General features: G+C 37.8%; 1 protein-coding gene across 1 annotated transcript; it reads right to left on the reverse strand.

Annotated features, from left to right (window-relative positions):
* Positions 1-2139: 2139 nt before the first annotated feature.
* On the reverse strand, positions 2140-54987 carry LOC134797024 (UDP-glucosyltransferase 2). Its single transcript, XM_063769226.1, has 6 exons — positions 54878-54987; positions 11967-12106; positions 10751-10934; positions 8694-9191; positions 7559-7787; positions 2140-4536 (listed from the first exon to the last, which is right to left on the reverse strand). Exons 1-6 carry the CDS (start codon positions 54878-54880, stop codon positions 3956-3958), a joined length of 1635 nt encoding a protein of 544 aa, XP_063625296.1. The 5' UTR covers positions 54881-54987; the 3' UTR covers positions 2140-3955.
* Positions 54988-72089: the final 17102 nt, after the last annotated feature.

Here is a 72089-nt window from a genome sequence, read left to right on the forward strand (position 1 = left end):
AAGAAATACAGAATAATTGCCATGCCCTTTCTAACCATGCATATTTTGCTTTGTTTTCTTGCACTAACTTTAAAATACATTAAGTACAATGTAAGATACCTAATAGGTACTATAAGCGATTATGATTATTATGTACCTACTCGTAGATGCTGGATGTACAAAACTATAATTTAAGTTTCATTAATTCTATTTATTTATTTAGATTCTAGAGATTGTAATTATGTTATGGTCTGTATAGGTCCAAAACTGCTTACTTGAGAAACATTACACCAGAAGGAGCCTATTTTTTGGTATTTTATTATAAATGGCACTTAAATATTAAATTCCTTTCAGATACAGAACTTACAAATAAACTTTTTACTATTATATTTATTTTACGTTGCATGTAAAAAATTGTTTTTATCTAATTAACTCTTAAGACTTTCTAGATTGTAAAAGTAGGTTATTAGAAATTCTATTAGAACCACAAAAACTAGTCTTTCTTTAAATTAAAAGTTTCAAACAAATGTATGTAGCTACTTTTAGTTCTATTTTCGCTGAAGTTTATTCATTACATAGTTAATTTAAAATAGAATTAGAATTGTGATTCTAATTTATTAATTGTAAATCGAAATAATATAGTATTCACTAAGTGATGTTTTATTTTAGACTACCTAAGCCTACCTAACCTACCTTTGTAAGAATAGTAGGTAAGTTACATTGGTACCTTCACTAAAGTGTCATTCTATGGAACTTGCTAACTATGTAAACAAAAGTCACTAGTAAATTCATCATTCAGAGACAATTTCAATATGGCGGTTTGTTTACATAGTTAGCAAGTTCCATAGAATGACACTTTACGTTTTATTTCGTAATTTCGTTGTTATTAGTGGGTGGGGGGGGGTGCAGCAGTCACGGGGCACTTAAAGTTTTAGTACCCTACCCTGCTCGGCAATGTTTTTTTATACTTTTTATATTACTCGTGGCAAACAAGCATACGGCCAGCCTATAGATGCCTGAAACTTTAGGGGTGTTACATGCGCGTAGCCGACCCTAACACTCCGCACCCTCGTTGAGTTCTGGCAACCTTACTCACCGGCAGGAACACAGCACTATGAGTAGGCGCGAGATGACATTTAATTTACAGTGCCCATAGATACCTCTCTTTTGGACGAGTTTAAGGATGACTCACGTTGGACCGCGCCGTGTCCGACCCGGAGCTTCCAGCGCATCGTTTTCTATGGAAAACATCACGTGATCGCCTGTCATGTCATAGAAAAGTAAGCGCCGGAAGCTCCGGCCCGGACACGACCCGGTCTAACGTAAGTAATCCTTTAAGGACATACCCGGGTATCTAATGTTGTTTTTGTCAAGCGAAACTAATAATTCATTAGAGAGGTAGAAAGTTACTCCCACGATTCAAGCTACGATTTATTTATGTCTACATATATACCTACCTGGCCCCAATTTCACATCGGTGACAGGTGCGACAATTGTAAAACATCACTGTTGCTGATGTCACAGGCATCTATGGGCTACGATTACCACTTACCATCGGGCGGGCCGTATTCCTGTTTGCCACCATCATTGTATTATTAAAAAAACTTTATTGTATCGGAAAAAAACAGATATTTCTCTTGCGAAGTTTCTGACAATTGTCAAGATTTAGAAGAATTGTAGGTAATTCTTGACAGGAAATGAGTTATATGTCGGAATTTCGTGACAATTGTCGTGTTTCTTGTGACAATTGTCATAAACTTAGCAAGAGAAATATCTGTTTTTTCCGATATAATAAAGTTTTCTTTAATAATACAATGATGGTGGCAAACAGGAATACGGCCCGCCCGATGGTAAGCGGTAACCGTATCCCATGGATGCCTGTGACGTCAGCAACAGTGATGTTTTACAATTGTCGCACCTGTCACCGATGTGAAATATGGGGCCTGGTCTATAGATATTAGAATGTATATCAACTTAATGATGACTCACGCTAGGGCCGGGCCTGGACCACCACCGAAATGTCATTTACTATGACGGCTGATCGGTGATTACGTGGTGCTTTCCTTTCCTCCCAATCCTTTACACACCCAAAACATTTACAAAATAGTTGCACCTTTGAGCTTTAAAGGAGTATACATAAATAGGGCAAAAAACTACAAATTGAGTTCAACTCACATTTATTTGTTTATTTTTTAAACTTAACTTATTTCCAAACTTAAACAATAAAATATTTACAAAAAACAAGGCAGGTACACACAACCTTTGCTCACAGTTTATTATGTCTTTTGTACCAGTTAAACCACTCATTGTGGTGAGATATTTGAGGCTTTCCATCAGAGAAGGATTCTTATGCTTACTATAATATACTACTAGAGTATTTTTAATAGCCCGTTATAGTGTCCCACTGCTGGGCAACGGCCTCTCCCCAGTGTTGTGAATAACGCTTATTTTTAGGCTTAAACACTCGAGCCCTCAAGACTCGTAAGTCTTGAAGACTCGACTGTATTGGAGAATTGTATTTATTTATTTTACGCGTAGGGATGTAAGAATCGTCGAAAAGAAATCGTCTTTGCCGCCTTTGAGGCGTTAAGCCTCGAGAGTCTTCAGGGTTCGAGTCTTTAAGCGAAATGAGCGTTATTCACAACACTACCTCTCCCCCTCTAGAGTTAGACCAAGAAAAGTCTGTAATGATTTTGATAGCATACGCAGTGCAAGTGTTATTTTAAACGTCAAACTTCTATGAAGTTACGACGTGTGAATAACACTTGCACTGCGTGTGCAATCAAAATCGTTGCACAATTATCTTGTCTAACTCTAACAGGTTCTTTTAAACGGAATAATTACTGTGTTTTGAAAATTGTGTAGGTATGTGTAAGTGCATACCTTGTTCCGAGTACCCTGTCAAATCATGGTAACAATCGTAGGTATATTTATAATCTCTAATGGTAACTCCATATTAGTAACTAGTCATATTATATACAGTCATTTTCATTAGGCCACCAAGGATTTATTATAAATCTATTATCTATATACATTATAGTTTTATTTCCCTTTTGTATATTTAACTAAAAAAAGGTAATATAAATCATATCACTTGGTCATTTAGATTTAGAGTATGAAACTGGGTATTTTTATCTATTTGTCACTTTGCTTAGATTAAATATAAATTTCACCAAAACTATAAATATAATAAGTGTACATCTGTATTTATTTGGATATATAAACGATCCGAATGGATGTACCTACACTATACCGAAATACTTTTCACATTATTATTACAAGGCATTTTTGAGCGAACATATTAATTATCACGATTATCCTATCCCTAGAATAAAATAATATATAATTAGCACAGCTGGCTTTTGCTCTCAATCTCATCACCCGTTTCTATCCTTAAAAAAATCGAGTTTTCCAGTAAGTTTTTTAAGGATACTATCTACAGAATACGTTACTTTTCGTATCGCAATGTTGGCTTCAGTTAAGAACAGACATTGTTTATTGTGTAGTTTTGTACAAAGAATAATACAAATTTCCTTCCCGCTATTTTAACTAGCTGTATCTATTGACTTTTCAACATAAACACGAACGAAGCTAATTAATGGAAATTTTATACGTAACTTTTGCCCGAAACCATTCGTGCACTTCCGCATAAAAAGTTCGATTTCGAGATAAATAGAGGCAAACACATAGGATCAGAAATAAGACAACAAAGCATATTTCTTCTAGTGGTCAACAGATGACGCTCTCAATTAGGTAATCACGCCATCGATGTTTCTAAGAAAGATTATACAAATTACAAAAAATACCTATGTCTTTTAGTTTCCAGCCTAATGACACCTACTCCTGAAGAATTTTATTGCTTTTTCTTACACAACAATTTTCATTGCACTGGATTTTAATATGTACAAAATAAACCTCCAAGCATAATTATGCCTTTAAAAAAAATATTGTACCTTTTACCTAATTTTCAATAATTTTACAAATGTTTCTTCGACATCGCCGTGTGGTCGATAAGTTTCTTCGACCGCTTTAACAAATCGTTGGACTTATCCAGCAACTGGTTCATCTGTCTATTCTGCACATATTTGACTAACCTTTTGAATCCGACCCTTACGACATAGGTAATAAGTGATACTGTTGTGAAAACTACAAGAATAGCTAAAGCGGCGACATCTAGTAAGTAATATTGGATGAAGTTTAAATCTTTGGCTGGCGATTGGAGGTGGTACGCTCCTTTATGGCGAATGACGTACTCAGTCCAGTACACAGCGCGTTCTAAAGGCGTTTCCTTCTGGTCTCTTAAAAGTGTTTGTCGGTATTTCACTTCTACCTTGTACTTTGGCACGTTTATAACTTCTTTGATGGCTTCGTAAAGCTTTTCCGATGTTAAGTGCTGTAGTTCTAGCTTTTTCGCGTAGCCGTCGATTTCAGCTTTCGCGGCGTTGGCGTCGTGGTCACAGAATACTGGGATTGTGACTATGGGCACCCCGTGGTAGACAGTTTCGAACATGCTGAGTAGCCCCCCGTGAGTGACGAACGCCTTGATCTTTGGGTGACCTGAAGATAAAAATAGGAAATCAGTCTATAAATGTTTATCATCATCACTACACCTTATAAAACAAAGTCCCCCGCCGGGTCTGTCTGTTTATGTATTTGTGTGTTTGTTCGCGATAAACTCAAAAACTACTGAACGGATTTTAATACGGTTTTCACCTATCAATACAGTGATTATTGAGGAAGATTGAGGTGTATAATTTGTTAACCCGTGCGAAGCCGGGGCGGGTCGCTAGTTAATAATATGACAATTCGGCCCATACACGTCCCAGTGCTGGGAAGAGGCGCGTGAGAGGATTGGGGACTTCACATACAACTTTGAATTTCTTCACGAATGTATGCAGTTTTCCTCACGATGTTTTCCTTCGCCAAAAAGCAAGTGGTAAATATGCCGTGAATATTACACGCTGTTAAAATAATCTGGACGGCACAGTACCGAAATATTTAATTATATTTCGTAATCCCATTTGTTAACCATTGTACAATCAAGTAATAACGTTTCAAAGTGTTTGTAATTAAACATTTTGATGACAGACTGTTATTAACATTCCAATTGAACTATAACTGGACATGGCTGGTAAATTGTATTTCGTTTACAATCTAGATTGAAATAACAACGAATGTTCAACTAGTTGAATTACTTAATGGAAATAATAATTGTAAGTTTTCATTTATAAGAGCAAGTCAATGATAATAAGAATTTTATACCTTACATTTTAATTGTTTTAGAGATTATGTTGAGAAACTTATTAGTTAGTAACATATAAATAAACGGTCTATTAGCTATTGCTCTGCCTCATGAAATCATTATTCTGCGTTGTATCCAAAGTATGTAAGTAGTATGGAAAAAGCTGTGTAAGTAGTATGGACACAAAGGAAATATGGCACGAAAAGGTGTAAATATACAAATGTGACCGTACACATTACTGTGTATCTGCAAAGGTAATTTAGGATATTAAATGACATTTCTTAGCTTAGGTATAAAAAGCAACAAAATAAAATAACGCCTGGTATTTTATCCTAGCAATAAATCTGTAACTGCGCAATGGCGAGAATGAAACACAAGTAGCGCGAAAATAACGAGACATATTTCTTCGTGAGTTATGGATTTCCTTATTTATTTTGAATGAAGCTGAAGATTTTCAACAAGCTTTTATTAGGTCGACATGTATGTAACTAACTTGTAATGGAATCTAAGGTAACTAATTTAACCATCTTCCAAGGATCGTAACGTCATGAAAATTGGCAGCTGTATGTAGTTCTGATGACAATACAATAATATGGTACTGTCGAACTGATCTGATGATGGAGACAGGAGGTGGCCATAGGAACTCTGTGATGAAACAACGCAACCTAATTGTGTTAGGGGTTTTTAGAATTGTCTCGATTAGTATTAGTTGTCTGTCGTATGAAAAGTACAGTCAGCGATAAAAGCTTGTACCAAAATGGAAATTTTTGCCAAAAACTATTTGACATTTTTAGTTGTCAAATATGTATACTTACAGTACATATTGTAGGAAATAGTTGCGTATTTAATCGGATCACAGAGAGATTGAATAAAAACTGGACGCACTCAGAGAAATAAGTAGAAGAGTGCTCTCCGTCCGGTATTAAACGAGTTTTGAGAAAATTTATTTTTAATATGATTCATGCTTAATCAATATTAAGTTTTAAGCGAGTTTAAATCTTCATAAAATTGTTGTCAAATATAATTTTGTTTGGTTAATCTAACTTGAACGGTTTACAAAATATGACACTTTCAATGATACACTGATGATTTTACATTATCCTGAATAACTCGAAAACAAAAGAAGATCGAGGACTGATATTAAGCATAGAGAGTTCTTAGGACCTGCCAGTACACCACCTGAAAGAATGACCATATCGTCGTTGGGGGTACTTCTTGTTCGCTTAGCCTGCTAGACCCTTTCTTTGACTTTATGACGTTTAAAATAACACTTCCACACTTTGTGCTATCACACACGGGACAAGACTTAAAAGTCTATAAATACCCACTTTCAAAAGACTGCTTCAAACTCATATCATTATTTACCGTCTAAAACTACTTAAGTATGAAATACCTTGAACAACGTTCGCTACCTAATACAGAAAGTTTCATAACACATTAGGTAAATAAACCTTGTATTTTCAAAATTGAAACATTTATACTGAAACAGTTAGGAGCGGAATTAAAGTCAAATAATGTGCATGGAATTCAATTTAACAACCGTTTGCCTGACGCTTCAGGCAATTCAGAAATTGGTTACAGAAATATACGTACACCCAAGGGTTAGGTTATAATAGAAATTCTAGGTAAGTATACAAACAGGAGTTGCTTCGTAGAGATAATACCCGTTGTTGCTCGAATAGCACGTATGTAGATAACTAATATAGTCTATAAACAGAAGATAGAAATTTAGTGGTATGTGGTTGAAAACTATATATAAGTCCTCCTCGCCGTGTCCGACGATGGCGACTCCTCCAAATGTTTTAATTAGGAAGATGGAACGCTCCAATGTTTGTAAGATATTAATAAGAAAATTAAACACTTCTTTGGGTTTTAGACTGATTCAGTGTCCACATTCGCCTTTTTTCTAAAGGTTAAGAATATTCGTGGTGAAAAGTTTCCAGTGTTGTTAGGTAGTCCTGAAAACTGCGTCGACCTCGGTTTTGGAATGTAAGTCACAACTACTAGCCATGTCAAATAAACGTCAGTCCATGCAAAAGTTTGCACAATTGTGCAAGGTTTTCGGCAGATGGGTAGGCTCTTAAAGGCGACTCCGGTTATAAAGTGCTCTAAGGCAGATACTGTTGGTACATTATTTTATCCGTTACTTTTTATGCTGGCGGCCTAGCCAAGGTGACAATCGCTTGCGCTTCGCCATCGAATCGCTTTGTGTCTCTCTATCACTCTTCCATATTAGGGTGACAGTGTCAATTGTGTTTCGTTAGCTACGGAGCGTTAGCGATTGGCATGTTGTCTACGGGGCCTGAACAGATGCAGTCTTGTACTGACTTGACTTACCCAACAAGTCCTGCTGCGGCAGCCACTTGTACAGCCTGACATTAGCCGGTATATCCGTCATGTTCTGCTCCCCATCCTGCTTCCACAGCACCCTCTGAGGAAGCCTGCCAAGCGCGTTGATGATGAGCCGGTGGACAGACAGCGGCATCTTCGATGTACGGACGGACGATCCCATGGAGATGTAGATGAAACCAGCGTCGCCGGCGCCGGAGATCCAGTCTTCAATATCCTGGATGGAACAATGTCACAATCATCAGTTCATCACTATCTCATCACATCACAGTACTTAGTTGTAGACAAACTAACATTTATCAAACGTTTTGAGGATGAATCACGCTAGAACGGTCCGGGTCCGGGCCGAGGCATCCGACACTTCAGTAGACAGCATCACGTGATCACCGACGAAATCCTCAGCCCGGACCCGGACCGTAAAGTGAGTGACAGTGAGTCATCCTTTCTGTCAACCGGCTGAAGCATAATTGGCCATAAATTAACATAATGTTATTGGTCGCCGCGATACAGGCGTGCCTAGTGCGGCTACCAATGTTTATCAACTTGTAGGTATTCTAATAACTTTTTGCTTTTTGATTTTTCATTTTTACAAGTACTTTTTAGTAGGTGGAGTCCGTTTTAAGCGACTGGCACCAATTTTGCAACAACAAAGACTCAACTTTCTGCAAATTCTGTGCAGTTGGATTTGTCCAAAGTAGCGCTTCAAAACTCTCTCGATTGCTAAGTTGGTGCAGTGTTATACTTGTATCTAACATATGCTGAAATGAGAGGTAGTTGCAAGCACTGGTTGGCCTCCGGAAAGTTTTCAAATTGCAAAACTTTTTTTTATAAGGAAAGAGTTTAGAAATTTCTATAAAAATCTTATTGTGAACTTGTGTAAATGTTTTTTACTTAAATTGCTATTTTACACTGACTGCCGCTGACAACTTTGATTAGTTTTTGGAAACTTTCAGCTATTTGCAAAAACTTAGTTGCTGATTGAACGTTATAATCACGGCGGTAATGTAGCGGCGAACGTCACTAATTTTGTCAAATAAATTGACAACCACAGTGGCGCAGCAGTAATGTCGCAACAGTAAAGTAGCTGCAGTTAACATCGGAATTTACCTTTAGATTAACTTACCGGATTCAACCTCTTCGCCTCCTTGCAATGTATACACGCGACCTCCGCAACATTAGGCAAATACGGTCTCGGGTACGACACAGAATAATGGCCATTCTGTAGAATAAAGCTCACATTCTTCGCCATATCATATACATGAGGCATCTCTGGCCCAATGTGTCTCCTTAGCACTCCTTGGAGGAACACAGCCATGACGCTATGCATGGTGTAAGCTCCGATATACCAAGCTGCGTTCATAGCTCTGTCCAAAACGCCCATGTTGTCCGTATAAGCTTTGCCGAAGAACGGGGTGACCGAGAATGGAGTAGGGCTCCCTGAGTTACTTAGTGGCATGGCGTAGAAGCCGACTGTGTTGATGTACATGAACGGAACTTTGAGTTTGTAAACGATGCCAAAGGCGCACTCGGGGTAGGTGCCGTCGAGGATGATCAGATCGAAGTTCCGCCCGGAACGGAGGAGGGCGCGCGTCTCAATGTCGCTCAGAAACGCGTCGCAGGCCTGTGGATATAAAGAGAATTATCAAATTGGACTCTGTCCATTACCTTATCATCGAGGATTATCTTAAAGACTATTTGACCGGCTATTATTCAGCGCAATTATTTTGGTGTCCGGATTTTGCGGCAGTAACGTGGCGCTGCAATAATGCAGCAGTAATGCTGGAGCAGTCTGTATTCGAACGTCACCTTTAGAAAGAAACAGTTTTAAAAGCATGACTATCTTTGATCATGATCAGTTGGACTCTACAGGTAATACAGCAAATTTTCTGCACAAGAATAATCCTATGTTATATTTGGAAACTAGGTACAGATGTGGTGCATAATTGTCTTCCTTCGTATTTTTCGGAACCGTTCGCATTTGTCATGCTACTTCAGTCAACGTCAGTACTTTTTGTACCGAGACTGACTGAAATACTTAGCAAGACACGTTCGTACTAAAATACGAATAAGGTAAACAATTATGCAATACATCTGTACGTACCTATTTATTACCATTTTTCGCACAATGAGGTACACATTGCAACATGGTTCCAAATATAGCATTTTGTTATGCGTGGTCAGGCATTAATATTTACAATTGATTAAATAGATTGCGCAAATAATTGAATGTTGATTTAATCGTAAACTCGATTTCGTTTGATTTTCCTGAAATGGTTCGGAAAGGCCCAATCAGAGTTTTAATCGGAATACATTATCGTCGAAACAATCCTCGTATTATACTTAACGATCGTAAATAATTTAATGAAAATAGCTAAACAGAGGAAAAGCGTCTTTTATTAGTTAAATATTATTTGCTATAAATTCCCATTCATTGGGTGTTATGTTGATTAAGAAATATTCCTTAACGATGTTCAAAAGATCCTTAACATTTATTCAAGACAGAATAATGGATCATTTAGTGAAAGCGCTAAGATTAGAGGAGAAATATACAGTACAGGTTGTCTAAAAAATTACTGCATTCTCGTTGCCAGGGAGGTTTTGGGATTGTACTGAGCAACTTTTACTATGGAACCAACCCCGAAATCGAAAAATAAAAATTTGGCTGTTTTATTCATTTTGGCTGGTAAATTTTCTACGGGAGGGTAATTTTTTTTACCACCGCGTATATCAACACTTCTGACGAATTCAACGACACCTTATATGTCTAAAACCGTCCAGCCGTTTGGGCTGTAGGGCGTGCCAAAAAAAATGGACATACATACCCCTCCTTCTTACGCAGTCGGGTAATAAGGGAGTGTCCTCCTACTATTTAGCCACTTTGCCCGTACTCTTTGATGCTGACTGCAGGGATCGGATACCAGTATTTTTTGCATGGGAACGAAAACGGTATTTTATCGTTCTTTGTTAATTATTTCATTTCTAATTGGGCAATCTAATAATACGAAGTCGTTACCTAAATACACAACCGAGTCCTATAATATACATATCGAGTATAAAATAATTCAAAAAATACGGTTATTTTTGCAAAAAACCGGTTCCGATCCCTGGCTGACTGTACATCATATGGTTCACCCGCTATTACTAAACTATCATCATCATCTTCCAGTCATTACCATTTACCTCATATCCGTATCTGAAGATATCTTTCACAGGCAGCGGTTCTTCCCCCCTCATCCTGGCTCCCACCAGATCGTACGTCATATAGTTCCTCACGTAGGACACCAGACCTTCGGGGGCTATCTCCTCCAGGCCCTGGATGTGGAAGTCAGGCGGGAAGGCGCTCATGAATGTCACGTTGTGGCCTCTGGAAAATAGAATGGCAGGCAATAATCGCTTATGTGTGTGGACGTTATTGGTCTAGGACCGCAGGCTGACCGATAAGACCAGAGACTGCAGGCGGACTGGTAATCGCGGAGGCGGAGTGGGCCCATTTAGAGATTATATTCTTCGTGTTCTAAGGGCAACATAAACCGCGCGTACTTTTAAACTTCGTATCCTCTCTTATTTTAAAACTAAATTAAACTCACATAGTTTTCAGCCACTTTTAAAAGGCAATAAAATTTCTCGTCTCCGTTTTTATAAATACCATACGTCCGACGTAATTCCTTGATTATACACTTACCCGCACGTACAGAATAGTAATTATACACAAGGTTCAGAGTAATATTTATTATCACACCGTAGGCAGCGTAGTAAATAACTAACGTAGTTTATCACATGTTATGTATGAGTAACATTGGTTAGTAGACTACTTTACAGGTTAGACCTTACTTTTTGACAAGTGACGAGACCTCTGGCAAAATCCCGTGTCATGATTACCTTATTGAGTACTTAAGGTTCAAACACTGGTTCAGTACTAATGAGTTTCTAGGAACTGTCACTGTCGCACTAATATGAAAGAGTGATAGAGAGACACAAAGCATTTCGTTGTCAAAGTGATAGAGATGGTCACCTTGGCTAGAGCGACTGAAGGCGTTTCTTTGTCGTAGCACAAACAATTTTCATCTTGGCTAGAGAAATTTTAAAGAAAACATCGCCAGATAGGTAACTAGAGACTAATCCCAATTATTCAATAAGGCCTGATTCCTTTTGGCTTGGAAGGTCAGATCGTAATCACTTTCGTATTAAATCAGTTCCTGCACAAATTTAGGATGATTGCCAAGTCTTTTAAAATGTAACCAGGAAAGCACTAAGACTAAGAGGAGTTATTTTACATTCTGAATAATATAAACGTCTAGATTTTAGAGTGAGAAAATGCAAGTATTCAAGGTAAGTGCACGCTAGAATGTCCCGTTTGAGTTCAAAAATCGAGGAGGAAGAGTTATTTCATACATACCTCCTGGTAAGACCTCTGGAGAGCTCCCAGAACGGCATCTTGTGTGACTTGGTGCCGCCCATGGTGACCATGAGGATGTCGCTTCCGCAGACCGAGGCCAGCAGGATCGGCAGGCACAGGACAGGCCACCGGGAGCCTAGCTGGAAAGTAAATAATGATCATTATTGCGTGATCGTAAGACATCTTAGCCTGAGTAGCCCGACTAAGATTTTTTCGCACAGCTAATGAATTTTCTTCCGTGATCTCTAAGAAGGACATTCGGACTGTAGAACTTCGGGTATCGACAGCAACGGCGAATGTGATAGGTCCCCAGGTGCTTACTGCTTTTCTGTTTTTATAACAAAGGTGACGTTCGGATCATGTTCGGGTGGCGTCGTTGTTGCCGCCTCAGTATGTCAATTTTCTTAATAAAATCTGTCACGGAATGAGTCATGAATTCATGATCGCGGCAGTAATGCGGCGGCAAACGTCACTTTCTATTATACGATTACGCCCGAAAACCGAAGACCATTCTTACAGCTCACGGACTATAGTTAAGTTTTTCAAAAGTCTTTCTTGTTTAAATTAAGTAAGTACAGTCGACGTCAAAGATTTGTTTACACTTTTGCACCTTACTTTCTTTGTAATAACAATCAAGATAAGAATGACTGTAGGCATGTCTATGCTTATGTGTGTATTATATATGGCTGTCTAGAGTGTCTAGCCATAAAATACATCATTATAATAGTGAATGGACTTGAGATTCGGGTCTATGCCGTGGGACCCCGTGCTATTGTTATTTGACACTGTTCGGTGCGGTTACGGCTACGACTGTGTCAACTACCAGCGACCCCGGCTTCGCACGGGTTACACAAAACCTTAACAAGTTAATAGACCTGAACCTTCCTCAAGAATTACTATATTGATAGGTGAAAACCGCATGAAAATCCGTTCAGTAGTTTTTGAGTTTTACCAAACAGACGGACGCGGCGGGGACTTTGTTTTATAAAGCAGGCCACTGACGAGCCTTCCAAGGGTAAATTTATGAAGAGGGTGTTTTTTCGACATTTGTATGGCAATTTTTTATTTTTATAAAATCAGATTTATAATCATCGCTTTAGAAAGGGTTTTTAACAACAAAAAATATACTGTACGAGGCACCACTCTACTTTTTATAGTTAGCTAGATATGGACGTTTAAATATCGACATTTGTATGGCACTATTTAGCCATTTGTAAGGCGCTTTTGACATGTATATGGAATTTTTTCGATATTGTATGGCAGTATCAACATTTTTATGGCACTATTTATTGTTTTTGTGGCATTTATAAGACCCTAACAACATTTGTATGGCACCTTTTCGACATTTGTATGGCAGTATATCGACATTTGTATACCACAATCGACATTTATATGGTAAAAATAGCCGTACAAATGTCGCCATACAAATGTTGCCAATAATATTTTTTTGCGAAATTTCCTACACAATATAACCGATTCACTTATTCAGTTTACAATATATTTTAACACTGTATTTGTAACTATTATTGTAAAATACACCTTTTTATTTCGACTCCATACCAACATATTAAGCGTCCATACAAATGTCGTTGTAGTTGTACCAAAATATATCGAAAGAGATTCTTGCCTGTTTTAATATAAATAATACTGCTTCCACGTCCACATTCGATGTTGATCGACACCCAACTAACCGCACTATTGCGTCGTAAATTTAATTTAACCGTTATTCAATAGAAAAATAAAATTTTGGGGGGTATCTTTAAGTCATAACAAAACAAGTGCCGCGTGGGACAACGATAAAAAGGCTTCCCCTGTTTTATTAAATAACGCAATAAATTATCGAAATTATTAAATCAATTCTCTAGAAAATGCTCTTTATAAAAATATAAAGTTATTCATAATACATTGCCTACATCCAAAGTTATGATTTTTTTATTGGGTGTGGTTTTTTATTGGGTTTTTGGAACTTCAAATGCGATTTTGTCAGAAACAAATAATACTTAAGGTACAGTTTGTACATTATATTTAAAGTTCACAATACATTGGATGAAAATATATACATAACCAGTCTTTTAGTCCTATGGACTTCGAGTTATAGCCGTGGGACAGCAAAAAATGCCCATGTGAAAATTGACCCCCAAATGGATGCCGTATGGATTCATCCAAATGGTCGGCATCCTAATATTAAACATTGTACGTTTTTGACATTCACGGACCGATTTTGGATTGCAGCCACGCTATTTGAACTGTCGGAAGGCTCGTCAGTGGCCACCTTAAGATGTAGTGATTATATCAGCATAATATGTAGAGGTATAGCGTTGAGATAGGCAATAGGTACCAATGAGTTTAAAAAGCCATGGGTTAGAAATGATTCCCACTGTCAGTAACCCAAAAAAGTCTGTATGTGGTTTATATTTTTGGATTAGGAATATCAGAATACGAGAAGTTGTTTAAACTCAGTTTTAACTTACGTATTTTATCACTTGCGTGACATGGGTGTGTGTGTGTGTGTGAACCTAGGGGCTCTCCGAAACAAGTCGCGCAAACAACTAAAATACGTGGGTTAAACCGTATTAATTTAACCGTATAAATTAGCTTAGTTAGTACCGGACTCACGACAGTATTGCCAATATTTTTAAAGATTTCAGAGCCATCTGCGTTAAGCTTTGCGCGTTTATCAGTCATTTAAAAATATCGGGGACATTCGTCAAATTAAATATAGTTCACGAAAGTTTTCTGTAATTAACTCATCAGTTGGGTCGGTAAGTAGTTAAATACAGAAAAGTGTAATCGCAATTATAGTTTGATGTTTCCATGAAGAAAAGTCAATGAAAATATAACATTTTCAATCCAATATTTCCATTGAATCCAGTAATCATATTTAGCTAATAGCAATTTTCCCGTCCTTTTGTTGAAATTATCAATTATCCTCTATGGAACAACCAATTACATAACCTATGTTACATGTTTGTCTGTATTAATTTTAAGATTGTTATGTGTTGTTTCAAATAAATTATTTTCTATTCTATTCTAATTAATAAATAGCCTTCATGCAATAATTGGTCATTATTTAATAATGTGAGAATTTTACTACGTATTCCTAAGAGTGATGAGAGTATTTTTTGTTAACGCCGTAATTATATTATTATTATTTTAATTTTTAGGATGATTAATATTATATCACGAGACATATTTAGCGTTGTTTTTCTTTTGAATAAGTAATGATTATAATGTAAAATATAAACTTCACTTAGACAATGTGATAATGATAAAGTTATATTCTCATGTTTAAAAATCTAAGATCTCGTGATTGGAAGTAAAAAACCAAAATTTCACAGAAAATTACACAATTAAAACAGTGGAATTTTTTAAAGAAATGTACAGAATACAATTTAAAGGGTCAATTTTCAAATAGGCATTTTTTGCTGTCCCACGGCTAAAACTCGAAGTCCATAGGACTAACAGACTGGGTATGTATATATTTTCATTCAATGTATTATAAGCTTTAAAAATCATGCACAAGTATACCTAAAATATTATTTGTTTTTGACAAAATCGCATTTGAAGTTCAAAAAACGGCGAAATTTGCCGTTTTTCGCGTGTCCCAGTGGCGGCATAGCGCAATAAAAAAAATCATAACTTTGGATGTAGGCAACGTATTATAAACAACTTTGTATTTTTATAAGGAGCATTTTCTAGAGAATTGATTTAATCATATTGATAAATTAATGCGTTATTTAATAAAACAAGGGAAGGCTTTTTATCGCTGTCCCGCGCGGCACCTGTTTTGTTATGACTTAAATATACCCCCTATAATCTTCTTTGTCTATTGAATAACGGTTAGATTAAATTTACGACGCAATAGTGCGGTTAGTTGGGCATCGATTGACATAGAGTGTGGACACGGAAACAGTTTAATTTATTTAAAAACAGGTAAAAATCTCTTTCGATATATTTTGGTACGACTACAATGACATTTGTATGGACGTTTAATACGTTGGTACATAGTTGAAATAAAAATGTTTATTTTATAATAATAGTTGCAAATAAAGTGTTAAAATATATAGTAAAATAAATAAGTGAATCGGTTGTATTGTGTAGGAAATATCGCAAAAAAATATTATTGGCGACATGTCGCGACATTTGTATGGCGACATTTATACGGCTATTTTGACCGTACAAATGTCGATTGTGGCATACAAATGTCGACATCGTGTCATACAGATGTCGAGAAGGTGCCATACAAATGTCGTCAGAGTCTTGTGAATGCAACAAAAATAATAAATAGTGGCATATACATGTTGATACTGCCATACAATGTCGAAAAAATGCCTTATACATGTCAAAAGCGCCTTACAAATGGCTAAATAGTGCCATACAAATGTCGATTTTTAAACGTCCATATCTAACTAACTATAAAAAGTACAGAGGTGCCTCGTACAGTATATTTTTTGTTGTTAAGAACCCTTCCTAAAACGATGATTATAAATCCGATTTTTCAAAAATAAAAAATTGCCATACAAATGTCGAAAAAACACCCTCTTCAAAAATTTACCCAACAATGACAATTTACAATTTTTTAAATAGTACTGTCTGTCTGTTTAATGTAAGTAGGCATGTGTAATTTTCCTATTCCTGTAATTAATTCGTGCATTACCTGTTTATAAATTATTTTCTGTTCTTTATATCCTGCTGCCCTAAGGTTGTCTAGAAGAGATCGCTTACAGCGATAAGACCGCCTGTTGCTACCTTTATTTACATTGTAAATCTGCATTAAATTTTGTTTTCTTTTGTGGTGCAATAAAGAATATTTATTATTTTTATTAATAAATAACTGCCAAAGGAAGTTAATAATCAGCCAGTCCTAGTACCAGTTGGTCACACTTATGTATATCGGTATTTCGCAAAGTGAAATGACCAAGTGATCCAATTGCGCCAGAGCCATGCGCCGGCGCGCCTCAATATTCACGTGTTTATTTGTACATTTTTATTAAGTTTTGTAACGAAGTAGGCAATTAATTTTCGTCATTCTTTTATGGGTTTATGTCGTGTGACGTTAGACCAGCAGTCTTCAATGCTGTATTGCGTGATAGGTAAAATAAAGTGGCAAAACATTGAGGTTATTTTAAGTTGTAAAGTTTCGAAAAATTTAGAATGAAGTATTTATAAATATATCAAATTAGATTTTTCGAAGAATTAATTCCCAGCAAGATGGAAGTCGTTTTAATACCTCCGATGTGCGTGTAATCCGAATTTGCGCAGTCCCAGGAGGTGTGCATAATTTTTTGTTGCTTTTCAGTATTTTGATATTGAAGAGGGATGGAATGGCTTGAAGGAAAATAATAATAATTGAGTTACCGATAGACCGATTGCAGCGCCGGGCCGTGCTAGCCGACGTCACCATCCCCCATGATGAGAATCTCGTGAAGGCCGAGAAGGACAAGTCCAGTAAGTACCTAGACTTGGCTCACGAGATAACCGCCATGTGGGATGTTGATTCGACGATCATTGTCCCGATGGTCGTTTCAGTGAACGGTCTAATAGCGAAGAGTCTCGACCAACATCTTGAGAGACTCTCGCTAGGTGGTTGGATCAAGGGTCAGATGCAGAAGGCGGTGATCTTGTACACGGCGCGGATAGTAGCTACGTCGGTTCCTCTCTCTGCAGCCCTGACCACCGGTAGCTTGAGCCTTGCCCCGCTGCTGGCGGCCTACTCGGTTAGGTTTTTTATAATGTGTTTATATGTATTTTTATTGTTTTGTAAGTGTTTTTATATTTTACTTTTATATTCATATTATAAAAACCCTAGCCTAAGAAGAATGATGAATAAAGAGATAATAATTGAGTTTAAGTCAAAGCTTTCTGCACCGACTTTGTAGTACCAAAGTGCCACTATAAATATCATAGAGCTAGACTAAGAAAAGCCAAAATTTCATTGAAGTTTGACGTTTAAAATAACACTTGCACTGCTGTGTGCTGTCAAAATTATTGCAGGCTTAGCTAACTTACTCTAACTCTATCAATGGTACATTACAAATATGAAATATGAAACGTCTATGAACATTTCACCCACACATTTCGCTTTACCATCAGGCGATTCGTCTGCTCTTTTCATACAAGAGCATACTTAAACACCACTTATGTTATGAATGGCGATCTATTAGTAAGTGTGGCAACATAAGCGGTAAGATGACAGTAGTGTATGAATGAGGCCATTAATTTTCCGTAGAAGATAGTTAAGGGGCCCACTGATTAACAGTCCGCCGGACGGTATCGGCCTGTCAGTTAGAACAAAATTTTGACAGTTCCGAACAACTGACAGGCCGATACCGTCCGGCGGACTGTTAGTCAGTGGGCCCCTTTAAAGGCAAGTTACGGCCGACACAGATCGCGCATGCGTGACGCAACGGCACGCCAGTTACAACTCAATACAACGTAATACCCGCGTAATGTGGAAGTAGGAACATTTATATTTCAATAATAATAATTATTATTATTTACAATAGCCTCTACGCCAGCTGGGACCAATTTACGGGTATCTATATGTACCCGTGAATGGGTTCTACCTGGTGTATTACATAACATAAAAATTTGTCTAAAAAGGCCTCTGCGCTGTTGGCTTCGGCCCCACGCATGCCTCCTAAAGGTTCGGGACCCTAATATACTGTCTCGAGATCGAGAAGGAAAAACAAATAATAATAATAATTCAGCCTATATCCCACGGCTGGGACACCCTTAAGTCACATCCTTATTTCTATAGTAACAAAGGTGTATTTCGATATGTGGCGCTGACATAAATATACATACATACATACATAGTTATACAAGAGATGTTAACTTAAAAGAACATGCCATATTTAAATATTGATAACAAATAAAAAATCGGCCAAGTGCGAGTCGGACTCGCGCCCGAAGGGTTCCGTACCATTACGCAAAAAAAGGGATTGTATGGGAACCCCACTTTAATTAAAACTATTTATTTTATTCTGTTTTTAGTATTTGATGTTATTAGCGGCAACAGAAATACATCATCTGTGAAAAGTTCAACTATATCACGGTTCATGAGATACAGCCTGGTGACAGACAGACGGACAGAGGAGTCTTAGTAATAGGATTCCGTTTTTATCCTTCTTCGGGTAAGAAACCCTAAAAAGCCAGTTTAACCGGTTATTTACTTAAATAATTAGGTACCATCCTGTTAACGAATATTACAATAGAATTTTTGTTACTCACAGTCATAAAACAGAATAAATAATTGCCTCAAACAATGTGTCTAAGACGTCATTTCCAAATATTTTGACGTAGTGATTTAATACTCTTTGATATTTTGTACTGACGCCATTAACTACGAATAACGTAAGTGTCAACACAATAAAATTATATTTGGCAACACAGACGTCAAACATCTAAAAAAAATTGTATTGGCTACGTGCGAAAATTGTGGTGGGGGAATTACAATAGAGAGAGCCCACACTAGCGTCTCCCGAGCGTTGGCGTCTAGTCAACTCTATGCTCAACGTAATGTTGGCTCATAGTCTAATAAAACATGGTCTTCCATTCCCAGAGTGACACGGGGCTACGTCACAACAACATGGCCGCTATATATAGCGCTATCGCATATTATCATATAGCGCTGTCGCATGATGACGTAAGCCCGTGTCAGTTAGGTGACCTAGAAAAGACGGGAATGGAGTACCAGGCGGAGTATATTATTATACCATGTGTTGGCTCAACTGCGCAGCGACGCCATTTTCCATAGCGCTGACTAGACGCACAGGCTGTAAAATGTATGTCAATATCGAATGCCAATGAATTGTCAAGGAATGTCAAATTATGTCAAATGTAAGGAGAGGTGCCGAAACACCAACGAAAAGATGTCAAATATAAGAAGCGAGTTTTTACTGCAAGGTTAGAAATTACAATGAATACAAAATGTTGATCTTATTAATAACTAGTGGCTCTGTGAGCTGTAGACCTCGCGAGCAGAGTTTAAAACTGAATAAATGTATGGTTCCGTTATTTTGAAGAATTTAGAGAATCTAATTTGACCATAAAAACTTAACTATCAATTGCTTACAAAATTCGGGAATTGGTTTAGATATGCGACCTGTAGAGTAGAACATATGGACATACGAAACAATTTTTGGCTAACAGGCCAATTCAAACTTACACTGATATCAGAAAGACATCTAACTGATGTCATTTAGTTATCGTGCATTTCACTCGTTCTTGTCCGTACATGTATTGGCGCAAGCGAGACGCACGATGACTACTAAATAACATGATAAAAATATCATCCCGATGTCAGTGTACGGTCGATGCCCCTTAAGTATACACGTCGCCATACTAATTGTATAGAAAAGTGGATAGAGTTAGACCAAGAAAAGTCTGCAGAGATTTTGACAGCACACGCAGTGCCAATGTTATTTGTGCCAGTGTCAAAATCTCTGCAGACTTTTCTTGGTCTAACTCTACCTATGTTAGGAAACCAACATTACCTTTGAATTAACCTGTAAACTGCAACTAAGAAGCTTCGTGCGCGAGCGTGGCCCATAATTTCCGAAAATCATTTTTTCTTCGAGGCAATTACTCCGTTCTCATATTTTGCGTTGCCCATAATTTCCCGAAATCATTCATTCTCGGTAGCGATTACTCCGTTCCCATATTTTCCCAATGGTTTTCTTCCACAATCGCCTATTTTTAATATTTTTAAATTAATCTTTTCCTTATAGTTTTCGTTCTTTTAAATATCTAGGATAATATTTTCTTGTTACTGTATGTTAATAGTGTAGTAATTATATTTGTTACTTGTAGGTATTTCACATACAACAAATATCAAAAACACTAAAATTAAAACATAATCTAAAAAACTACAAGTAAAAAACCAAACGCTGTCAGCCAATAACTCTAACCATACCTATCTCTGGGAGCAGATTCGTTTTTAGGGTCATCAAAAAAAAATAACCCTAACCTACCTATCTCTGGGAGCAGTTTCGTTTTTAGGGTCATCAAAAAAAAATAACCCTAACCTACCTATCTCTGGGAGCAGTAGGGCTACCGCCAATACCGAAAATCGTCAATTGCGGGCATTTTTCTCTGTCACTCTAATTACGCCTTCATTGGAGTAAAAGAGTAAGATCCCCGCAATTTGCGAATTTCGGTTTTCGCGGTAGCCCCTCAGTTTCGTTTATAGGGTCATCAAAAAAAATAACCCTAACCTACCTATTTGAAAAAAACCTGGTTATTTTTACCACTAGCATTAAAAAAAAGAGAAAATATGGAGATAGAGAATATTTAGTCAGTGAAAAAAAAACCTACTGGTTATTTTAACTACTACTGGGATTAAAAAGAAAAGGGAATAAATTGAGAAAAGGAAAATTTAGTTTATGAAAAAATGTACACGAAAAATTAAATAAAGCGAAGAAATTCCACTGGGAAAAAATGAGAACGGAGTAATTGCCTCGAAGAAAAAATGATTTGCGAAAATTATGGGCCATTTTAGCGAGGCGATCCAAATTAAAAGGCTCAAAGTCTAACTAACATTATTGTTAGTTAGACTTTGAGCCCGGGAAAGCGCAACGTACGAGCAACCTACAGCTAGTTCTAGCCCTAGGCAATGTTAACCCCTGCGATTTATGGATGGTGACCGCCCATGCTATAAACGTAAGTGGAAATTGACTCCTGGAACAGCCATGCCCTTGAACTAAAACCGCTAAAAAATGTTCAAACAAAAACTCAAACGAATACGCTTACCTCGCGCTTCGCGCTCGCTTGATCAATCAGCAATACGATGTTTAAGTGCAAAAAATAAATAAAAAAAATTGCATTTATTGGGGATCGAACCGGGTACCTATTCCCATATCCTTGCTTGTAAGCGTCTTTCCAATTGCGCTATGATAGCATTTAGATGAGCTGACGAAATTTGGTTACTTATTCTCGAGTAAGAATTTAAATATCTAATCTAAAGAGAATAAAGTGTATAGGGGACGTGCATGAACTATAGGGGACGTGCATGAACTATAGGGGGCAGCACAGGAGCCGTCAGATCTTTGGCGCGAAGCGTAGATGTGTAGTTTATGATTCCGATGTAGCCCACGAGATGGCAGAACCTACTATGTACAAGGAAACGTACTTACGAGAACGGTAGATGGTAGCACTTGCTTTGGCAATGTACATGTGCACATATGTTTCCGATTCAGGCCACAACATGGCAGGCCCTCCAACGCGCACGGTCCCTATAGTGGGCGTGCGTGAACTATAGGGGGTAGCATAGGAGCCGTCAGATTTTTGGCGTGAGGCGTAAATGTGACGTTTATGCTTCCGATGTAGCCCACAAGATGACAGAATCTACTATGCATAAGGAAACGTACCTACAAGAACGGTAGATGGTAGAACTTGTTTTGGCAATGTACATGTTTCCGATTCAGGCCACAAGATGGCAGACCCTCCAACGCGCACGGTCCCTATATGTAGTAGAGGGTTATTGTCATACTAAATTTTGTAGTCACAGTAAATTTACTGCCATCTTTCGATACAGGATTAAAATGAAAATGAAAAAAAAAATATCAATAAATGTATATATGTATGGATAAATGTTTTTTTTTATTTATAGAACGCCATATGATTTTGACCCATGTTCTTTTACTGATATGAGTAAAAATTGTTAAATATAAAATGGTGTCGCCATCTAGACGAGCATAGGCCAAAGGTATGGCGCCGTATATTCAAGAATCAAATTTTCTTTAAAGCGCAAAAAGCCATCATCTGTTGCAAAAAATAAACGAATGCGATTAGCCCGCGCTTGAAAAATAAAAAATACGATTTTTTTCTTTTTTTCAAAATAAAAAAATAAAATAAAAAACAACAATTGATACGAAATTTAAGTATAAAAAAATACAAAAAGTTATGTAGCAGCATACAATTACTGGGGATGGAACCAGGGACCTCCCTATGCAAACAAAAAAGCGAACGTTTGCAAAATGCGCCATGATAGTTCTTACTAAAGCTGACGAAATTTAGCTACTCATTCTCAAGTAAAAACTAAATATCTAAATACCGCCGAAACCAGTGATACAAATTTTCTGAATTTTAGGCCATTTAATCTATAAACATATATCAAAAAGAAAAAACTCTTATGATATCGATACGACTATTTGTTTAGGCGACAGGTATCACAACTCCGCCATTTTTAAAAATTTCCAAAAACCGGATTGACAAAAAAAAAATATTTATTCATAGAATCTGGTCACAAAATTTCATGAGAATCGGTTAAGAATTGCGACCTGTAGAGGAGAACATCCGGAAATACAAAACTAAATATCTAAATACCGCCTAAACCAGCGATAATTTTTTTCTGCATTTTTTGCTATTAACTCTGTAAACATGTCTCAAAAAGAAAAAACTCTTATGATATCGATACGACTATTTGTTTAGGCGCCAGGTATCACGACTCCGCCATTTTTAAAAATTTCCAAAAACCGGATTGACAAAAAAATTTTATTTTGTCATAAAATTCGGTCACAAAATTTCACGAGAATCGGTTAAGAATTGCGACCTGTAGAGGAGAACATCCGGACATACGAAAGCAAAATGCCCGAGTCAAAACGTAGACCTTCGCTTCGCTTCGGTCAATTACAGCTAGGTGAATGTGAACCTATTCGGATTTCGAGATAATCACAAGATCTTGAGACGATTTAGAGATCAACTAGATCTACATTAGATATCGACTAGATGTGACTTGGATATCTAAGTCATAACTTGTCGAAATCGTTCAAGAGGACCTCAAGAATCGCAGAAACGTCAAATTTGAGATATCTATCTTACAAATATCTTTAAATTAACCGTATCGTAACTTGTTGAAGCCTAGTAGAAATCTAATTCATTTTCCGAATCGAGCCGGCAGACGCTCGAAAGACGATAGGGTGGGATGGCCCTAAGTGACGCCAATGCACGAGGTGGTGAAAATATGAACTTTTGTGGGAAGACAACTTCATACTATTTAGCAGCTGCCAACTGTCAAAGAAACAATATGGGCCCGATTCGGATTTTGAAATAGACATCTACTAGATATCTTTTAGACGTCACCAAGATACGATAACGATATGTTTAAGATCTAACCTGTCAAATTTGACATTTATGCGATTCTGGAGATACTCTTGAACGATTTCCACAAGATATGACTTAGAGATCCAATTCACATCTAATAGATATCTAACACTATCTGACGTAAAAGTGACACTGGTTGCCCGAATTGAGCTGCAAAAGAAAACTAGTTTAAATCTAAACAATAACGTATCTAGAATGGATCTAGTACATGTCGTCTCTTGTGAATATCTTGAATTTCGAATACGGCAGTATGTGTCACACCCTCACACCTACTAGCGCCTAGCGGCCCGATTCGAACAATGCTTTATGTCACACCTCACACCGATATGATACTGATAATTCCAAGTGTCGAAAACCGTCAGATAATTCTGACAAGGGCCTCTTAAATATTATGATGGAGTTTTAGGTAAGTAATGATTTTCATCTGATTTCTGGAATTATCCGACATACTAAATTACCCGAATACCCCCATTCAACAAGTCAATTATATTTACATTATAGCAAGCCTCATAAATGCCGCGTAGGTGAAGGCTGAAAGGTCACTGAACTCTAGTTCCTCGCACAAGACTTGATATTACTTACACTATAGTCGTGGCTATTTACTATTTGGGTGAAACAGATCACTGTGTTATGTCTTTTCTGTAGACATACACAAGAGTTAAGGGCTATAAAGGTTAATTTTCTTATTTGATGAAAATGTGCTGTTCGCGATAACACCCTAGTTTTCTCTCCTGTGGGCAATAGTTAACAGCTTGTGGGCATGTAAGTAATGATTTTATCATAGTTCTTTAAATAAAAGGAGGACCTTTTCACGTGGATAAGGGTTAAATAAGAAAATTAACCTTTATAGCCCTTAACTCTTGTGTATGTCTACAGGAAAGACATAACACAGTGATCTGTTTGACCCATTTACTGAACTTTACCGGTCTTATATGGACTCTAAACACATACTCGCACACGATAATATTATGTACCTACCTGTCTTGTATAGGTACATCATAGTATTGAAGTAGGTAGCAGAGATACTGATATGGGTAAAGAATCTAAGGTGTTAGAACAAAATAAAGAGCATTTTCCTACAATTCAAACTCCGTTTTGCTATTCACTCTAGTACTGCTAAAGGAAAGGAAAAATAAAACCTTAAAAAATGTCCATAAAACTACATCAATTACTAACTTTTTAATCTGAATAAGGTCAAACAGGGAAAGTAGAATACCAGCGGACGAAGTCACGGGAAAAGCTAGCTATTTTAATAGTTTCCTCATACCATGGTCATTAGGTATTCTACTCAGTCTATACCTATCGGGTGGTCTACCTAATAAGACTAACACTAATGGGCCCCATTGTACTGTTTGTGTTTGTTTACTAACATTCCCGCTAACACTTAATCATCATCATCTCAGCCTATATACGTCCCACTGCTGGGCACAGGCCTCCTCTCATGCGCGAGAGGGCTTGGGCTATAGTCCCCACGCTAGCCCAATGCGGATTGAGGACTTCACATACACCTTTGAATTTCTTCGCAGATGTATGCAGGTTTCCTCACGATGTTTTCCTTCACCGAAAAGCTAGTGGTAAATATTAAATGATATTTCGTACATAAGTTTCGAAAAACTCATTGGTACGAGCCAGGATTTGAACCCGCGACCTCCGGATTGAAAGTCAGACGTCATATCCACTCGCCCACCACTGCTTCCACTTAACACTTAATAGTTAGTGCGAAATCCTATGAATACCGCAGGTAATTGTTGATAGTTTGCATTTGTATTAAAGTTAATATACAGTGTGTAAATTCAATACGGGCAATAAATCAAACCAGGCGTAGAATTTACCCATGTTATCATGAATTAAGAAGTTTTTTACACTTAATTATGACCCCGTAATATTTTTTTAAATTTACCGAGCAGCAATGTACTGCAAACATTAATGGCTACTGGCACCATCTCACTAACACGGGGTTAACCGTTAAACTGTTAACCCAGTGTCAAATTGTACTGGTAACCATGTTAACTCCAGGTTTAACTAGCATTGATAGTTACTTTAAAAAGCTCGTATCCCGTAACTAGTGTGTTGTATTACATTGCGGGCCGAATAATTTTGTATGGGTAAAAAAAATATTGTATTTCTAAGCATCTATCTCATTAATTATACTTCTGTCCTATGCTAGCCACCGTTTAAATATTCACCCGTATTGAATTTATCTATACACACTTTATATCACATATCAATCTTCAATGACTATTTTTTTTTAATTCTGAATGTAGGTAATTTTAAAAGTATGAAACTTTCGACGCCTCATGGTCTAATAAAACATGGTCTTCTATTCCCAGAGTGACACGGGCCTACGTCACAATAACATTGCCACTTTATTTCAACATAACATGTTACATGGGTACATTATACCTATGGTTAATAAGTTAAAATATTTCTTTATAATTTTATAATTTTCATTTATATGTATTTTATCTTAAATTTTACAATAACACGTCATTTTTAATTATTCGTTAGCAATATCTTCCGATTCACGAAAGAAATTTCAGACGTTCGGGTAATTCTGTTTACATTACTGGCAACACAGGATAGCGCTGTCACATTTGACAATTCGGATCTAGATAACTTCATGCCCTGACCGTCATCCTTGTCGAACGCGTGTTAATTGTTATTTCCTTCTCGCTCAGTGTCAGCAGTCGCAGTGTTTTCCAAACTTTTTACGTCGTAAGCTTGGTAATTAATGTGTAACTGTGAATTAGTTTTTCAAACGTTTGTCTTGTATAGATAAATAAAGTTTAATTTAATACATTAGATTTGTTTTATTTTACTATGTTTCTACATGAATAACTTAAAATTAATGCCGTTCAAATAATTTTCACCGTTGGTTAAAATTCTCCCACATTTTAAAGTTTGAGAACCTGTAAACAGCATGATGTAGGCCCGTGTCAGTTAGGTCATACGCGAAACTCGGAATAGAGTACCAGGCGGAGTATATTATTATACCATGCGACGCCTGACAGTTAGCAAGTTGGAGAAATAAAAACCTGAACCTGTACGAGTATACATACTTACGAAATTAAATATTAATCGTAGCTTATTATTGCCGCCAATCTTGTACAGTATTTTACATTACCCTTGAGTTGACATTTCAAAAAAATCCGTCTTAAAAAGTTGAAAGTATTCACCTACGCACTTGCTTCAAAACGGAACTCAAATATCGGTGGTCATTATTGTTGTGATTTCTTAGAATTAATCATTATAATAAGAGTAGGTAGTTATATATTAAGGTTAATTTTGAACGGTACCTTGCCGTCATCACAACTTTATTCTTAAGTATAAAAAGGGTAGTTGGAAAAATTAAGGTGTGATGGTGGGGAGTTACCGTTGGCGGTTGAGCCGTAGGCCGTTGGCGGCAGTTGGTGATCATCAGTGCTAGCGTAAGCGTTAAAAAAGAAAGATTAGTAATTAACTAGTGCTAATAGTTTGTAACCTTAATCTGTTGTGATCTGAAATATAAAAATCATCCAGACGAGTGAGGAGTTTTATTACAAGTCAGAAGTGGGCGTGAGCTTGCGTTGCTCGCCATGCCGGACGGAAAAAGTGAGTAACTTTGGATCTATTATTCTTTCATTTGAAATGAAATGACAGCAAACAATTTCATCGCAAGGTTAGGTGTACACGAAAAAGATTGAAATTACATGACACGAAGCAATCACTTTATTAACTATAAAGTAACGCAACTAGTTGTATAGAATTAATTTGTCAGTGTACCTACCTATATGCGATGGATTGTTTGTCCAGTTATAGAGTGAATTAACAGTCATATGTAGATGTATTGTTTATGAGTGCGGCCATGTGGGTGTGCTGCCAGAGAGCGTTAACAGCCATGTAGGTGTGCTGTTAATGTGTGCGGCCATGTAGGTGTGCTGCCAGAGAGAGTTAATAGCCATGTAGGTGTGCTGTTACGAGTGCGGCCATGTAGGTGTGCTGCCAGAGAGCGTTAATAGCCATGTAGGTGTGCTGTTAATGTGTGCGGCCATGTAGGTGTGCTGCCAGAGAGGGTTAATAGCCATGTAGGTGTGCTGTTAATGTGTGCGGCCATGTAGGTGTGCTGCCAGAGAGAGTTAATAGCCATGTAGGTGTGCTGTTACGAGTGCGGCCATGTAGGTGTGCTGCCAGAGAGAGTTAATAGCCATGTAGGTGTGCTGTTTATGTGAGCGACCATGTAAGTGTGCTAAGTCTAAAGAGTATAGAGTTTAAAGAGTCTAAAGAGTTTAAAGAGTCTAAAGAGTTTAGAGCCTAAAGAGTCTAAAGAGTCTAAAAGAGTCTAAAGTGTCTAAAGAGTCTAAAGAGTCTAAAGTGTCTAAAGAGTCTAAAGAGTCTAATGAGTCTAATGAGTCTAATGCGTCTAAAGAGTCTAATGAGTCTAATGAGTCTAATGCGTCTAATGCGTCTAAAGAGTCTAATGCGTCTAATGCGTCTAAAGAGTCTAATGAGTCTAATGAGTCTAATGAGTCTAATTAGTCTAATGAGTCTAATGCGTCTAATGAGTCTAATGAGTCTAATGAGCCTAATGAGTCTAATGAGTCTAACGAGTCTAATGAGTCTAACGAGTCTAATGAGTCTAAAATGTCTGAATAGTCTAAAGAGTCAAGTCTAAAGAGAGATGAGTTAAAGAGATGAGCGATTGGATGTTTAGACCCATAAGTTTAGGGAGTGGGTTTGAGTAAAGAGCATAAAATGCGCTTGACGTGTTTCAGATGATGAGGAAAGTCCCACGCCGAGGCGCGCCAAGCGTAAGCACAGGAGAAAGAGGTCCACGACACCAGAACACGCTGGCAAAGCTTCTGACGAGGAGCAGAGTTACACGCCGAAGCGCCCCAGACGTAAGCGCAGGAGAAGGAGGTCCATGACACCAGATGAAGCTGGCGAAACTTCTGGTAAGAGGAGCCGAATGGGAGTAACTGCAGATGAACTATTGAAGATAGTTACTGCGCTTCAAGGAGTACCAAGTAAGACCACTTCTAATAATAATGTTGTTCCGGAGTTCGACCCTAACAACAAAGCTCAAGACGTCGAACGATGGATTAAGAAGGTAAACGAGTGCGCCGAGATTTATTCTTGGGATGAGAAGCAAATAATACATTATGCGCTCCAGAAGTTACGTGGATTGGCAAAAAGTTGGTACGAGTCCCTGCCATCCCTCAGCTATTCGTGGGAGGTCTGGCAGAGTAAATTAAAAAAAGCTTTCCCGAATGATGTCAATTATGGCAAACTATTAGATGAAATGTTAAACCGAAGATCTCGCACGGACGAAACTCTCAGAGATTATTTTTATGAGAAACTTGCGTTATTGAGTCGGTGCGAGATTGTCGGTCGGAAGGCAGTTGATTGTATAATCTACGGAATCAATGACAGCTCAGTTAGAAATGGGGCCCAAGCCCTCAAATGTGAGGAACCGGAGGACCTGTTAAATTATTTAGCATCACAACAGCCCTCGCAATCTAAAGACGCATCACGGGGCCCGTCAGCTTCAAATTCATCAAAGAGACGGGACTTTCGTAGTAATCCTTCTGACAAAAGCTCTGCTAGTAACAGGGGAGTAGACTCCACTTGTTATAATTGTCATGAGCGTGGCCATGTTTACCTGAATTGTCCCAAGCCAATCGTTAAGTGCGGCAAATGCCACAGAGTAGGGCATAATGACGAGAATTGCTCTAGGAGACCATTACAAATGCAACCCCGTAATACCAGTAGCTCTAGCAGTCAGCCTACTGACAAAAAGGTCTTGAAAGTATCAGTAGATGTTGATGAGGTCGAAAGAAGAGCATCCTTTGACATAAAAACATCAGAAGGTTGTTCTAACACTTCTAACCATGCTAACCATTTTAATGATAGTGTAGATGATTCCGCAAACGAGAAGTTTCATAAGACTATTTGCGTTAATGGACAAATGTTAGGCGCTTACATTGACTTCGGTTGTGCGCGTAGTCTAATTCGGTATACAGATGCGGTCGCGTTGGGATTAATAAAAAGTGGAAGCACATCGTTGCCCACCTTAAGAGGTTTTGGTCATTCGGCAGTCGTGCCTAAAGCGGAGGCTACTGTTCATGTTAGGATTGACGAAGTTGAGATGGAGTTGAATGTTTTGGTTGTGGATGACGCATATTTGGAAGATTCGCTGATGATCGGAAGGGACTTTACAGAAAAGCCATGTGTAACAGCATTGAAAAACAATAAGCAATTGTTCCTTTATCATACTCCCTCTGAACTTTCCGAAAATCAAAATCAGGCTATCGGTCTTTATATCTTAAAAGATGCTACAGTAGTAAAGGGAGGTTTATTGGAGGTATACACTAAAGATAATTACACTGGCAATGTTTACTCGGACGGTGGAACCAGGATGAGTCCCAATCAAGAATATCACCTACATCAGGGTTATTATGAGGTGAAGGAGAGTAGAGCAGTAGTATTTGTAACTTCGTTAACTAAAGCGCCACTCAACTTTAGGGCAGGGACATTGATAGCGAGAGTCAATCCAATTACAGAAGTTAAGACTTTGGTCGTTCAGTCTGAATACAATGAAAGGGAAATGAAGCCGATTGAGCAATCTGAAATTAGAGTAGGCAAAGGGGTCGATGAGGAAACTCGCGAGAGACTTCATCAACTCCTCCAAAAATATAGATCTTGTTTTGCCCAAAACCTTAACGAGCTAGGACGTGCTAAAGATGCTAATATGAATATAGATTTACATGACAAGACTCCGGTAGTGTATAGGCCCTATCGAATGTCGCATCCTGAGCGTCAAAAGGTGAGGGATATTGTGGATGAACTGGTTAAAAATGATATTGCACAGGAGTCGAACTCAAATTACGCTAGTCCAATATTACTGGTTCAGAAAAAGAATGGAGAGTCTAGGCTCTGTGTCGACTACAGAGCTCTCAATAATAAAACCATCAAAGACAAATATCCCCTACCTTTAATTGACGATCAGTTGTCGAATTTGAGTGGAAACAAATATTTCATTACATTGGATCTAGCTTCCGGCTATTATCAGATCCCAGTAGGAGAAGATAGTCGACATTTGACGGCCTTTGTCACCCCGGACGGGCATTATGAATTTAAACGGATGCCCTTCGGGTTGGCAAACGCGCCAGCCGTTTTTCAAAAAATGATGAATGGGTTATTGGGTTCGCGGAGGTTTAAGAGCGCTTTAGCATATATGGACGACCTTCTAATTCCGTCAGTGTCAATTAATGAAGGATTTGAAAGATTAGAGGACGTATTGAAGCTTATTCAAGATGCTGGTCTAACCCTTAAACTATCAAAATGCAGTTTCTTTGATACGAGTATCGAATATTTAGGTTACGAGATCTCAGCTGAGGGTATAAGACCGAGCGAAAAGAAAATATTGGCAGTGCGGGATTTTCCTGCGCCTCATAATATCCATGAGATTCGGCAATTTCTGGGTTTAGCGAGCTATTTCCGTCGCTTTGTAAAGGGTTTTGGCGAAATCGCAAGACCTCTGACTATTTTGCTGAAAAAGGATGTACAGTGGCAGTGGGGTGACAATGAAGTCAAATCCTTCGAGACTTTAAAGGAATGTTTAATTAGACGTCCTCTACTGGCACTGTACAACCCGGAACTAGATACTGAGGTGCATACTGATGCTAGCTCGCTAGGATTGGGAGGCATACTGATGCAGTGGCAGTTGAGTCCCAGGGTATTGAAACCCGTGGCATACTTTAGTCGGCAGACCACGCCCGAGGAACGTCATTTCCACTCATATGAATTAGAGACCTTGGCGGTGGTCTGCTCTTTAAAAAAATTCCGATCTTATCTTCTGGGACTCAACTTCACAGTGTACACGGACTGTAATGCGCTTCGAACGACCCTTACGAAGCGTGATTTGATTCCGAGGATTGCGCGCTGGTGGCTTACCATAAGTGAATATAACTTTAATATTGAATACCGACCCGGATGTCGAATGAGTCATGTGGACGCTTTGAGCCGCAATCCTCCACAAAACAAAGGGACGATACCATCGGCCAATGTTTTACACATAAGTACTGATAATTGGATTTTGTCATTACAAATGGCTGATTCTAGGCTAGAGAGAATCTTTAAAATTTTAAAACCAAGCTTAGATAAAGAGGTTTCTGATGTCAAGAACAACTTTGTTGTTAAGAACCATGCGTTACACAGAAAAACGGAACAGGGTTTACGTTTGGTAGTTCCTAAAGATGCTAGGTGGCAAATCTGCAGGGCGAACCACGATGATGTGGGTCACTTCGGATGTGCTAAAACGTTGGAACGCATTCAGAACCGTTATTGGTTCCCTAAATTAAGACGTTTTGTGAAGAAATACGTTGCGTCTTGTATCGACTGCGCGTATAATAAAGATAATGCAGCTCGAACCAATACTGGCTTGTTGCATCCGATAGAGAAGGTGGCACAGCCGTTCCACACTCTGCATCTGGACCATTTAGGGCCATTCGTTAAGAGTAAAGCTGGCAATTGCTACATTTTAACTATCGTAGACGGTTTTACTAAATATGTCTTCGCTAGACCAGTCAAAGACACAAAGACAAAGAACGTAGTCAAGGTATTGGATAGTTTATTTAATGACTTCATGATACCTCGTAGGATTATTTCGGATCGTGGGACTGCGTTTACTTCAGGCCAATTTAAAGAGTTTTGTGCCAGCAAAGGGATCAAACATGTACTTAACGCAGTCGCTTGTCCTAGGGCAAACGGACAAGCCGAGCGATTTAATCAAACGATTCTTACTGCTCTATCTACACAGAATTTTGAAAGTGATGAACGTGATTGGGACAAGCGACTGGGTCAAGTACAATGGGGTATTAATAATACCATTAATGCTTCAACAAAAAAGAGTCCGTCTGAACTTCTCTTTGGTGTTAAGTCGAACTGTCCCATCGATAACAAATTGTCAACTGACAATGATGTCGTGGAAATTATTGATGAGTTAGCGTCAGCTACAAATGTCAGAGGTACTGGGTATGACGTAATAGTTCGTGACCCTTTGGTAGATGACGTCTTAGATGAAGGTCAAGGGATCACTTCGTCTTCTTGTGTTAGTGCTTCCGGTAATATCGATGAATCTGCCTCCTCGCTGACAGAAACTAACAGACGCGTCGATGAGATTAGGCAAGAGGCTTCAAAGAATATTAAACACAGTCAAGAACGCCAAAAAGAATTGTATGATTCAAAGAGAAAGCCAGCGGTTTCGTACTCTGTCGGTGATTTGGTGAAACTTACTAAAACCAGCTTCTGTAACAATGGAAAAAGTAAGAAGCTCTTGCCTAAGTTTATCGGCCCGTACAAAGTCACTAGTTGTTTAGGTAATGATCGCTACAGAGTTTCTAACGTACCAGGGTTTAACACAACGAAATATGATAGTGTGATAGCATCTGACCGAATGCGTCCTTGGATTAGTGTGCAGGCACTGCAGGTTAATAGGTCATCTGGTTCTGAGTCATCGGACTCTGACGAGTCAATCTCAGAACAATAAAAAAAAAAAACTATGTATGGAATAATTAGTATTAAGTTAAACAAATATTGTATTCAGATATTGTGTGTAATTCTGATTAAGTCAAGTATCAGTTGAGAAGTGTTGTGATTTAGCGTGCTCCGGAGATAGCACGCAGTCGGATGACCGAGTGTTGTGATTTCTTAGAATTAATCATTATAATAAGAGTAGGTAGTTATATATTAAGGTTAATTTTGAACGGTACCTTGCCGTCATCACAACTTTATTCTTAAGTATAAAAAGGGTAGTTGGAAAAATTAAGGTGTGATGGTGGGGAGTTACCGTTGGCGGTTGAGCCGTAGGCCGTTGGCGGCAGTTGGTGATCATCAGTGCTAGCGTAAGCGTTAAAAAAGAAAGATTAGTAATTAACTAGTGCTAATAGTTTGTAACCTTAATCTGTTGTGATCTGAAATATAAAAATCATCCAGACGAGTGAGGAGTTTTATTACATTATACACATAAGAGCAATTAAAACAAGTAATTTAGTATAGAATTTTCATACTAAGTGGCCTTTATTCACTGTTTTTGTGTGTAGTTTATATTTGTTTGTATGTCATGGCTAACAAACAAGGCTACCAACGTAATTTCATGTCTGTAAGTTTAAACTTCCGGAAACAAGGATAATTACTTGTTAACTTTGAGCTATAGGTATGATCTCTTAAACTTAAAGCAGCGGTCGGCAACCTTTTAGCAGCCAAGGGCCAATAGTAGTTAACGGAGGTGACGCGGACCGTACTTTGTTAATATTTATGACTTTATGAGACATTGTCGTTTGTCACTATTACATACAAAATAGCCAAGGCGCCTCTCGGGCCGCAAGTGACAGTTTCGCGAGCCGCATGCGGCCCGCGGGCCGCAGGTTGCCGACCGCAGCCTTAAAGCAACGGTCGGCAACCTTTTAGCAGCCAAGGGCCACATAGTAGTTACCGAAGTTGACGCGGGCCGCACTTTGTTAAATATTTATTTATTTATCAGACATTGTCGTTTGTCAATATTACATACAAAATAGCCAGGGAGGCTTGCGGGCCGCAAGTGAGAGGTTCGCGGGCCGCATGCGGCCTCGCCTTTGAACTAATGACGAATGTTATTTTTCCTGTTTTGTACAATAAAGTGTTTTACTACTACTACTCGTATATGAGATTGATTGTTAATTTTTGGTCGTTAAAAGTCGCCGCTTTAAAGGGGCCCACTGATTAACAGTCCGCCGGACGGTATCGGCCTGTCAGTTAGAACAAAATTTTGACAGTTCCGAACAACTGACAGGCCGATACCGTCCGGCGGACTGTTAATCAGTGGGCCCCTTTACAATTTAAACAGGTTAATTCGTTTGTTATATCAACGAGCTTTGTACAGTCAGCATCAAAAGTAACGGATCAGACTATGCGTCAAAAGTATCTACCATTCTCTTACAACTTAACCAAATGAGATATGTCACCACTAGGGATTGCAATCCGGTCCGGCGGATCCGGTAATCCGGCCGGATCCGACACTTTTTAGGAGCTACCGGATCCGGTTAAAATCACCGGATCCGGACCGGATCCGGGAAAATAGAAAAAATGACAGCACACAGCATCCACTGTGCGTTTTAGGTGAGATAAAGGCGTCGGATGGAAGAAAGAAGTTAAACAGAATAAAGAACGAATGAAAAAGTCAAGATCTAGTAAAATAAGAAGATATTTAATATGTCGATGATTGAGAACAGAAGAGGATTTCCTCTACTTTCATGTTGGTGGCACGAATCGGCACGATACGACGATTACTTAAATACTTAGAAGTAAAAATGAAAGGATGGAGATGTCATGGAAGACATTTGTATCGACCGGTCTGCACTAGTGGGTAGTGACCATTCAGTGACCCTACCTATGAAGCCGATGGTCCTGGGTTAGAATCCCGGTAAGGGCCTTTATTTGTGTGATGAACACAGATATTTGTTCCTGAGTCATGGGTGTTTTCTATGTATATAAGCATGTATTTATCAATATACTATAGGTACGTATATATATCGTCGCCTAGTAGTAGGTACTATAGTACCCATAGTACAAGCTTTGCTTGGTTTGGGGCTACGAGTAGGTCGATCTGTATAAATGTTATAGCCTGAATCACAAATAACGAAATGTTATTTGTGATTCAGGCTATAACACTATTTTCACGGATAAAAATTAAAGCAAGATAATATTGGAGCGCATTTCATATAATTTTGGTTAAAAGTAAAATATCTTGTTACTATGTAGAATGGATGTCAGCGTAACAAATAATTTCATCAAAGAACAGTTACGAAAACTTGTCCTTTCAAGGAGTTCCAATTCCCATCCCATAATTATCCCATTAACAGGCTTTGAAATCTAATCAAATTTATAATTATATTGTAAACGTAAATTTGAGCAGAATGTGAATAATTAAATATAATAAAATTAACAAATGACTTAGATTTCATATTTTATTTTTAAATTGAGACTGACATTCTGACACTTTTTAATACTTAGTTTTATTTTATTGTTAAATAGTTACTTCTTCTTAACTTCAAATATTTGTTTTATGAATACATTTGTAACCTTTGTTTCACATATAACGCATAAAACTTGAAAAATATGACATTTAATAAACTTTAATATCCTTACACCTAACCGGATCCGGTCCGGCCGGATCCGGCCGGATTGAGGCCAAAATCCGGCCGGATCCGGCCGGATTGAAAATCAATCCGGTTTGCAATCCCTAGTCACCACGTATAATATGTAGAACAATTCGACTGTGAAGTGACCTTAGAGCATGTAGTAACTGGAGACGACATGGCTGTAATTTTCTGTACGAAACAGTCTGCCGATTTTTGCGTGGGTGGAGACGTCAAATTTATTGCTATTTCTAAATGATTTGTACGTAACGTACTTACAAATAGCCATGTCAGTCCATACAAAAGTTTGCACAATTGTGCAAGTTTTTCGGCAGAGGAGTAACCTCTTAAAGGGACTCCAGTTATTAAATGGACGTGACAGATAGTTTTGAACGCGAAATGTAGAGATATATCTCTATTAGTGACAGATACTTTTGGCGCGTTGTTTCATTCGCTACGCCACTATTGCTGACTGTACCTTGTCATATTCTCCCATTGCTCGGCAAAGGCAAAGGCTTGCTTTGTGGATATCGCTAAGTTAGCCCAATGCAGATTGGGGACTCTCTTGATTCTTCACATAGGTATTAACCAAAAGCAATATGTATGTATGTCTCTTTATAGAGGCTGTTTTAGGGTTCCGTACCCAAAGGGTAAAACGGGACCCTATTACTAAGACTCCGCTGTCCGTCCGTCTGTCACCAGGCTGTATCTCACGAACCGTGATAGCTAGACAGTTGAAATTTTCACAGATGATGTATTTCTGTTGCCGCTATAACAACAAATAATAAAAAGTACGGAACCCTCGGTGGGCAACTCGCACTTGTCCAGTGTTTTTTAATTACCTGTAATATTTTACAATGTGAATACCTATACCTATAGGTCATACTGAGCAACTTTTACTATCAGACCAACCCCGAAATCGCGAAATTTTGTGCGATGTAATTAATGGAAGACCCCTATTTGGAAAAGTAATCGAACCAATCGAGGGCACAGAATAAATAATAGTACTAGGTACAGAAGACTCACTCTCTAACAAAACGCGTCTGTTACGATCTGGACAGATATGGCCGCTAGGTGGCGACAGCGCCACGCGCGGCTTATGTCTAGCCACCAAAATTGGTGCGGAACGGATGTACTTTTAGCTACCTGTAGCAAAGCGACGAAATCGCGGAGTGAGCCACGCCAGTCGAGGGTGGCAGCTACTTTTGGCGCGTTGTTTCGATTGATGCCGACTGTACAGCGTGACAGACTCTTCCTACATGTACCTACCTTTCCCATCCTCCTTCCTAGTTTACGTTCTCACGTCATAACTGATATTATCTCCGTTGGGTAACGCACTGTGACGTTACGTCATATACAAACATGTATATACATCATACATATGCCTAGTCTAGTATTGTCGAGAGATTTGTGGGTGTGTCTATGTGTTGATTTTACGCTTGTTATGACATAATCTTAGGTATACAATCTTCATCTAGTAGCAGAAACTTTGCGTCATAAGTGTCGACTCATTATTATTAGCAACGACGGGACTTATTCGTGTAAAATAAAGTTTTAAATTTACCCCCGACCTTACGAGGACGGCGTTGACCCCGTGGTCTCGGAGAAGACTGGCTAAAGTTGACATCAACATCTACTAGGCGCCCAAGTTTTTCGAACTACCCGCAATTGGTCTTGTTTATTAACTTGAACGTTTTACGCACTAGGCCAAACACCAACAAGACCAAGACCAAGTGAGGGTAGTTTGCAAAACTCGCGCGCCTAGAAGCCAGTCTTCTCCGAGACCCCAGGGACAACGCCACCCTCGAAACGTCGGAGGTAAATTTATAACTTAATTTTACGCAATTAAGTCCCGTGCAATAAAATTCAATAATAATGAATAAAAATCGTGAAAGTTTAAGTTCACTGATAAGTGTCGACATTCTGTAATAAACTGAAAGAAGATGCGATATACTAAAGAAAAACTGACCAAGCCCTCCAGCGGCCAAGATCAAAATCTAACCGGCATCGCTTACGCGGCTGATGCATTGACCAGTTAAATAGGCCACCCAGCTAAAGACGCCGGTTCGATTCAGGTAGGTTATGTTTATGGTGTAAAAAATATTGATTTGAGTAAATCGTTATAAGAATCAATGAAACGTGAGTATAAACGAGTTATACCGGTTACAACTAAATGTTTCGTGTACAGTCGATCGAGATAGATTAATATTTTGTACTTTGGGACTGCCTAAGGGTTATTTATATTTAACATATAAAAAGTTAAAAATACTTTAAACTTGTCTACAGCTATTTTTAAGATTAAAAGTCAGTCATAAATTTAAATGACTCGAGCCATACAATAATGAATAAGCATATCATTTATTAAAATTGGTTTCGCATTAGTACTTTCACCTCTACACTAGCTGTGTAGGTATGTACTAGGTACATGTACATTAGGGATGTACCGACTAGTCGGGAAAGCCGACTATCCGGCCTCATTTGTAGTCGGCGACTAGTCGGCGACTAATCGGCAAAAATGGCCGATTAGTCGGCACTTTATAAATGACAGAAAAACAGGGCAAAAATAAATAAACAGCAAATATTTACTATAAGCTTTTCACCTATTTTACCCAAATTCCTATTTAGGGTGCTTACGAAAACTTTCGTTCGAATTATTGACCGCTTGGTCACTTTCTTGTCCGCTTGTCCGGTTATCGTATGAAATATAGCCTAAGGATTTTTTTATTCAGATCATTTTTCAGTGTTACTATATGTATATTTATAATATGACGAATAGAAAGGGATAAAACGGTTGTTTTTAAGTGCATCTGAACCGAACTTAGACGAAACTAATGATCTGGCCGACTAGCCGACTAGTCGGCCGACTAATCGGCCATCCGAGCGCCGATTAGTCGGCTAGTAGGCCAAATCAATAGTCGGTACATCACTAATGTACATACATTACATTACCCCCTTTACTCGCTACAAGCGTCAATTAGTTACCTAATAATAATTCTTTGTCTTTGTCTATTTGACTTATATTATATTATAGGGCTGGATACAATTTTGTTTGTATGTTTTTGTATGTATGTTAACTAATTGAGACTTGTACCTAGTGCATAAAGTGGATGCACACACTATACTATGTATGAATATGTGAGTGCGTCCACTTTATGCACTACAAGTCTCAATTAGTTAACATACATACAAAAACATGCAAACTTAAGACTCATTTTTAATAGTTGAACTGTACCAAATTTCTATCATTTTACGGAAGTTATTTATCGATAATTAATTCAATTTATTCGTCCCATAAATCTGACCGCAATGCATAAATACATATAAATCACACTCCCACCGGCATCCCCACGTGTCAGATGGTCAAACTGGGTATAAGACACCTGTGTAAGGGCCTATTAAAATGCCTATAATGTGTCTTGAATATAGTCAGGTGTTTAACCGTTAGCGAGCAGCAAGAACTGGTTAAAAGAAGGGAATAAGAATAAGAAATCATTTATTGCCACACAAAAAACAGATACCTAGTTTACAAAATATAACATTTTTTTTTAAAAACGGCGGCAAACGGAACGGGCACAGCATACGCTGTGTCAGCCATTTCATTACAAATTGCTTGCGCGGCGCTGATTTTCAGTCCATCCCCAGGTAGGTACCTACATTTAGAGTTAGACCAAGAAAAGTCCGCAGAGATTTTGACAGCACACGCTGTGCCAGTGTTATTTATAAGTACGTCACAGTTTCATAGAAGTTGGGCGTTTAAAATAACATCTGCACTGCGTGTGCCGTCAAAATCTCTGCAGACTTTTCTTGGTCTAATCATGTATATATCTGGAACTCTCCGAGATCTGGAAGGACAATGAAAACACGGACATCCTGTCACAGATGTTGACCACGTATGGTCAAGATATGTGACATGCCTCCTTAACCTTGACAAAAAAACGTGACACCATAGGTACCGTCTATAATTGCACAAACTTTAAGTTTACAATCGACAAAAAACTAATAGCATCGTTTGATATAAACTTTTGGCTAATCCCTTAGCAGACAAAGATTTTGTCAACGGCAAAATTAATATGGTCGTGCTTTATGGGTACTCCTAGCGAAAAAAATAGATAATTTACATATAATCGGAGTGTATTGATTCAAAAACAGGATTATGGAACCTGTTTTTGATTACATAACGTCTTAAATAATGGTTTGGATAGTCAATAGTCGAAGTGTTCTTATGTAAAGGCAAATTTGTTTAATAAATATTTGATGGTACTTATATGTAATAGCTCTTTTTATTTTATTAGTAACGTTAAGATAAGTAAAGTATTAGTGTTCGACCGAAACATGTTTTTTTTGCCGAAACCGAAGGTTCGGCTTTGGTTCTAGTTTCGGCCGAAACCGAAACTGAAACTTTTGTATAGACTTGTTAAAATCGTTGAAAAAGTGTCATAAAACCGCTTTTATACACATATTAAGACTGCGCCCTCATTAGGGGAATTGTGTTTTCTAATAAACCAATTAATTTCTGTATACATAAATCAGTATATAAATATTGTTGTCCTACTTGTTCCCCAAGTTTTGGTATTCATCACAATAGTTTAGTTTTATAGTACGAAGTACCATTTTCTAAGGCCGGGCCGAAGGGTTCGGCTGTTTTTTACCGAAACCGAAACCGGCCTAAGAACCGAAGGAAGCTCGCTTTCACGTAAAAACCTCATCCAAATCGGTCCATCCGTTTGAGACAGACATACATTGGCATCAAACATATAACACCCCTCATTTTTGCGTCGCGGGATAAAACCGTATAATGTATCAAAGAATTCAAAGAGCAAAGAAGTTCAAAAGGAAGTCATGTCCATGACTTTGACACGGACAATGCCTTGGCCTTTGTGCAGGAAGTGCCGCGAGTGAAAGGCTTAATCGTCGCATGCATATCATTTCTGTAATGAACGTCACCTCAACCTTACACTTTACGTGGCTCTTACAAAGGTACAAAGAAAATGTAATGCGCATGACGTATCAAAGAAAGGGTTTTAGGGAGTTTATAGGGCTCAGCAATAGGGAAAAATTCTATGGGAATGCTCACGTAACTCACGTTTCTATGGGAAAAATTAAAAGTTTAGAACACACGCTACCCCCCTATTTTGTTAGGTATATTTATATTATGTTATTTATGTTGAATTATCTGAGAGACCGAGATTTGCTCAGAAAACATACAAAACCTCAAAAATATTCGACCTTAACTCAAAAAAATAAACTAGTTACTTTTCTCGTTTTTAATTAAGTTATTATTTTACACTGTTTGTGTACATGTGATTTATAAGTTAGGTACAAACTAAAAATAAAATTATGTATATTTCTATTTTCAAAGTCAAATTTTGAAAAATTGGGTATTTAATATCGACACGTTCAATGTGCCAAAAATATGAACCTACACTACCTTAATGTAGGTACGGGCAATAATGTCGTGTGTACATATTTTTGGCACTTTGTCCGTGTCGATATAACTGTACCTTGGTGGTTGATACCAGAGCAATTAAATACCTACACAGGGGCGTATTTACCCTAGGGCCATCCGGGCCATGGCCCGGGGCGCCAACACCCAGGAGCGGGATATGCCGTCCCTGGAGGCATGCATTTTGTTTTTTTTCCTTGACTTCTGGGGTGGCGAAACTGGCGAAACATATTGAACCGGGGCGCCAAATTTCAAAATACGCCCTGTACCTACATTATGAATATTATGATGTACCTACTAAAACATGTAGATAACTACAAGAACGTTTCTTAATTAAGACAAGATTTGTCGATGTCGAACCCACGTCAAAATGTACGTAGTTTTCAACAAGACAACTCCCAAATCCCAATTTGCGTAGTTACCTCCTATAAACTACGATCAATTATCTCTTAATAGACTTTGTAAATGTACGTCGTTGTGTAGCAATTATCTGTAACTATTACCACGTAACGTAACGTTAGCAATTTGTATGGAGAAATTGAAGGGATGTTTACAAAAACAACATAACTGACTACACTGGTTGACACCTGAAACGATTAACAATGTTCTTTAAAAAGTGTCAACCGCTCTAAGCAGTTATGTTGTTTTTGTAAACATCCCTTCAATTATACAATGCCTGCTAGGTATACATACAACGTGTCCCAAAATTCAACGATAAGCTGGCACCAGAAGATGGACCTGCTCATGACTACTCCAAAAAAACAAAAAAAAATTGAAAAAATAAAATAAAAATCGTAGACATGGTCGTTAAAAATACCACTAACTAGGGGTGTCGATTTTCATTTTTTTTTGTAATTCCATAATAAATTGAAATATATATATTTTTTTATTATTTTTCCTCGAGTAGTCATGAGCAGGTCCATCTTCTGGTGCCAGCAGCTTATCGTTGAATTTTGGGACACGTGGTTTATGCTAATTCATGTATTGACAAAATGACAAAATATTTCGCACATCGAAGGCGATTAACCTCTGTCTAAAATACCCGTCCGTCACGCAAATTGACTTCCAAATAACACTTTGAAATAATATTTACTCTGGACCCACTCGTATCAAGAATTCTGCGAGAATTGAATTCCGATTACCAAGCCTCACTCTTAAGAGGATAGTGGACGACCGTACTCCTGATTTTCCTCTCTGGATATTAACATTATAGAATAGTATATTACAGACACATAAAAGTAAGAAAGGTCTCAGATGATGATGATGATGATCTGCTTTCTTATTGACTACCCGAGTGTATATTTTCTGTTCTACGGAGTCGGAAAACGGCAACTTCGTTTAGCGCAGCGTGCCGAAAGTTGATGCTTTCCGCATTGAGAACCGAAAAATATTTTTACAGTTTGATGTTTATTTACCATAGATGCCTCTTAGTATGTTTATTTTTTAATTATTGTATGATTCAGAAGCGTGTAAGTATATAAAAAAATGTACGGAGTTTATACTAAAATAATAATAACAAAAATTTAAGAAAGTCGAATGAATGTGCAAACACATCAAATTGTGTAAATCATTTTCCATAATGTCAATTGTCAATATCCAGAGAGGAAAATGGGGACTACGTTTGTATGGAGCAGAGGCCACTATCCTCTTAACATCGTGGGTTCTAGCAGAATTATCAGTGCTTCACCCGAAAGAGTGGAGCATATTACTGAGCCAGAATCCTTAACCACTACCACCAGTTTTGACATTGACAGATACGCTCGCGTCTAAGTAACTTACTTTCTATGCATCTCGCTCGTACTCGCATATTAGTGCAAGCGAGATGTATAGAAAGTAATTTACGTAGACGCGAGCGTATCTGTCAATGTCAAAACTGGTGGTAGCCGTACTTTTGTTTTGCTGGAACGCGCACAGCAAACGCTTCTTGGTCTTTATTTTATTTTTATTTTGGTATTGTTATTGTTTTAATTTTTTTGTCGTTGAGGCAAGCGAATAAATGTTTATCTATCTATCTTATCTATCGTGAACGAAGGTACATCATATTGGAAGTATATTGAGAACATCGGAACACGTTTTAACTAGTATTTTATTCAAATACGTTACGTCGAAGTTGTGTAGCAACTATTATATTTTCATCGGAAGTAGGTATTCATATCATGTGCTTTAATTTAATATAAATAAATTATGTAAATCCTTTTATAAGTTATTCGCGGGGTAACTAAGAGAATTCAAAATTAGGTGCTATCGTAAGTAAGTAGGTAAGTAACACTTTATTGTACGGAAGAGAGGAATACAGGAACTAGGTATCGTTAGCGTATATGTATATTTAATTGGATTTACAGCGTTGTGATATGAATCTTCCTTCTTCCTGTGCATCAAATTTCTATAAGAAAGTACCTACTGTATGTTAATTTTTTTTAATTCAATTCACTTTGTTCCGTTCTAGTCAGTGCAAAATTAGAATAGACGGATATTGAGCTATGCGAGGGTTTCGAGGCACGAGGGTTAAACGAACTTTGCTACTGATTTAAACATTTTTTTTCGCCACACCAACATGAGGAGAATATTAAGACGAAACAGGAGCTGAGTTTTAAATATTTTAGGTAAATATACCCGTCTCGCTAACGGAAGCGGCACCTAAAAGTAGTGCGATAAGGACAAGGCGAAAAATCCTGCGTAAAAATCTCAAAAATCGAGGTTTCGTACTCCTCTGTTTCCTCCTCCAAAACTTAACCAATCGTAACCAAATTTGGAAATATAAATGATTATGAAATTATCTGTGTCGGACCGTTTTGCTTTTTTGGCTAATTGATATCAGTTTTGAATGCCACGCCTCTCATTGCGGCATAGTCAATTAGGCCATTTTGGCCATTTTTGAAGGGCTCTAGCGCCTAAATATCAAAAAAAGCAAAACGGTCCGACACAGATATTGACAATATTAATCTGTGTTAAAAAAATCATTGCTCTAGCTTCAAAAACCACGGAGGAAAACGAGGAGTACGTTTGTATGGAGAAATGACTACTCCCGTTGGCTCTTAAGGCCCCAGTACACAATGGACCATCGCCGGCCACTCCAAGGGACGCAGCCATGCGATAGAATGAGATAGCAATATCACTTGCTCCCTCTAACGCATAAATGCGTCCCTTGGAGTGGCCGGCGATGGCCCATTGTGTACTGGGGCCTTTAGGTATATGTATATGGTCAAGCAAATCTTGTCAGTAGAAAAAGGCGCGAAATTCAAATTTTCTATGAGACGATATCCCTCCGCGCCCACATTTTACAAATTTGCCGCCTTTTTCTACTGACAAGATCTGCTTGACCAGATATATCTGTAAAACATTCCAAATCAAGTAAAAATAAATTTTATTTTTAATGATATAGGTGGCCAACGAGCAGATAAATCGCCTGATGGTAAGCGATTACCGTCGCCTATGGCCACCCGCAACACCGAAGGGGCTATTAAAGTAAGGACGCTTAGCAAAAATAATATCGTACATTGACCCGCATCATTATTCCTATCTCTACACAAGTACACACACAGTGCTACGCTGCGTACGCCACGCTCACAGTGGGACTGACCGCCGGCATCGCCGACAGGACAGCAATTATAATCACGCGCGTGCGATAGAGATAGGAACAGGCGGGTTTATGTACGATATTCTTTGTGCTAAGCCTCCTTACTTTAATATATAGTATATATAGTGTCCTTACTGCAATGATTTACCAAATTTAAAACCATTATTTATAAGTCAACCCCACCAGCCGACATATAAGAAAACCACACAAAATTTACATCTTACTTTGTCACTCTTGTGTATAAAATGCAACTTTATCATCAGTTTCTGAACAATAAAAAGTGCCTTTACGAGCTGGTGTGGTGAAAACACAAACAGCCCAAGGCGCTCCACTTTTTACAAATTTAAGTAAACATTCTCATTACCTCCGTCGCAAATGAACTAAAACCGATCGAACCAATCCACTGCCCTATAAATATTGCATAATTCGGCCATTCGTAAACACGAACCGAAATCGCGACCGTGACCGCAGTGAGAGTAATGCGAGCCACGAACACTTTCGCTCGTTGCATAACTTCCGAACGTACCCCTATAAAAACTTAATCTACACCTTATACCTTTAAATTTAAAGTTTAATTTCGATTGGCTTACATCTGTTTTTCAGGACCGTTCCGAAATGGAATCTAATGCATAATATTTAGGGTAAGTTTTCGGTTGAGTGTGTAAGATTGGTGTGAGTTTATATCAAAATTACGTTATTGTAATATGCAGGCGTGTATTATGATGATAATGGTCGCGGATGTGGCGATTTGTTTTCTATGTCGTCGAGATTAAATAGAATGTAGAGGCGCTAAAGAACTTAATAAGGTGTAGCCAAGATGATATCCATGTCAAACGCCATTCGAAACTGAAAATTTTTGGCCCAATCTGATTAAATTGTCTGATCAAAGTGTGGACGCAAAAATAAAAATGGCTCGCGGGATCCGACTTGATTAGACTGTAAGATTATGACCGATCAAATGGAGGTGCGGACGCAAGTTGAATGCCAATGTTCAACGCTAGTATACGTTTGGAGCTTTTTTTTTCGAGCGCTCGAATGTCACCATAAATCTAAAATTTGTGATAAAATTGTGTACGCGTGGACGCTAGATGAGATTGACGCATTGACGTATATCGAATGACGCCAACTTCTTATCTGATCAAATTGGTCAATAAACATTCCGTCTGGACGGGCCTTAAGAAAAACGAAAAACAATACGTTAATAATAGTGTGTAGTTAGTGCCTTACATACGGCATTAACTTAAAGCTACACTAGTGAAAAATGCTTTTTTATATTCGATAAAAAGCCTTGGAGATGTTATCATTTAAGTAATTATACAAAATCAGAAAATACCTAACCTTAAATGGATGAAAGGTTATTTATACCTACTTATAAGGTAGAAATATAATTTATTCAAGGATAATCACAGACGGAGAGTTTACATGTTTATTGCCTTTATGCTATACATATATACTACTTAAATAAACCTTTTATTTTTCATTTCGATGAGTCATGTTATTATAATAAACGCAATAGTAACTATCTGTCTGCCTGTCCATTTCCTCGTCACGCTTGGCATGGCTAAACTTTTGAACCAATGATGATAGAAAGAATACTAAACATATTAAACAGTCATGTAACTCATATTAGGTACACTACAGTAGGGCTAATATGGTCGGCTCTTTATCATTTGTCACCATGCCTGTCACGTTCTAACAGGTGATAATGGCATGAGGTGATAAAAATGCGACCATGATACCGCTGCTGATACTGTTAAAATTTTATAATCGTTGTGACATATCTTTTAAATATGAATATGTACTTACCCAATTCCTGACATGTAAAATAATAAATTGCTTTTACCAATAAATGTTCTGATTCTGATTACATGGCAATCCTCAACCATGCGTTTCTCCAAAAACTTCCTGCATCTAAACTGTTAAGCGGCCCACTGATTAACAGTCCGTCGGACGGTATCGGCCTGTCAGTTAGAACAAAATTTTGACAGTTCCGAACAACTGACAGGACGATACCGTCTGGTGGACTGTTAATCAGTGGGCCCCTTTAGAGAAATGAACTATCGCCTGCGGTATTTCCGGACCAATACGACCATCAAACCTTCAAAAAAAAATCTTAACCCCTCTAGTGTCGCAGTTGTCCATGAGTGACTGTAATTGCTTACCATCAGGCTTAGAGCATTTAGTAACTGGAGACGCCTTGGCTGTCATTTTCTGTACAAAACAGTCTGCCGATTTTTGCGGGGGAGGGGCACGTCAAATGTATGGCTATTTGTACATGATTTGTAGGTACGTATCGTACAAATTGCCATGTCAGATAAACGTCAGTCCATACAAAAGTTTGCACAATTGTGCAAGGTTTTCGGCAGAGGGGTAAGCTCTTAAAGGCGACTCCGGTTATTAAATCCTCTAAGCCATCAGGCGATTTGTCTAGTTCGTATGCCTTCTATATCATTAAAAAAAACAGATAGTGACATTAGTAACAGACAATATACCGGGTGTGGCCTGTAATACGAGCAAAAAATTTAACTGTAGGCTGTACTCCTCATACTGACTGACCAACATTTGTTCAGCAACTTTTAAAAAATAACTTATGGTTCGATTTATAATACACTTTAAAGTTTATTATGAGACGCAATGTATTGCGAATTTTGTTATGTTTAAGGCATGACACGCAACGCCAATCACAAATGATATGCCATGGCGATGGCGTCCATTGCTGATAATATTTATTTTGTATGAAAAATAGGAAGTCTAAATACTTCAAAATTTTTAAAAGTTGTTGAACAAAAGTGTCACAGTTTGAAGAGTACAATCCATGTTTAAATTATTTGCTCGTGTTACAGGCCACACCCGGTATATATAGCCGAAACCGTTTTTTAAGTGGAAAAACTATGTTAATTGTGTCATGTTATGTATTTGTCTGTGATGTCCATAATAATTTGTTTGTTTTAGGTTCCCAGTCTATCCTTCCACAAAACCGGCCAAGTGCGAGTCGGACTCGCGCACGAAGGGTTCCGTACCATTACGCAAAAAAAACGATTAGAAGAATTGAGTACCACCTCGTTTTTACAAGCATAACTTGCCTTGAAAAATATTTTATGAAATTCGAATTTTGAATTTTTATTAATGAATTTTGTAAATATTTATAACTAAGTTACAAAGGTTTTTTGAATCTAACCCAAATTTGATTATGGTAACTGAAAAAAGTACGTATAGTACCGGATTGTAGTGGGAAATTACAAAATATGTTATCTATTGTGGTATTCTGCCTTGTAGTATATTCTTGAATTTGTGGGCTGAAACCGAGCGATAAAAGGTATTCTGATATTTCATTTTTTGCCTTATCCCGAAAATTAATATTGAAATCTCCCGCTATAATAATATTTTCTTGTGCACTGATCTTAGCTTTTGTCATACAATCCACGGCAATTTTGGGTAGACATTTTGGAGATTTGTATATACTTAACAATTTAACACCAAATGCTTTAAAAGTGAGACATTCGCAATGCCCACCGCCTGGACTGTCTACAAAAAAAACCTTTCGTGGAGCTATTGTCAAGTTCATTGATGCAATTATTATTTATATCAAACATCAAACATCAACATTTATTCAGCAAATAGGCCACAAGGGCACTTTTACACGTCATCATTGAATTTACATACAAGCAAAAATAATAACATCAACAATTTTATAAAATAAAACTAACAATTCAATGTAACGTATTAGAATTACTAAGAGATGTATATGGTCTCTTAATGTCGAATTACATAAAAAATACAGATACAAAACACAAAAAAAATCTATAATATAATATATATGCGATAGAACCCCACCCTGGGTTTGCATTCGACATATTAGGGCCGTCTAGTCTGCACCCTTGCTCAAAACCTTCCAGCACAAAATTGTCTCTTGGGGAACCCCATGTTTCAGAACGAAACGAACGAAAACGAACGAGGAACGAGGGCACGAGTTCAACGAAAGAAATTGCGAAAACAATGACAATTAAATGGCGTACGGGAGACGTATGCAGCGAAGGGAGCCGACCGCGCGATTGAGCCGCGCGGAGACTGGTTTTGTGACATCGATACCCCCTCCCCTCACCCCGCCGGCGTGCCTCTGTATCTATCTACTCGTAGCATCGTAAACAATAATAAGGAACTGACAGTTAGCATTAGAAAGAACTTGAAAGAAGATAAGGGATCTTGACATGTCTTTTAATTAAAAAACGTTTTTTTTTTTTAATGAGTAACTATTACTCATGAAAGCATAAGAATGTAAATGATCGTATTAGATTCGTAATTGTTACATATTTGCCGTAACTTATTTTTAAAATGTGTTTTTCAATTAAAAGACACACCAAGATTGTTTATCTTATTTCTAATGCTAAATAAAAAACCCGTAGGGTTCGGATCAAAAACTAAGCAATTAGTCCGACTCACGCTTGACTACATATTTCTAATAGGTTTTCCTGTCATCTATAGGTAAAGATCTATTTTATGTATTTTTTTCAAAATTTTAGACCCATTAGTTTCGGAGATAAGGGGGGGGGAATGGTCATTTTTTGCCTATTTTCTTGAATTACTTCTAAACTGGTTGTTCTAAAATTATAAAAAAAAAATATTTGAGATTCTCACATTGAGCTCTTTCATTTGATATGTAACATGATATAGTTTGAAAAACTTTATTTTTTAATTTTCTCATTTACCCCCAAAAGTGGCCCCCATGGTTAAAATTCATTTGTTTACGTTACATGTCCGTCTTTGGGTCACAAACTTACATATGTGTACCAAATTTCAACTTAATTGGTCCAGTAGTTCCGGAGAAAATAGGCTGTGACAGACGGACAGACAGACAGACAGACAGACAGACAGACAGACAGACAGACAGACGCACGAGTGATCCTATAAGGGTTCCGTTTTTTCCTTTTGAGGTACGGAACCCTAAAAATCAAAATTAAACCGAACATTCTCGTCTCATAAGTCAAAAGTCTACACCTCGACATTGGCAGAATCCACCTTGCTAAATTTAGCGAGGAGTAAAAGCCATAATAATAATAATAAAAATGATGTGGTCCTGCTCGCGTCGGTGAACTGGTTACGATTCGGGGACCTCTTCGGAGAAACCGAGGGTTTTGCCTGTGCAATTGCGGACGAAGTGATGATGACGAACAACTATCGGAAATATATCCTGAAGGACGGTACGGTCGACATCTGTCGGGCATGCCGCCGTCCCGGAGAGTCACTCAGGCATATCATTTCCGGTTGCTCTCATCTTGCTAACGGCGAGTACTTGCACAGACATAATCTCGTAGCCAGGATTATTCACCAGCAACTTGGTCTTCTATATGACCTTGTGGACCGCGAAGTACCGTACTACAAGTACTTACCTGCGCCTGTTTTCGAGAATGGTCGTGCCACGCTCTATTGGGATCGATCTATCATCACTGACAGGACTATTGTAGCCAATAAGCCTGATATTGTGATAATAGATCGATCGCAACGTCGGGCCGTGCTCGTTGACATCACCATCCCCCATGATGAGAATCTCGTGAAGGCCGAGAAGGACAAGTCCAGTAAGTACCTAGACTTGGCTCACGAGATAACCGCCATGTGGGATGTTGATTCGACGATCATTGTCCCGATAGTCGTTTCAGTAAACGGTCTAATAGCGAAGAGTCTCGACCAACACCTTGAGAGACTCTCGCTAGGTGGTTGGATCAAGGGTCAGATGCAGAAGGCGGTGATCTTGGACACGGCGCGGATAGTCCGCCGGTTCCTCTCTCTGCAGCTCTGACCACCGGTAGCTTGGGCCTTGCCCCGCTGCTGGCGGCACCCTAGGTTAGGTTTTTTATAATGTGTTTATATTATTTTTTATTGTTTTGTAAGTGTTTTTATATTTTACTTTTATATTCATATTATAAAATAACCTAACTTAAGATGAGAAATAAATAAAGAGAATATAATAAAAAAAAGGGAAAAAAATACTGATTTATAATTTTTGATAGGTACTTAGTTTTAAAATTGTCCGTATAACCCATGTATACCTAATTATTTGATGAGCCACTGTTCTAGCATAATAGTCCAGACACACAAACAAACGCTTCCTTATACTCATAATTGCTCGTTATAACCATTATTTCTGCTTTTTTGGAACCACAATAGGTGCTTATCATTATTATCAAACCAACTGCATACTAATTCGTTGTACAGTCGCCATCAGATATATAGGAGCGGCCAAGGTGTTCACAATATCTGAACACGCGCTCTAACGCCCTGACAATAGAGGCGTGTTCCGATATTTGTGATCACCTTGGCCGCTCCGATATATCTGATGGCGACTGTACTATTGATTTCTGTGTATTAAAAGGTACTAAGCGACTTATTTTTGTATACGTAGAATAGCAGGAAAAGTGTGGTTAGTCAGGAAAATTTTGTCACAGCAATAAAAAAGTACAGCCGCCATTAGATTTAAAGCGGCTATGGTGCTCAATATCTGATCAAGCACCCTAATACCTTGACAATAAGGTCGTGTTCAAATCTTTATTTTATTCATAAACATTTTCGAGCAGATTTCATAATTCTAATTTTTGTTATGAAATCTGCTTACTTAGGTACTTAATACAAATATTCAAACTACTAAAAATTCTTCGTGAAAATCGAGAAACCGATATCTGTGAAAATTTCAACTGTCTAGTTATCTCGGTTCATGAGATACAGCCTGGTGACAAAAAGACGGACGGACACACGGACAGCGGAGTCTTAGTAATAGGGTCCCGTTTTTACCCTTTGGGTACGGAACCCTTAAAAATGGATGGGCAGTTAAAGAAATTTCGATTTAATACTCGCGGTAAGCCCTCTGGATGTCAGAGTAACTACATATTTTCAAATGCGAAGGTTCGTTAGCACTGCATTAATTCAAGTGGTCTGCTTCCTTTAGAGGATAATGGTAGCCTTGCCATTGGGACAACCATTGTCTTGCCATTGGGACAACCATTAGTGTAACCATTATAAATATAGTGCGTATTTCTTTAGCTTCTTCTTCCTTACGTTATCCCGGTATTTTGCCACGGCTCATGGGGGCCTGGGGTCCGCTTGACAACTAAACCCAAGAATTGACGTAGGCACCAGTTTTTGCGAAAGCGACTGCCATCTTACCTTCCAACCCAGAGGGAAAACTAGGCCTTATTGGGATTAGTCCGGTTTCCTCACGATGTTTTCCTTCACCGAAAAGCGACTGGTAAATACCAAATGATATTTCGTACATAAGTTCCGAAAAACTCATTGGTACGAGCCGGGGTTTGAACCTGCGACCTCCGGATTAAAAGTCGCACGCTCTTACCGCTAGGCGACCAGCGCTTCTTTAGCTGCGTGCGTATTTCTTTAGCTGCTAAATGAAATGAATAGGTACATCCTTAAAATAAAGGGCTTTATAACCAGTAGTTAAGGTGGCCTTGCCAAGGGGCTGTCCATAAATTACGTCATCGATTTTTGACGATTTTAGACCCCCCCCCTAAAATCATCCAAAAATCATGCTTCGAATGACCCCGTTTCCTCCTACGTCATGCTACCGTCATCCGATGTCCAGACCCCCCCCCCCTAATTTGAAATGACGTAATTTATGAATAGCCCCCAAGTGACGTTTGTAATGTTTTGACATTGAAAATGTTCACGTGGATTTTTGGTTCGTATCTTCATCCCGATGCATTTTTACTTTTCGGTTGGCGTTTTTCTAGAAATGATTGTCACTGGATACGGCCCAGGGCTATAACCGCGGAAATGGAAGTTCGTAAATTTCGAGCAACTAACTCTGTCACTCTAATTACGCCTTTATTGGAGTAAAAGAGAAAGATGGCCCGAAATTAGTGAACTTCGGTGTTCGCGGTAGGCCCTCAGAGGTTGCCGGCATGCAATCATACATGTGATAGATTTATGTTCCCAGAGGGCCTACCGCGAACACCGTAGTTCGCAAATTGCGGGCATCTTTCTCTTTTACTCCTATTAAGGCATAATTAGAGTGATAATTTGATAAAGAAAGATGCCCGCAATTTGCGAACTTCGGTGTTCGCGGTTATAGCCCTGGGCCATATTCAAGATGACAATAATTTCTAGAAAAATGCCAACCGTAAAAGTAAAAATGTTTCGGGATGAAGATACCACACCAAAACCACCACCACCAAACCAAACCAAACCACACCAAACCAAACCAAACCAAAAATCCACGTGAACAGCTTAGTGGGGTCAGCATTCTCTGAGAATATGTCTGCGGTTCTTTCCATACATTTTGTATGGTACAATGGCAATGGTATAGGTACAATGGAGGACGACTGGCCGTCAGTTGTCAGCCGTGGTGGGCAATCGGGAAGTTGTCGGTTTTTTTGGCACACTTCAAAGTAATCGTGGCGTACCGTGGCCTGTGGTGTTCACACAGTCGCCATTGTTTATTTAGTTTATCACTGACAGCTTCAATTTTTGACCGCTTGATTAAATGTTGATAGCCCAAAATGTCATTAATGTCATTATCGTGGAGCAATGAAGAGACTTTTCAGTTTATAGATTTATATCAATCAGAGACCAGCTGTTGTGTATATTGTATGTATATGCATGTATATGTACGAGTATATGCACCATTGTGTGAATATCTGCGTGATATAGGCCTACAGTTGCGCATTGCAAAGCATGGCTTGGCATGGACCATCCTTGACCACTGTTTACTGGAGCCTTAAGATCCCTTAAATAAGGACAGGGTGATTCGGAACGGTAAACTTCCTGGTAGTATTGTTTGGGTTATGCAGCTGACTTGTAATAATTCGAAGCTACGCTTTTAAATATAAATAAATTACAATATTGTTATGCTATTCATCTGCATCTCAGCTACTCATTTAAATATTGATTCTAGTCATGACATTTAAGACACAACTGTTTTTCAATAAGCTTCCGTAACGCTGTTGTAACATTTACCTATTTACATTTGATGGAATATAATTTACAGATTTGACACACTTATCGCGCTGTGAACGTGAATGATAACTTGATAAGATAATTATACTCTGTCAAGCCATTTCCGTCAGTAGAAAAGAACGGCAAATTTAAGAAACCGGGCAAGTGGGAGTCGGACTTGCGCACGTAGGGTTCCGTACCATAATGCAAAAAACCGCAAAAAAAAACGGTCACCCATCCAAGTACTGACCCCGCCCGACGTTGCTTAACTTCGGTCAATCGGTTTGTTGTATGGGAGCCCCACTTAAATCTTTATTTTATTCTGTTTTTAGTATTTGTTGTTATAGCGGCAACAGAAATACATCATCTGTGAAAATTTCAACTGTCTATCTATCACGGTTCGTGAGATACAGCCTGGTGACAGACGGACGGACGGACGGACGGACAGCGAAGTCTTAGTAATAGGGTCCCGTTTTACCCTAGGGTACGGAACCCTAAAAATGTAGGCGCGTAGTGCTATGAATTGTAATTTGAATTTCGCTCCTTTTTCTACTGACAAACTTTTTTGACCGTCTATATTACCGTATGACTTCTTCTGAATCTTTCTAATTATGTAGTAACATTTGCATATTAAAATCTACAAACAAATAGGAAGTAAGAATATATTATTAATATATAAAATATGTAATAAACGTACCATTTTGTATTTTCCGGTCTGGCAAAAACACTAGAATCCACACACAGCACTTCACAAACCACAATCGATATTTTCACAACACTGTCTTCGAATCGAATGAGCACTTCCACAGCTTCTAGCTTCTTGATCTGCAAAAAAAATAGCGATTTAGTGAAAGTGAACGGCTGTTAGGTGTTGGGTGCTAGTCTGTTGCAATGGGGACGGCTACTGTCAAAATTATATCCCAACAAATAATATTAACACAAGCTTAGAGTCAGACCGTGAATAGTCTGCAGCGATTTTGATAGCCCACGTAGTGCAAGTGTCATTTTAAACGTCAAACTTCTATGAAATTATGACGTATAAATAACACACTGCGTGGGCTATCAAATCCGCTGCAGACTTTTCTTGGTGCGATTTTATTTTTTTAGGGTTCCATACCTCAAAAGGAAAAAACGGAACCCTTATACTTATAGGATCACTCGTGCGTCTGTCTGTCTGTCCGTCTGTCACAGCCTATTTTCTCGGAAACTGGTACTGGACCAATTAAGTTGACATTTGGTATTTAAAATTTATTTTGTTCTGTCAAGCCATTTCCGTCAGTAGAAAAAAAACCGGCAAAAAAATTTTTAGGCGCGAAGGGTTATCGTCCAAATAAGGTCCAAATAGATGAATCTCGTACCTTTTTTATACTGACATTGTTTGACAGACATATTTATTGCAAAATCGTGTTTCGTCCTAAATTGCTTCAAACTGGGAACGTTTGTTCTGTTTGGAAACTGGGAAGGTATAAAAAAAAAGTAAAAGTTTGTGGATTTCAGCTATAGGAAGGGTCACTGACTTCTACTTGTAAATGTCTTCGTTAAAACGATAAAAATCATCTTATATACCATGGTCAAGCAGATCTTGTCAGTAGAAAAAGGCGGCAAATTTGAAAAATGTAGGCGCGAAGGGATATCGTCCCATAGAAAATTTGAATTTCGCGCCTTTTTTTACTGACAAGATTTGCTTGACCGTCTATAATTTATCTCTGTTAAGGCCCGTTCAAACGGGATGATCAAAATACCAATTTTATCAGAATAAAAATTGGCATCTATCTTATCTAGCGTTCACACGTACCTACACAATTTCATAGTGGAGTCGGCGAGCCAATTTCCAAAATTTTATTTTTGCGTCCACACCACCTGATTAAATAGACAATTTCATCAGATTGGTCGAATGATTGCCCCGTCTGGATTGGCCTTTATGTATGACACAGAAGAGCGCCAGCTATAATTAGCTTTTACTTTTTGGTGCAAAACGACACTTATTTTCCTGGTCCGTTGCGTGTTTAAAAAATACTTTTGTATTGTTTATGACTAATTACTTTTTTTCTAATGTGGCAAGTTGAAAAATGCAATTGCAAAATTACGTAGGTAAGTGTTTGTGACATAAATAATATACGTAACGATTTCTATTTTAAAGTAGTATTATACGAATAAATATAGTGTCTACGCGTCCGCTGGTTCTTACGTTTGCTCAAATTGCTGCCTTTCTTAAGTCTAAGACTTGCATAATTGCATAAAATAATCATATGCAGCGGAAAACAATTAAAGTTCATACTATTATGGCTTATTAGTGCACGTCATTTATGTAAATGAGCTGAAATTTCAAAATTAAGCATTGATTAAGACAACAAGCAGTTGCTTACTTGCAGTTAATTACCGCACTAGTGCGGTAAACTAGCATCATAATATACCTACTGTAACCTTTATGCTCTATTAAGTCTATTAAACCTGTGTGGAACTCCTCTATCCTAACGAGAAGAACTAAAGTGAGGATCTTCAACTCGAATGTAAAGGCCGTGCTACTGTACGGGTGCGAAACCTGGTTTGTCCGCAAAGACCTAATGACAAAACTCCAAGTGTTTGTGAACAAATGCTTAAGGCAAATCCTACGTATCTTTTGGCCTAACTGGATCACAAACGCTCACTTATGGAGAATAACCGGACAAGCACCCGTACACAAGGAGATCCAGACGCGGAAATGGCATTGGGTTGGGCATATCCTCAGGAAACCTGACACCCACCTATCCAAAGTGGCCCTGACCTGGAAGATGCCCGGCAAACGGAAACATGGTCGCCCTAAATCTACTTGGCGCCGTTCTGTGGAGCAAGAGCTGGGTGTATTGGGGATGGGGTGGGAGGAGGCTACCCAAGCTGCCCAGGACCGGAGTCAGTGGAAGAAAAAGATTCGAGCCCTACACCCCAGCAGGGGGTAACAGGATGGAAAGAAGAGAAGAAGAAGTCTATTAATGTCCACAATTAGTGAAATGTATATCAACATCTATCAAACTACACAACGGGACTTAATCGCGTATTTAAGTTTTAAGATTTACCTCCGACGTTTCGAGGACGGCGTTGTCCCCGTGGTCTCGGAGAAGACTGGCTCAAGTTGACATCAACATCTTCTAGCCGCGCGAGTTTTTCGAACTACCCGCACTTGGTCTTGTTAACACTCTGGGTTGTTGTGTCCATGGTCTAATAAAACATGGTCTTCCATTCCCAGAGTGACACGCGATTACGTCACAATAACATTGCCACTTTATTTCAACATAACATGTTACATGGGTACATTATACCTATGGTTAATAAGTTAAAATATTTCTTTATAATTTTATAATTTTCATTTATATGTATTTTAGCTTAAATTTTACAATAACACGTCATTTTTAATTACTCGTTAGCAATATCTTCCGATTCACGAAAGAAATTTCAGACTTTCGGGTAATTCTGTTTATACTACTGGCAACACAGGATAGCGCTGTGCACATTTGACAATTCGGATCTAGATAACTTCATGCCCTGACCGTCATCCTTGTCGAACGCGTGTTAATTGTTATTTCCTTCTCGCTCAGTGTCAGCAGTCGCAGTGTTTTCCAAACTTTTCACGTCGTAAGCTTGGTAATTAATGTGTAACTGTGAATTAGTTTTTTAAACGTTTGTCTTGTATAGATAAATAAAGTTTAATTTAATACATTAGATTTGTTTTATTTTACTATGTTTCTACATAAATAACTTAAAATTAATGCCGTTAAAATAATTTTCACCGTTGGTTAAAATTCTCCCACATTTCAAAGTTTGAGAACCTGTAAACAGCATGATGACGTAGGCGCGTGTCAGTTAGGTCATACGCGAATCTCGGAATGGAGTACCAGGCGGAGTATATTATTATACCATGGTGTTGTTAAAACTCGCGCGGCTAGAAGATGTTGATGTCAACTTGAGCCAGTCTTCTCCGAGACCACGGGGACAACGCCGTCCTCGAAACGTCGGAGGTAAATCTTAAAACTTAAATACGCAATTAAGTCCCGTTGTGTAGTTTGATAATGTTTAATAATCGTGAAAGTTTAAATCAGTGTTTTATATCAACATCTTCCATAAAATAACTATTTTTTTAAAGCACGGATATTTTTCCTCTCCACCAAGTTCAACGGGAAGCCTTTCGAATGAAAACGTATTTTCTCGGGATTTTCCTATCCGGTTAAGGAAGATAGGGCTTGGTGGTATCCGTTTCAGTAGATTATTTCTGTAAGATTGTGAACTTTCACATCTTTTTTAAATTGAGAAACTTACTTTCGAACAAATGCTGGTAGAAAATTCTAGCATTAATTTGCAATTAGAAGTATTAATAAAGTTTTCATTATTTTTTTATAAACTAAATAACCAATCCTTTTATTCCCTCTTTCCTATTTTATAAAAAAGAAACGTGGAACCGCTGTAATTTTAAATTCTCTTTGACCATTACAAGAAGCGCCATTAGAAGCGTGATATTAAGTTAAGACACGCCTTTTCTACTAGAAACCAATCTGAAAAAGGTTGGGTTATTTTATTACTGAGTTTATATGGTTATTTAAAATTGCATTATCACTAAAATTGCACTTCGGTAACTGGTTGTTTCAAATGGTTTGTGAGATTTGATGTTTTAGAAACAGACTAACAAACATTGAAAGTTAAATAAAAACCTAATAAACATAACACAATTTTATTTCAAACTACCTTTAACTACCTATTAACGCCTCGCCATACAACCACCACATACAGAGTTAGACCAAAAAAAGTCTGCAGCGATTTTGATAGCCCACGCAGAACAAGTGTTATATACACGTCATAATGTCATAGAAGTTTGACGTTTAAAATGACACTTGCACTGCGTGGGCTATCAAAATCGCTGCAGACTTTTCTCGGTCTGACTCTATATGTACATATACGTAGAGTCAAAGAATTAGAATATCTATAGAAGTCTGATTAGTACTCAATAATAATGCCACGAGATTGTGCGCGAGGGACCCAAATGAACAGCATGTTTCAAAAATTCCGCTCTCTGAACCTACGGCACTTTAAGGTGACAATTAAAGTGGTATCCAGACGGGACTGATCAAATCAGTCGATTTGATCAGAAATGAAATTGGCGTCAATCTCCAATTTTAGATTTATGGTGATATTAGAGCCCTCTAAATTGAAAAAATGCCCCAGTACGAAAATACAGGCCTCACAAATTGGTATTCTTGCGTCCGCACCTCATTTTATCGGTAATATCGGTCATTATCGGCGGTTGAATTCGGCGAGCCAAATTGGTATTTGCGTCCGCTCCTGATTCGATCGGGCAATTGAATCGGATTGGCGAAAAATTTACTAATCTGGATACACCTTAATTCCAATTTGATATCGCAAAATCTGTGCAAATTTAGCTTGGTCCCACCCTATTCGTATTTCGATTCGAATTTTTAACGATATATCGTAAAAATTTAATCAATTCAACTTTTATGAGATCATTAAACCAGCAGCAAGCACGCGTCTGCATGTGTCGTCTTGATTAAACTTTAAATCCCAGGAATTTTCCTTACATGTCGAAAGCATGTTAATAATGAAACACGGTCAAGGAAGGACTACGTTATAAATTTAACGCGCAATTCTGACCTCAAAGGTTTTCGTGGGCAATTGGGTTGCCAAATCGAGTCTGACAAGTAATAAAGGTTGTTGATTATCGATTGTAAATCTTCCAGTGTGAGACTGTCTTAAAGCTTCATGTAAAAAGAGGGGAAATGAACAGTCAGCATCTTTAGTGGATCACACTAGTCTACGCATCAAAAAATGTCTACCTATATACACGGTGTAACATGAGGAAACCGAATAATTTTAACCACGCATTTCTGAGGTCAAAAGAAGTAAAAAATGTAATATGAGTTTAGGTCAATTTCGCCAAAAATATTTTTTTTTTGTTTTGTTTTTTCAATTTTTTGAATGTATTTGGACATAAAAAATAAATGTTATTGGTAAACTTGTCACTTAAAATTGATTTTTTTTTCGTAGAAACTACTTTTTGCAAAGAAAGTGTTACTTGTCACTTTTTGACATCTATCAATATGGATATTAGACTACGTCCTATAGCAGCAACATCACCATCAAAAATGCCTTTTACACTATGTAACAATAAAAACTTGTTTTTTTTTTTTAAGTAATAAATCTCTGAAACTAGGCGAATTTCAAAAAAGTTTATAGGACATTTTTGTCTCTAAATTTATATGATCAGGAATACGCTGTTAAAATTATTCGGTTTATTCATGTTACACCGTGTATGTGTTTATTATGCGATAAACGATATAAAGTAATATTCAAAATTTTGTTAACTTATAGAATGGTATATCATAACAAACACGACCATGCATGGAGCGGATTAAATCATATAAACCTCAAGCTATTACGAGTATACTATCTAAGCAAGAAAATGTAAGAATAAATATAATTATGTATGTAAATGTTGAAAGTTGTTAAATATTTAGTTCCTAATAGCCGTTGTGCCATTAACCTGTGTGTGGATAAACATAACCTACCTGCTCGTTCACAGTTGGTAAACACAATAATTATCTCTACGTCTTCTCACGCTAGACCGGGCCGGCCTGAGGCGTCCAACATGTAATTTTCTATGACGGCTTATCGGTGATCACTCTGTGCTTTCCAGAAAACGATGCGCCGGAAGCTCCGGCCCGGTCTAGCGTCATTCTTTAAGGCGAGCTTGGTTTGAATTATGGGAGAAAAGCTATGGAATTTCAATAGAGAGGACGGGTTCAAATTATACTTAGTCAATTTGGGGTCCAGTAATTCGAATGTTGAATTTTCATCATTAAATATAAATAAGGCGGCAAATTTGAAAATTACGGCCTCAGAATATTGAAAAACGATGTTCTATAGACACAATACCCATAATCCATTGACATATACCTAAAGACGGGCATTAAGATTAAGAATGGTACTAGCTCAGCGGTCATGATGGATATTCTTGCGATACCTCGAAGGAGGTATGCGTGGCCGCGCCCGCCTTCCGGCTGTGACGGCTGATTCGGGTCGCTCCCCACCTCGTGGGGAGGTCAAACGTCATCATTTTATGGATGACAGTGCTTCTGATGTAAGGTGGGTTTCTGTGCGTCCATGTTGCTGGCAGACGCGCTGGTGCTGCAGGAGATGGACCTGTGGTGGTCGTCCAAGGTCGTGCGGTTAGGCCCGCTACGGCGCTGGTGTCTGTAGTTGTAGTCGTGCGGGTGGTGTGGCCCGCTCCGGCTGAGGTGCTAGAGGTGTAGAGGTCATGGGCGAGCGGCGCATCTTGTCCGAACGGCGATGGTGTCTGCAGCTGTAGAGTAGTAGCGTCCATAGTCGTGCGGGTGGTGTGGCCCGCTACGGCGATGGTGTCTGAAGTTGTGGGCGCCATCGGGATGGGACGTGAGTCCGCTGCGTCGATGGTGCTTTGAAGTTGCAGGAGCCTGTGTTGCCAAGATGGTATGCGTGACACACACGACTTCGTGGCATGGCACGAAGTATACGTGCGGTCACGACGGCGGCGCGGTGCGAACTCTCAGTTCAGCGGTGTCACTCACGAATTCGAGCCAATCGTGCAGTCTAACGCAACTAGTTGCGAACAATCGCGCGCGTGATGCGCACTCATCAACCAATCGCGTTGTGGCGTAAGGGGCCCACAGATTAACAGTCCGCCGAACGGTATCGGCCTGTCAGTTAGAACAAAATTTTGACAGTTCCGAAAAACTGACAGGCCGATATCGTCCGGCGGACTAATCAGTGGGCCCCTTTAGACGTTCCAATTATTTGGCCCCATTCTTATTGCCTGTAAGGTCTTTAGATATATGTCAATACTATAATCATAATTTTTCATGGGAAGTTGAGTCGGGAACTAATTTTTGAAGGAACAAGACACAATAAAAGAAATATTATACAATTATAAAGAGAACAATGTCATACCTATCTGTTTTACGCTTAACACATACTTGACTTGTTTGCCAAAAACATTACCAAATGATTTCATCACAGTAATTAATACGGTAGTAAAATCGAGCCTGAATAAGTATCGTTTAAATGAGTCCAATTTTATGCAAAAGTTCTTGTACAAGGATTTTGCAAGAATTGAAGTATTTTTTTATTAAGTATGGCTATAAGTAGGGCAGGTAAGTATTTCAAGACCGTTTTTATAAAAATCAATGGCGTTTGCCGCCATACCCTTGTATAGCCAAAAGTTTTACAAAGTTTGCCTATTTCTAATTTGAACCTTGTTGGTATAGTAAATTGGGATTATTGTTTATTGTTTATTTACATATTAACTAACTTCTGTGTTTTAGAAAGCAACGAAATAACAGAAATGCTACATTATTTGGTCTATGAAACGTTATTTTTAGATTGAAACAGAAGTGTAGGTACATTGTAATGCACAGACATATAAGTTATTGTGGCAAAATAACGTGATTGACAAAATTAAATATCTACATGTCTGTTATCGATGTTACCTTAACTTTATCATTATTTATAACACTGTAAGTATATAATATTAATAACATAGCTACCGCGAAGTACACAACACGTTCGATATCTTCTTTGATATTTTGTTAGTTTTCTATTCTTTTGGCACTATAACACTTTAAACTCTCGCGTTTTGTACACATATTTAATTACACAAACGGGTCTACCGCTACCGGTAATTAAAGGTAAAAACAATAAAATTATATCGCGGTAGACCCGTTTGTGTAATTAAATACTGTATACCTACTACAGCTTAATACGTTTCTATTTTTAAGTATACTAAATATAATCGAATTTACTAAATATAGTACATAATAAAGAAATTACGTACCAGTTTGTAATTGATTTGAGTTCTTAAAATTTGGCGGTAATTTACAGCAAGTGGAAGTTACATCTTTGAATTATTAATCATGAAACATCGATAAATCGGTTATCGATAAGTCTGTACTTATCGATAACCGATTTATCGATGTTTCATTTTCCCAAACACTCGTTTATGCCAAAAAGCTTCTATGTTTGGTAATGCATATTGAGCCTTACCTTAATAATGTGCATCTTCAAAAGCTTTTCGTAATACGTCTTAAACATTGAACAGATAAATATTACAAGAGTAGGTATACGAAACTCGGACAATAGTGTAATCTAATATGTACAGTGTTCTGATTCAATTTTGTAAGTAATAAGTAGATACAATCTCACATGTGAATTTGAGATAGTAGAAATCTTGGTTGCACATTTCATGTTAGAAACATTTGTCTACTCAAATTCAGATTCGAAATATCAAATGGAAAACTGAATTTAATATGGTATGCCGCTCAAAAGGAAACCGGGCTTTGTTCTTAAAGCGGAAAATGTGGAAATATTACAAAACTACGAATTTTAGGAAGACTAGCCGCATCTCGAGTGGCTGCATAGAAAGAAAAATTCTAAATCATCCTAAGATTTACCTACCATCCTAAGGTCATCTTTTCTTTCGTATATGACATCTATTTCATTTCATAATTTACTATACCGGGTGTGGCCTGTAATACGAGCAAAAAATTAAACTGTAAGCTGTACTCCTCATACTGACCAACATTTGTTCAGCAACTTTTAAAAATAACTTGTGGTTTGATTTTTATTACACTTTAAAGTTTATTCTAAGACGCAATGTATTGCGAATTTTGTTATGTTTAAGGCGTGACAAGCAAAGTCAATCACAATGATATGGCGTGGCGATGGCGTCCATTGAAGATAATATTTATTTTGTATGAAAAATAGGGAGTCTAAATACTTCATAATTTTTAAAAGTTGTTGAACAAAAGTTTCACCGTTTGAGGAGTACAATCTATGTTTTAATTATTTGCTCGTGTTACAGGCCACACCCGGTTATACCTACCTAAGTAGTTTCACAAGGGTCGCCTTACAGTTGTTAAAATACGTGGAGATAGTTGTGAATTAGTACCATTATGAGCGTCAGATAATTCTTGACCATAAATCACACTTAACAACGAACCTAAACAATTCTAAGAGCGTCGCATTGTGCGTGGAGTATTCTGAAATACCTCTTTAGATTAGTCAACACTAAGTTATGGTACTCTATTATGTTTTCTTTACAGCTTGTGAGTCTTATGATTACCTATACCGGGTGTGGCCTGTAACATGAGCAAATAATTGTATAGATTGTACTCCTCAAAGGGTGACACTTTTATTCAACAACTTTAAAAAATTATGAAGTATTTTGTTATATGTTATTTTTCATACAAAATAAATATTATCTTTAATGGACGCCATCGCCACGCCATATTATTGTGATTGAGGTTGCTTGTCACGCCTTAAACATAACAAAATTCGCAATACATTGCGTCTTAGAATAAACTTTAAAGTGTATTAAAAATCCAACCACAAGTTGTTTTTAAAAGTTGCTGAACAAATGATGGTCAGTATGAGGAGTACAGCCTACAGTTTAATTTTTTGCTCGTATTACAGGCCACACCCGGTATACATGATTATTTTTAATGTAATGTTTACCCAGGTATTCGCTGTTGTATTTATAAATGTTGCTATTTATCATAACCTCCAATCGTAACCTAATGGTCTTAAAAATAAACACGGCAGACCATCACGAATCGAGGTTTTATAAATCCCTGCAAAAACTCCGTCTTCATTTCCAACAAAGGCAAGTGTCTCAAATTGTGTAACCGCAAAAGTATTCGTGCTGAAAATAAACCAAGATGCTTTATATCTGTGACTTTGGAGAGAAATCGGTCACCGAGCGATCTTAATCGAGATTTTGTAGTAATTTAATGAGAGTTGTGACCGAAATATTGCCTGTGTAAACATTGCGTAAGTATGCAAATTTTGCATATAAAGTTTAAACTCGCAGAATAGCAGTAAATCTCAGACAGATTTTAAGATAAAGTTCATAAAGCATATCCTCTTCTTGTACATAGGTATTAAGTGCCTATACATATACCTACTTAATAAACAGCTGATACGTAGAAAACTTTGGAGCATAGAGCTTTAAAAAACTACGTAAAATGATCGTGCTTTGCTCCAGAACAATGAATTTGAGAATATGTTTTTAATATTCAGATGTATTTATATTAAGAACATTTTATTAAAAAAGATGTTTCACCATCTGGGGTACGGCAACGAAAATCCCCGCCAGACCGGCAATATTTCCAGATCCTGGTGATGCCTCTTAGAGAGACGAAAGACGTATCAAGTTTTGTACAGTAAAACCGGAGCGGTCACGCTTATAAATATCTGCACGCCTCTATTGTCAAGGCGTTAGAGTGCGTGTTCAGATATTGTGAACACCTTGGCCGCTCCGATATATCTGATGGGGACTGAACTTTTGGTGGTGGTTTGCTAGCGAAAATCAATACCTATGTATTGATTTTCGCGGTGGAAGTGTTACGAAACTTTTATTCAGTCCTAACTTTTATTGACCAATCACAACTTTTTTAATCAAAGAAAATTGTGTATTTGGGTTATATTCAGACCAGCGGGCGGGGTATTTTTTAGACGGGATTACTTTTAGTAATGTGTCAATTAAGTGTCAGTCATATGGCCCGTTTTTCGGAGTCAAAAATGTACTGATACTGATAGCTTTTATTCTATCGCAAATCTAGACAAAATTTCACGTTTATAATATTAACAGGATTCATATTAAGGCCGGTCACCTTTCCGCTCATACCGTAACAAGACGTAGCCTTACCTCATCTCACCTCACAACATACCTAACGCTTTCGATTACGTAGTCGCGGCCACCTAAAATTCCACATTTGGCCACACATTTCTACAGGTCAACCATGCGCTTCCTGAATGTACCAGTAACAGTGAGCTACCATTTTAGACACCAGAGTTGAAGTCACGGTAAACATGGACCATATTTCATTCAAATTAAAAACATCTTTTAATATATTTTTTTGTTGTGATATAGGTATAAGTAGCAAACGAGTAGACAGATCGCCTGATGGTTGGCAGTTACCGTTGTACAAGGACTCCTGCAACAACAGACTAGCATCTCCCGAGCGTTGGTGTCTAGTCAACTCTATGGTTGCTGCTCGACGCAACGTTGGCGCAACTGCGTTTTCAAAAGACGCTAGTGTGAGTTGCCCTAAGATGGGAGTACGAGTATGCTCTTAATGGTTTGATTGTCTTATCGGTCCAGTAATACGTTTATTTTCACAGCTTAGCAGTGCGAGACCTGAAATTTCTGGTGAAACGCACAGAACAGTTGATCAAAGAGGTCAAGTTAAAATGGAGTAGAATACAGTCTAGACGAAATGTTTTGTGAATTTCTTTCGAAGACCAGTTTCTGTCAGAGATTTTATTTACATTTAAGAAGTTAACGCGTGATGTGTAGATTATGTCATAGTAAGCGATAGCGAGGATTTTCGCGGGTCAGTTTCCATACAAGGGTTTGTGCAACTTTAGAGCGTCTATGCTAAATTTTCTGTTTTAGTGTTAAATTTTGTTTCATTTACTTGCGCAAAGCTGATAGGATTGACAGAAATGGGTGGCCGGATCAGACCTTGCCATATAAATTGTCGTTACACGTTGACTTCATTCTGCTTCTAAAATTAGTTTTCCTACTAATATATACCTTAAATCTACTAAACTAGAAGAACATTCTACTGTTGCAACAGTATGCAAGATGCCTTGATAAGTAAGCGTTACAGCTGCACCTAAACTGTTCTTAGTTTATCATATAAATCAATCAATCAAAATGTTTATTTCAAACAAAAATACCCATAGATAAAAACTTAAAAAAACAATGTCACATTGAATTTAAAAATTAAACTTAAAAAATCATGTCATCACGTTTAAATTTTAATACAAATTACATAATTACAAATAAATTAGGATAAAATTACATGTCTAAAAACTCATTATGAGATACTGTTTTAGGTCATGATGATGTAATATAACACGCAGTCAACAAAGGCCTAATTTTCACTTGCACTTGCAAAACATAAGCTTTTCTTTCAGGGCAAAAGAAAAGAAACGAACACCCACCAGGATAAAGGAATATGGTTTATAGAATAAATCAATTTGAAGTAAATTTTGTATGATAAACATTTGTGATGAATAAAAGTAAGAATACAATCATTTAGATCATGCGCCTTTGATAAATGCTTATTATAAGCCGTGGCCTTACTCAAACGTATTCGTCGAGTTGCTAATTTAGTCAGAATTGTGATAATTTGGCGTCTGCTATTACAAAACATAGGTTAGTGTCAAACACCCTTACAAGGTTTGTGGCACGTGTACCTACCTACTTACCTATTCCATTTCAGGCGCCCTATCGCGAAAAACGAAAATATAATTTTCAACACACCAGCTCGGAAAGGCTTACTTTGCACTTCAAAAACTGATAGCAAAGTTGCATTTTATTCGGGTCTCTATTGTTTCCCAAATAGTTTTAAGTCATAATGTATTGTTTGTCCGAATTTTCGTTAGTCATAATTGGTTTTTCTCAGAAACGCGTAACTATTCAGGATTGCCATAAAAGAAACCTAACCTAACCTAACTTATCTATAGAATAACCTTACGAAAATCCTGAAAGTTAACGGTTTCAGTTAACTTTTCAGGATTCACTTAAAACTTTATGGGAAACAAAGGGACCCCATTTTATTCACATGTGAGGCAAAGTAATAAAATGCAAATTATGAGTTGTTTTCTTATGTTTGCTGGTGGAATTGACTTTTAAATGATGATTATGGATGAAAAATATTTAATAACATTCATTTGGATTTGGATTTGATTTGGTTTGATTTTGATATTTTACATTTAATATTTGCTTCGGGTTGGTGTGGTGAAAAATTTTGTGTTTCACTCGGGGGCAAATTTTGTTTAACCCTCGTGCTTTGAAGCCCTCGCAAACAACTTAAAACAACAACTTTGCATTGGAGCATAGTTACTCCGCGGAGAGCAAAGAAGGCCATTTAACGGTATGGAAATATTCACGTGACTTGTCATAGCATTTATCATCCTCATACATTTTGTTTTCTTTTCCCTTGAGGCTCCTAGGTAACATTTTAACAAAAATATTCCGGCTCTCAATTCAAGTCTCTAGTGGCCCATATAATATGTATGACCAAAAAATATAGTCCTTTTACAGCGGTCGCACATCTAAGTAGTAAAAAATTCAACGCAAACATGCCTACTCAGCACGAAATGTGATACCTATATTATTTTCAGGACAGATATTTCTTTGTTTAATTTTGATTCAGTTACCTATGACAAAGAGAATTGATAGTACCTATAGAGGGGAGGATTACAAAAACAAAAATCGCTCGCACTGATTGGTGCATGCGTGTCAATCACCAAGACGAACGTCAAGGTCATATCAAAACCAGTTCACAATCATAATAAATTATTAAATCAAAATCCACGATAATCTTCATAAAATGCAAACATATTAAATAATATTAAAGAGAATAGATAGTATAGAGGGGTCCTGTCATAGTAAATTTTGTAGTCACAGTAAATTTACTGCCATCTATCGACACACGACTAAAACTCAAAATGAAAACGTATAAAATTATCAAAAAAAATTATATATAATGGATAAATAATTTTATTATTTTTATATCATTTTGACCCATGTTCATTCACTGATATCTATGTGTTAAAATTGTTAAATATGAAACGGTGTCGTCACGTTATCTAGCCGAGTATAGGCTAAAGGTGTGTGCACCATCTATCCAAGAATGACTTTTTCTTGATCTCCGAGGCACGTTTTTTCCTTAGACTTTATTCATCTTATACGAAGTTACATATGTCTTTGCTTATGACCTGCAAAAGATCTAAGAAACAGCAAAGCCATAGTTTTTAAACCAAGGTGTACGGTTAGTAAAGTCAGGGCTTATCTGATTTGGGTTGGTGCCATAGTAAAAGTTGCTCAGTATAATCCCAAAACCTCCCTGGCAACGGAAACGCACTTAATAGGGAATATTAGGCAAAGCTCTGCGTAGGTGGCGTAACTAGTACACATACAGTAAACAAACATCAATGACACATCATGCGTCACTACGTCAATCACATGGCCTACCTTGAAACACGACTAATCGAAAGTTCGGTTTCTGCCTCTCTATCACTCTTGCATATTCGAGCGATAAAGAGGCAGATAACTAAATTTAGATTTTCGCGTTTACCGGTAGGCCCTTGTTAACAAACCGCCTTGATGCATCAATGTCATATTCTATCGTCTGTGAAAACTTGTCAAAAAACAGTTTAAGGCACAGTATGTATAAGTTAGTCTATGAATTTACTAGAGTCGGTAGTGCTGCACTCTGGCGGCAGAACATTGCAGTAATATCCCCTATTTATGGCCGCCGTGTATAGATTGACATACATACCCACTGATTAACAGTCCGCCGGACGGTATCGGCCTGTCAGTTAGAACAAAATTTTGACAGTTCCGAACAACTGACAGGCCGATACCTTCCGGCCAAAGACATATGTAACTTCGTATAAGACTCGTAAAAGATGAATAAAGTAAGGAAAAAACGTGCCTCGGAAATCAAGAAAAAGTCATTCTCGGATAGATGGCGCACACACCTTTAGCCTATGCTCGGCTAGATGGCGTGACGACACCGTCTCATATTTAATAATTTTAACACATAGATATCAGTGAATGAACATGGGTCAAAATTATATAAAAATAATAAAATCATTTATCCCTAATATAAACATTTTTTTGATAATTTTATACGTTTTCAGTTTGAGTTTTAGTCGTGTGTCGATAGATGGCAGTAAATTTACTGTGACTACAAAATTCACTATGACAGGACCCCTCTATACTATCTATTCTCTTTGGTCCGGCGGACTGTTAATCAGTGAGCCCCTTTAGACCGTTGAATTGAATCGTCTAATCTCGAGTCGTATTCGGCATTTATTAATTAATTAGTGACCCGCCACGGCTTCGCACGGGTTGACAAATTATACAACCTTAACCTTCCTCAAGAATCACTCTATTGATAGGTGAAAACCGCATGAAAATCCGTTCAGTCGTTTTAGTTTATCGCGAATAAACACACAAACAGACAGATGCGGCGGGGGACTTTGTTTTATAAAGTGTAGTGATTTTATGTTAAATATTGTAAATTATGTGCGTCAGTTTGTATATAAGCAATATTTCATAGAATAGGTCATGTTGAGTTGTTGACTAGATCGATTGAGATGAGACTAACCAAATTACCATTATTCATAACTTACATCGTAAATTTAGAAAAAATCGTCTTCCGACATTATCGTAAATGTTAGAAGAAAAACTGTCTGCATTCCGAACGTATCAAAATACCAACAAGTTTGCATTTTAATAACAAAACTTCCGTGAGTCACAGACATATAAATATATTAAGAACGGGTCACTCACGTATTTTAAGTCGAAAAACGCTCGACATGTTTCACTCGAGCGTTTCGATGTTTGTTTCATGGTGTGAGTGACCCCAAAGACATATGTAACTTCGTATAAGATGAATAAAGTTAACGGAAAAAACGTGCCTCGGAAATCAAGAAAAAGTCATTCTCGGATAGATGGCGCACACACCTTTGGCCTATGCTCGGCTAGATGGCGTGACGACACCGTTTCATATTTAACAATTTTAACATATAGATATCAGTGAATGAACATGGGTCAAAATGATATAAAAATAATAAAATCGTTTATCCATATATATACATTTTTTTGATAATTTTATACGTTTTCATATTGAGTTTTAGTCGTGTGTCGATAGATGGCAGTAAATTTACTGTGACTACAAAATTTACTATGACAGGACCCCTCTATACTATCTATTCTCTTTGGTAACCCGTTCTTAATATATTTAATAAGTTTGCATTTTATGAAGATTATCGTGGATTTTGATTTAATAATTTGTTATGATTGTGAACTGGTTTTGATATGACCTTGACGTTCGTCTTGGTGATTGACACGCATGCACCAATCAGTGCGAGCGATTTTTGTTAATGTATTTTTGTAATGTAATGATGTGTTGCCTGAATAAATATTATCTATAGGGTAATAAGGGTAGTAAGACTGTATTTAAAATAAACTATTTTACAACATGAAAGAAATAAAGCACCAGAAGATTAATAGAAAAACGTAGACAGCAGACAGTTATTTTTAGACACAGTTTCTATTTTAAAATCCCGTATAAAACTATAAAGATTAGGTAATTTGATTATGACGTCACAAGCTAGTGTTTCATATAAATTCCATAGTAGCAAAATCGTTTAGACAGTTCGATAAATGAAACTGATTTGACTAGTAGTCAAATACCCTATTCTATCTTCGTCGTATCAAAACAAGATCAAAATAGTAACAAGTCAATAAATCCGAATCGGAATCAGCCGGCGTATTATGGGTGGCTTTATCCATCTTTATCCACGTGATAAAATAACTGTGACTTTTTAACACCGCAGGATAGAAAGTGACGGACACTGTTTTATCACGCTGTCACGTAGACAAAAACGACCATCATATCCGTACTGGGCTGGTGTAGGTATCCCACGTGGTACGGTGTTGCAAGATACAGGTTTACCGGTTACCAGTTTGTAATGATAAAATCAACAGAGTTACTACAAACCTTAAATACTCGTAAGTACTAAACTTTAAGGATATCAGGTATTGTAGTGCATAATTATTTTCCATCGTATTTTCACGGAAACGTACTAACGTGTCTTGCTATTTCAGTCAGTCTTGGTATAAAAAGTACTGAGGTTGACTGAACTAGTATGTCAAATACGAACATTTCTGAGAAAATGGATACAATTATGCACCACATCCGTACGGTACTTCGATCCCAACCTAATAATAGGTATTTTATAGAAGTTTTCTATAATAGCTTATTTATATTAAATGAAATTCTTCGAGTTCAACTTGTCGTTGATTTTTG

Source organism: Cydia splendana, chromosome 14 (genome assembly GCF_910591565.1).
Source record: "Cydia splendana chromosome 14, ilCydSple1.2, whole genome shotgun sequence".
Classification (NCBI taxonomy): domain Eukaryota; kingdom Metazoa; phylum Arthropoda; class Insecta; order Lepidoptera; family Tortricidae; genus Cydia; species Cydia splendana.

Bases quoted from the DNA above. Each gene is read 5' to 3' on its own strand.
- LOC134797024 (XM_063769226.1), bottom strand. The intron at 9,192-10,750 runs GTAAATGGTAAT...TTATATCCACAG, and splicing joins TCTTCAGATACGGATATGAG to GCCTGCGACGCGTTTCTGAG. The intron at 4,537-7,558 runs GTAAGTCAAGTC...TTTTATCTTCAG, and splicing joins GCCGCAGCAGGACTTGTTGG to GTCACCCAAAGATCAAGGCG.